This window comes from Peromyscus californicus, unplaced genomic scaffold (assembly GCF_007827085.1).
Source record: "Peromyscus californicus insignis strain IS unplaced genomic scaffold, ASM782708v3 Scaffold_5__1_contigs__length_169319896, whole genome shotgun sequence".
Classification (NCBI taxonomy): domain Eukaryota; kingdom Metazoa; phylum Chordata; class Mammalia; order Rodentia; family Cricetidae; genus Peromyscus; species Peromyscus californicus.
The window spans coordinates 12,840,905-12,911,722 of NW_026294573.1; the positions used below are offsets into that span (position 1 = coordinate 12,840,905).

The window sequence follows — 70,818 nt, forward strand, 5'->3', positions numbered from 1 at the left end:
TCAGAAGGCACCTTGACACAGACACGTCTTCATAGTGTACAAAAAGATTATTCAATAACAACCAGTTCTGCAAAGAGAGGCATGGATAGAATCAGGGTCTCTAATTTCATAATCTGATACTAATTCCAAAAATCCACTATCAAACACAAAGACACAGAACAGCCAAGGTGAGGGAGGGCACAGAGCACGTGGTACTTGCTCAGTTCCCAGTTGGCTGGCGACACTTTTGGTCTCAACTGCTTAGTATCCACAATGGGGCTTGGGGTCTGACCTGAGGGCTGAGTTATTTGGGGAGAATAAGTGTCCATGTGTGTCATGGTGGGCTGGGCCTGCTGATGTGGAGGGTTGAGATTCTATATAGCTGCCTAGTGGGCGGCTCAGCCTAAACCCCATGGGGTAAACCCTGGGGTCTTGGTCCTGAAATGGAGGCTGGAAGGAGTGCTAGGCATTCCACAAGATGAGGAGAAAGGGGGCTTTGTTGCCTGAAATTGAGCCACCCCCAGCCTCTTTGCATACCCAGGCACTCTGCCAATGATAGAGAAACCCACATGGTGTTGTTGGGGATGCCAAGGCCTCTGCTGGAGCCACAGCCCACCCTGGCCTGAGTGTCTACCTTTAGCTATGCCCTCCTCACATCAGAGGCCTGAACAGATACAACAGAGGGTACAGGCCCTAGCTGAGCCCCAGAGAGACGGGAGGTGGGGTGATAGTGAACTTGGAAACACCTGCCATCAGTGAAGGGGTGGATTGAGGAATGCTGGTCTGCCTTGTCTTTGGTTCACAAACAGTAAACTGAGGCTTAAAGAAGGGAAGGACCGAGCACTGAGGAAAAAACCACAAGGCCAAGCAGGAGCCTCTGAAGTCCCAGTCTGCCCAGTCGTGGGGAACTTAAGGACTTCTGGGGAACACAGGATGAGCTTGGTCCTTCTCTGAGAAGTGTCAGGTGGTCATGTCTGGAGCTGGTGATGGCCAGTACCCTCTAGGCTTATATAGTGAACTCTCAGTCGGTGTTTAAAAGAATTTATTAGGCCAGGCAGTGGTGGTGACACACACGTTTAATCCCAGCACTCAGGAGGCAGAAGCAGGAGGATCTCTGTGAGTTCGAGGCCAGCCTGGTCTACAGAGTGAGTTCCAGTACAGCCGGAGGTGTTACATGGAGAAACCCTGTCTCAAACCACAAACAAACAAACAACAACCAGTTTATTGATGTTCTGGATAGCAGGGCCTTGCTACATTCCTCTGCTTGCCCATCCTCCACTGCATCCTAATCCTGCCTCCCCCAGGCCTGTCAAGACCTCTGCTCTCTCTGGCTCTTGACTGTCCCTTTCCTTGACCCAAGGGCTGGGTTTCCCTGAGGCTCCCCTCTTCATTTCACAGGTAGAGTATTTGGAACTGGTGCTGGGTTCTGGACTGCCCGCAGCCTCCTCCTCAGCTAAGGACCCTAGCTTTGTGGGTGAAGTGAGCTGGGAAACTTCAGACAGCCCATAGCGTGGCGGCAGCCAGGCCTTGCCCTGACCTGGAGGCCCAGCTGGGGGTGGGGAGAGCAGGCTTTGGAATGCATAACCCTTGTGCCCACCCCTTCCTCAGACACGGTTAAAGCAAAAAGTCCCTTCCTTTGTCCCAGACTGCTGCTTAATAGGATTGGGCGGGGTGGAGAGGGGGCCTCTGGTGGGGCAGGACTCCCCCTGCAGAGCCACAATGGGGCCCTGGGACATGGCACTGCCCCCTGCGGTGATGTCAGGGGCTGTTACAATGGCTCTACCCAGACTGGGGGTGGGACAGATGGCTGGGGACTGGGCCGTGGGGGTTGGGAGGGACACCTGCACCACGGAGCTAGGCACCGGATGGAAACTGAGGGCAGGCCCGGGGCCCCACAAAGAGGGCCCTCGACCCAGTTTTGGTCAGAGTCAGCACTTCAGAAGAGAGGGTGAGATAAAGACAGACACAGAAAGACAGACAGACACTGGTCTGCAGGCCATCCAAGCTGCTGTCAGTTAAACATCAAGAAAGGGCTTTGCAAAGGCCTCTTGGAGAAGTGGGGTAGAGGTATTAGGGTATGGGGACAGTTTCCAGGGCAGATGGGGCCTTGCCGGGAGAAGGAGGGCCAGGCGAGTTAGTGTGAGTCAGGGGACAGCGGAGGGTGGTGAGTCTGGGAGCGGTAACTATGTGCAGACGTTGGGATTGGCCAGCAGCCCCTGGACCTGGTCCCTGATGGAGAAGGGCCTGGCCATCTAGCCGGAGGACCTGGTCCTGAGCTGCCAGGCTGTGCCAGACCAATGTGGAAACTGCATGGCTTGGCCTAGGCTGCGGAGTGGGGAATGTGATGAGCCGGCTGAAATGGGGCCTGGGCCCAGGGGGAAAGCAGGGGCCCCGTCCTCAGCAGGGTGCCTGCAGCTTCCCAGAAACATGGCCAACAGTTTCAGAAAGAGACCGCAGTGGGGCCCGCTGTCTGGTGACAAGACTGGGGGGTGTTCACCCTGCCCTTGGAGGGGAGTCACCCTGCACTTCCTCATGCCACAACCCAGACACCAAAGACCCGAGTGTGAGCGCTACAGGGCCCTTCTACTCTGTCCTCTTCCAGCCCGTGGCTGTTTCCACTGAATCCAAGAGAAACCACCAGCCCTCAATGCCACTCAGAACAAGCAATGGGGTTGAGCTGGTCCTTGTTGTATCCCAAAGTATCAGTCACCTTGTAGCTGTGGCGTTTTGTTCTGTAACTTCACCAACCTTGGTGTTTCCATTGGTAAAATGTAATAAATAAGCATCTTGCAGGGTTGTGATCAGTGGGTAGAGGGGGTGAGGCTGAGGGTGTAAGGCATTGGGTGGAGGGGGCTGAGGGTGTAAGGGGCAGTGGGTGGAGGGGCCTGAGGGTGTAAGGCAGTGGGTAGAGTGCTTGTCTAGCACACACAAAGCCTGGTTTCAATCCCCATTACTGCATAGACCAGGACTGGGGTGGGGATTGCAGTGGGGAGTGGGGGTTGGGAGGATGCACATCTGTCAAGCCAGCTCAGTTGGTGGTGGAAGGGGGATCATTCCAAGTTCAAAGTCATTCCAAGTCAGAGGAGAGGACTTGGTGGGGCCCATCAAAGGGTGGCCACAGCCCCTGCAGCTCGGGGGGGCGGGGGGGGGGGCGAAGGGGGCCCAGGAAGTTGGCTTCACCACGGGCTCGTTGTCCCGCTGAGAAGACTGAGTTGGAGATATGGTTCCTCTCTGGGTGGGGATGAGCAGGCTGCTGACACAGGGCTGTTGGCAGCAGGGTCACCAAGGAGCCAGCGTGGTGGCGGAAGTGAAAGAGGCTTATCCTAACCAAATGAGGCCTTGGTGTGGAAAGGGGCTCAGCCCCACCCACGGATGATAGGGGTCAAGGCAGGACCAAGTACACTCTCGTCCCCTCTGAAAGATTTACAACAAGCCCCCACAGTCAGGCGTGTCTGCATATGCCTGGCGGATACTTCCGCCTAGCTAGGTCCAGGTCCAGATAGCCATTTCCGGGTCAGGGCATCTCGCGTGACCAAGATCCATGACGTCCCACTGTCCACGTAAGCGCGCAACGTGACCATGTGATCTATGTGCTTGCGTGTAGTAGTGACGCTGATCGGTCCACGCCCAGCCTTTAAAATCAGGCACCATGTTCCCGGTTCTCTTCTTCTCCACACACGTGTTTCCCGCAGGCCTGCTCACTCTCTGTCACAAACTCTTGTTAGTGGATTCTGTCGTGTTTCGTGGCATTTCCTTGCAGGGTATGCACACAACGCAGCCGAAAAACTAACACCCTCACCATAAGGGCTCTCTCCTACCTTACTTAGTCTCATCTAGTGGGTCCCCCTGTGGATATTCCAGACTAGGCCGAGTGGTCCTCTCCAGTTCCTTTCCCTGAGCCTTGTCCCCACCCCATTGTTACCGTCACCTCTACTGCTGAAGGCCCAGTAGGGACAGAAAGGGGCCCCAGCGGGCCTGGTTCATGTCTGGGCCTGGTTCATGTCTGGCTTCTGCGCTGGCCTCACTCAGCAGGAAGTAACCGCTTTGGGGAGGAACAAACCAGCAAGCCATTTGGGAGCCTGGGGTGTAGACAGTGCTTAGGAATGTTCTGGGACTTCCGTCCCCCCCACCCCCCACCCCCATCCCTCTCTTCTTTTTCCCTTTGTTTTTAGACAAGGTCTCGCGTAGCTCAGGCTAGCCTCCAGCTCCCAATAATAGCAGAGGATCTTTAAACACCCGATCATCTTGCTAAGTTAATAAGTGGGTGCCACCAGCTTCAGCCCTTTAGACCTTTAGGGAGCCCATGGTGGTAGAGGGGGGAGCTTCCTGTCATGGTGGTTGAAGATGGTAAAGGGGAAGCTGAGCTTGACTTCCCTCCCGAGAGAGCTGAGGGCTCTGGCAGGTTCCACACTGTCCTGGCCTCAGTGCTCAAACTTCTAAAATGGGACATCACCAGGCACTTAGAGCAGTGGGTGGTGGCTGGCAGCCAGGGGGTTCTCCACTGTGCAATGTTACCTGTCTGCTTGTTTGCTTTAACCGGTTTTAACTGGTGATGTTGTTGACTTTGATCCCTGGTTACAGCGGCACTTGGCCGCTTTTCCCCACCAGGAGCTTATTTTTTCTTTGCTTCCCTTTTTATTGTAAGCCTTACTATACACTTCCTTTTTTAAGATTTTGTTTTTAAGCTGGTCAGTGGTGGCACATGCCTTTCATCCTAGCACTAGGGAGGCAGTGGCAGGTGAATCTCTGAGTTCCAGGCCCATCAGGTCTAAAGTGAGTTCCAGGACAGCCAGGGATATACAGAGAAACGCTAACTCAGAAAAAAAAAAAAAAAAAGTTTTTAATTACATGTTGTGTGTGTCCATGCACATAAGTGCAGTTGTCTGTGGAGGCCAGAAGAAGGCACTGGATCCCTCTAGAGCTGGGGTTACAGGTGGTTGTGAGTTGCCATATGGGTGCTGGTTCTCTGCAAAAACAGTAACACCGAGCCATCTCTACAGATCCAACACTTCCTTTCTTTGGAAGAGATAATAGTCCACTTGCAAGAGAGAGGGGACATGAACTCTACCCAAGGTAGAGGGAGAAAATCTATCTGAATTATTTTGAAATGTATAAATCGATCTGTCTGTCTACCTACCTACCATCTATCTATTTTTGAAACAGTCTCTCTGTGTAGCCCAGGCTGGCCTCAAACTCATGACCCTCCTGTTTCACCGTCCCCAGTGCTGGGATTCCAGGGTGTGCCCGCATGCTTGACTCTTCCCCATTTATCTGTGAAGTCAGCTGTTTATTTGTGCTAGCATGAAGTCATAGGTGTTTCTTTCGTACTTTGGGTCCTAGGGTGACGTCACCATATTTGTTTTGTTGCTCACCTTGCCCTAGATCTGCCCGCTGGAGACTTTGTCACCTTGTTCCTGTGTCTATCTACTTTTTGTTTTGTATTGTTTTGTTGAGACAGGGTTTCTCTGTGTAGTTTTGGTGCCTGTCCTGGATCTCACTCTGTAGATCAGGCTGGCCTCAAACTCACAGAGATCTGCCTGGCTCTGTCTACTTTTTTTTTTTTTTTTGAGTTCTTCCTCGCTCCTTGTAGGGGCTCCCAGCCCATCTTGGAGTTTCCCTGCCTAGCCGTAGGGTTTTCTCTGAGAAACCATGGTTATTTTTACTAGAGAATGGAGACCTAAGGTTGGGCTACTAGTGGCCATAGGGACTCACTGCATCCAGGCTGCCTAGGAACACAACTGGGTTTGCTCTCATTTAAGTGAAGTTTTGGGAGGTTGAAATGGCTCAGTGCGTAAAAGCATATGCCTGGAAAGCCTGATGACGGGAATTCAATTCCCAGATCCCAAGGCTGAAGGAGAGAATGGACTCCCCAAAGCTGTTCTTTGAATTTTACACATGCCTGTGGTATGCACACACCTATGTTCGGATACATACTGTATTCACATAAATAATAACAATAAAAATAAAATTAAACAGCATTTCTACTTTTGCCGATTAAAGGGTTCACTGCTACATTAGACAGCCGCTTGCTCACACCCACTTAGCCTCTGAGCGGCTGGACCACCTTTGGCCCCGCTGGATGCCGCCATCTTACAGGACCTTAGGAAAGCCTTATACCCGAAGAAGGGGCTCCAGGGAAAAGCACACGAGGTTAACACCCTTACACTGAACCTCTCCTTTTCCACGCCTGCTCACAGCGAGGACATCAGGTAGCTACTTGGGGACAGGACCCATGCTGATTCTTCAAACTCTGTCGGTGGTGGCCCTGGCCCCTCGCCAAAGTGACAGTGGTCATCCTGGCTAGGTCAGATAAGAGTCAGGCATAGAGAACCTGACTCAGCCACTGTGCCTAGGATGCCCAGGGAGCCTAGCCTGGCCCTAACGGGCAGGACCCAGCTGCTCTGAGTGCCCATGTGTCAGCCAGGCCCAGCTACACCTGACCTGGGAAGGTCTCACCAGAACTCAGTGGGTTGTGACCCAGAGGGCCACCAGCTGGAGCAAGGGGTCAGGACAGCTGGCCAGCTTCAGCACCTCAGAGCAAGGTGTTCTCCCGCCCTCGCTGGTCTCTCTTGTCTCCCCACAACTCTATGCTGAGAGGCAGGAGGCCCGAGTTCCAGGCTTGCCTGCCTCTCATCATGCCAGCCACACCCTGCTTAAAACCTCAGTGGCTCCCTATTGCCGCCAACTTAAAGCCCTCGCTGCTGGACCTGCCTTACAAGGCCCCGGAGATCTCTCAGGCATCCCACATCGTCATGCTTTAATAACACCAAATTGCTTGTGGCTCACTTGCACAACTGTGCAGTTTCACACCCCCGCACCCGACTCTGCCTGCCCTGCTCCCTCCAACTGCCTCACTGGTTGATTCCTCCTAGTACCAGAGGTAGTCCAGGAGTGTCTCCTCCTCCCGGGAAGCCTTCCTTTAGAAACTCCACTCGTTTACTCATTCTCTGGCCTCCTGCATGCAACAGCTTCAAAGTCCCCGCTATGGACATCCTGACATGTAAATCCGGTAGAGGCAAATGCTTGGGATTTGAAACTCGGACTGATGTCCTTGGAGGCTTTTGCTGTGTGACTTTGGGCAAGTCACTGACCATATCTCTAAGCTTCAGTTTCTTCTTGAGAAACTGAGGTGGGGGAGGTCCTGGCCCTTCTTTGAATTCTAGCCTGTCTCTAAAACGCTGTGGTCTCAGGCAAGCCTGGTCACCAGACACAGCCTCAGCCTTCCTCCTCCATAAAATGGAGATGCCCACAAAATTCATGAATTTGTCGAGACTCCAGCATGACAAAACGTGGGGAAGGCGTTGTAGCTAGCCCTCCTGTCCGTTTTAGCAGCTCCCACCAGGGGAATGAGTGGGAGGGAAGCTACCAGCTATTCTCACTGCCTCCCAGCCCTGCAGAAGCCTGGAGATCAAAGGTGATCCGGCCCGCTGGTGTGGAGAGGCCAGGGCATGCTCCCTGGGCCCTGCCCACTCCTACCCACTCTTTCACCCTTGGCAAGCTCTATTTGAACACAGACCCCACTGAGCATCCAGGATTGAAAACCAAAGTCAGTTTGAACCATCTGCAGCTTTATTCCAGAGCAGAAATAAGTTGTTTTCTAACAATAAATATAAAAAAAAATAAGTTAAGGTTCAAAAAAAACAAAAACAACCCAATAAAATCAGTAACACTGACAGCATACGACAGTCGTCCAAAGGGGCGAGAGAGGAGGTGGCTGGGCAGTGAGGCCCCTCAAGTCTGGCCAGCCCCCAGCCCAGGAGTGCCTACTGCAGGGCATCCTCGGCCCCAGCCCTGGCAAGGTCCCTGCCACACACTCATTCTTTCCACAAGTATAAAATATGTACTTAAAAAAAAACCCTCAACACAAACAAGCATCCTGAGGGGGCCCCAGGAAAGCAAGAAACTGGCCCTCCAGGGCGGAGGGCGGGGCCTGGGTCTGAAGAAGGCACTGGAAGATCGCTGTGGCTCCACTCAGTCCATAATCTACCCTCTAACGAGGGGTGAGGCTTACAGCGCCCTAGTCATCTGGTCTTGGGCTGAGGGCCCAGTCTCAGTTCCTGAGGTGGCTTCTTGGGGAGAAAAGGTGATGGGGAGGTCCGTTTGGAAATGTCTCATGTGGGTGTCAATGGTCTTGGTGGCACTCTAGCCCCAGGGAATGCTGGGAATGCAATGGCAACTGCTAAGTGCTTAGCTGGGTCCTTGGAAGGGGAAGAGGCCCCTGCCCAGAATCCAGGAGTTTCCCTAGCCCGGCCAGGGTGTCTTCAAGAGCCGCCTGCAGAGTCCTCAGGGTGGCGTAGATGCAGAAGTAGAAATAAATTAAGTCCTAGTGGCCTGGCATGGGTCGGCAGGGAGACCACTGTGTTTTTTCAAGTATTGTTGGTCAAGGTGGGCACAAGGCCCTGCCGGACTCAGATAGGGATCCCTACTGTGTTCACCTGGTCCTTGAGTCCCAGCAGGCTGTAGGCAATGCGCTTCTGGTGGCCAGGGAGACGCACCCCAATCCTCTTGATGTCACTGTGGGTGGGGGGGGGGGGGAGAGGGAGAGTTAGGAACAGGGCTGTGCAGTGTGGCCCAGCCGGGGGAGTGGGCAGGGGGAGAGAGGGAGAGCTTAGAGACAGGGCAGGGAAGCAGAGGCAGAGAGGGAAGCAGGACAGGGAGGGGGTTTGAGGACCTGTGGTGAGGGTGGTCCAGTTGGGACGGGGGGGGGGGGGGGGGGATGGGGGGGATGGGGGGTCACATCCTAAGGTGGCCTGCCACCTGACTCCTCCTGAGCCTCTCCTCCAAGCAGCTCTTCACAGAGGTGGGGGAGAGCGCTCTTTATGTGTGTAAGCATTCACATGTGTAATGCACGGGGAGGTCAAAGGGCCACCTCACTTTAGGAGCTGCCCACTTTGAGGCAGTCTCTCACCAGCAAGCTCCGAGGAGGAGCCTGTCTCCTCCTCCGCCCTGGGCCCTGGGATTTCATGGGAACCACTGAGGCCAGCCTTTTTGATATGGGTTCTGGGGATTGAACTCAGGTCCTCCTGCTTGCCCAGCAAACACTACTGGCTGAACAATTTGCCCAGCCTTAGATGCCCTTCTTAGCCCTGCAGATCAGGGGACTGAAGTTCAGAGAGGCATAGGGACTTTTCTGACGTCACGCAGTTGGGAGGTACCAGAACTGAGAATTATACCAGCAGTGAAGAAATGTTTTCCCGGTCTGTCTCCCTAAGTGTCAGGGGCATCTTCAGGTAGTGGCTTTTCAAGGACCCTCTAGGAGTGTCCTATCAAGGCCCTCCATCCGAGGACTGCCCCGTCCACCACCTCCACTCCCCTACACTCTCATCCCGCCCCATCCCCAGTGGCTAAGGTTCTGCTAGACTCTAGTGGGTGAGGCCTGCAGGTCACCAGAGGCAGGTTGCCTTTCCTTGTGGAAATCTGAGGGATAGTGGTGTCTAACTGAGGGGTTAGGAGTCAGTGCCAGGCTGACGTTAGGTCACAGGGGACCCATGAGGAAGGAGTGGGCTCTCCTGGCTCACCCCCTCCCCCATTCTAGGTAGAACCATGTAAGCTTTCAGGAGCTGTCAGCAGATGTCTGTTGCTAACTCCAGGAGTTTTCTCCTGCACTCACCCACCAGCCCTAGCTCATGAAAACACCCAGGTTTTTACAGGCCAGCTCTTGGCTGTAATTGGAGCTAATTATACGGTGCAAGCTCCGGGAGTTCGCAATGCTGGAGACATGACTTTCCCACAGGCTCAGAAAGAGCCAAGCACTGAGCAGGGACGGGCAGACCCAGGTGGGGAGGGAGGGGCTGCTTCTGCTGCTGCAAGAAGGCCAGAAGATAGATGGGGGGGTTGGCAGCGCGGGGGAACCTCCAGGCCTACCACAGAGGGGCTGGGATGTTTTTCACACCCCTTAAGGGATCACAGTGTGGGGACTGGATAAGTAGAGTAAGCACCAGGGGAGGGGGCTCTTATGGAAAAGGCGGGGCCCAAGGCAACCCCAGACTCACTGGGGTTGATCCCACCCTGTGGCGCTGATGTAAACATCGCTGTAGGGTTGACCCCTGCCCCACCTCCAGGCCCTCTCCCCAGCACAGCGGTTCCTTTCACAGTCTGGGAGTCTAAAGATTCTCAGGCCAGGTTCACGGCAAGGCTGTGGTGGGTCTGGTTGCACCTCCCAAGCCCATTTCTTTTTACGGAGATGAAAGGCTAGAATGATGTATTCCTGAGCGCTGTGCTTCTTCCCCAAACCCCACAATCAACCAGCTAACCAACCAAGCAGCCTTCCTTCCTGAGTTAGAATCGTAGCTGGCTTGAACCCATATGTGGACCACTAGGCTGGTCTCAAACCCAGAGACCCACGTGCCTCTACCTACCTCCCAGTGCTGCCATTAAAGGCCGCCTTTTCCTGACTCCAGATAGAACAACGCACTGGGGTGAGGGTCAGACAAGCCCCCGGGGTCCAGGCTGGTTCCAGTTCCCACCTCATTCCCCTCAGGGATGCAGAACAGCCATCCCATTCACTCTTGTGCAGGATTGCGAGACATAAGCCAGATCACTTCTGTACCCTCTCTTTCCCCTGAGCTAGAAATCCTGTGAATGTAAGGACCCATGAAGACCTACTGTGCAAGAGGGTGGGTGGGGGTGGAGGCACAAGAGTCCCCAGAGACCCAAGAGTTGTATCATTCACACCCAGCAAATGGATTTAGATCCTTAAGACCCATCTGGAGCCTCTGCCCAGCTTGCTCCAGGATGCTGCAATGTGCGGCTTTAATGCTGAGCGGGCCTGGCCTTTGGGCCGGCCGTTTTGTTCAAGGTACGGTGCAATAAAAGACTTTCTGTGCCAGGTGGTGGTGGCGGCAGCGGGGGCAGTTCACGCCTTTAATCCCAGCACTCGGGAGGCAGAGACAAGTGGATCTCTGTGAGTTCAAGGCCAGCCTGGTCTGCAGAGCAAGTTCCAGGACAGCCAGGGACTGTTACATAGAGAAACCCTATCTCAAAACCAAACCAAACCAAACCAAAACCAAAACCAACCAATCAAACAAAACTACTTTCTATATCAGGTTTTCAAAAAGTCACTTGGATTTTATCCAGCTCAAATGCAACCAAGCCCAAAATAGCATGGGGGTGGGGGGGACGCGCTGAGAAGAGATGGATTGAGAGTATGGGGAGAGGAGGCCAGGTCCTTGGAAAGGGAGTCTGAGGGGACTGGGGACTGAAGCCTAAATCGTGACCCTACCCGGAAGGGAACTGATTTCATTTGCCACCAGTTCCTGTTGGGCTCCATGGTGTGGCCGCCACAGTCTGTGGGTTTAAAACGTGCTCAGATCCATCCCCACATCCTCTCAGAGAGGCAGAGGCAGCCCTATGAGCCAGTGGGTCTGAGCCCAGGAGGAAGGAGCGTTCAACGACTTCCGGGCTTTATCCAGACACTTTCCAAATAACCCTGGAGCAGGCACACTGCCTGCTTGTGTGCACTGCCTGTCCGTCCAGGAGCCTGTCCCAGCTCGTGGGAAAGGATTTGGCGAGGGGCGCCCCAGGCTATTTTGAGATACTTCTAAGGCCATGTGTTTCCTGTAAACCTGCTCCTTACACTCAGTGCTGGTCACTAGAAGAAAGCTATGCTTTCCTGGGGGAGAGGACTTGAAGGAACCCAGGGGGCTGCCCCGGGTTGCCAGGGACATGGAGGGAGACTGGGGAACCAGGGCACACAACCATGATTTATGGGACCATGGGAATAGCAGAACGAGGAGATAAGGATCAAGACACCCTAAGCACCTGAATCACACCCACCCAATCCCCACATCGAGAGATGGGCACCAAGGTCAAAGCTGGACCAAAATCACTTGCACTGCAGACCTGGGACATGAACTCAGGTGTGTCTGCAGAGCCGAAGTGTGAGCCCAGCTGCTGCTTGGCAGCAAGAGGTATCCTAGGATCTAATGTTTGCCCTCCATATTCTCACACCTCCCTCTGGTCAATTCTTCCTGTCCATTTCCCATGACCCACCGTTTTCATGGCCACGTTCAGCTGGGAGGTTGTCAGGGACCCTGGAGAATGTTTGAGTTTAAACCCAGGTCCCAGAGCGGCTAGAACCCGGGAACATGGGAGGCCCGGGTCACCTCGTCCAAGCAGTTCCCAAAACCTTCCTACCCCAGGGCTTGTTTCTACTATGGCCTTGGACACTTGGATCCTGGGCTGTTGGGACCCACAACTATTTTTAGAAGCACAAAGGCTAAGAGGACAATGTTGTATCCCTCCAGGGACGGGAAGAGATGTCCCTGCCAAGGCTGTTCTGGGAAGGGTCAGTGATGGAGATGGGGTGGGGTGGGGTGGGGTGCAGAGAAGAGTGCTGAGGAGTGACTGAAGTCACTTACACAGACTGACTAAGGGCATATCCAAGGTCAGCTGGGGGTGAGTGGCAGGGCTGAGTTAACCACACAGGGAGAGCAGCCTGGGGAGGTTGGCAAGGCTCTGGTTCCCAGGCACCAGGAAAAGAACGCACAAGGCTCTGGGTCCTGCTTGATCGAAGCCAGAATCTGAGTTCCCAGTGTCTGTAGGATGTTGCCTATGTAAGCAATGATTCCCTGCACCGCAGCCCAGGGTGGGCAAATAGCCCTCCACACACCACAGCTTAGCGATGACTGCAACTCCCAGTATCTTCCTATTCTGGGGGGGGCGGGGCCCCCAGCAAAGAAAGATATGCACGGGGGGGAGGGGGGGATGCAGGGGGAGGGGTGGAGGAGAGAGAAAGGAGCGACAGTCAGTGCACCAGAGGCTGTCCCCAGAGGTGAACAGCGGGTCAAGGGCATCTACTCACTCATTGGACATCTGTACCACTTTCTCGATGGCTGTGTAGCCGGCCACCATGAAGTGTTCTGTGTATTGCTGCATTTTGATGCTCTCCAGCCACTCAGACACCGTACGGAAGGGGACTCCCTCTGAGCCACTGGTGCTGGGCAGCCGGATGGACACTCTGGGGTGGAAATCCACAAGCTATGGGTGAGGGGCCGCCAAACATGACCTACCAAAACCTACCATACCTAACTTGGGGAGGGCATACGTCTGACTGTGCCTCTGTTTCCCCTGAGCAAATGAAGAAGCCCGGACAGAGAAGAATGCATAAGACGCCCTTGGCACCCTGTGCCTCAGTTTCCCCATCTGCATAGAGCCCACCTTGCTGAGCCCAGTGCCTGCCCATGTACCATTTAAGCTGGTTTCCTGTGCTAGAGTTACTGGACCATGCCCGGCTAGTCCTTTTGCTTTTTCAGTTACTGGGGAGTGAACCCGGGGTTTTGTGCATACCAGGTAAACAATTTACCTGTGGGCTTCATCACCAGCGCTGACATGTCACTTCTGAGCCCCTTCACACCCAACTCCCACCTAGCCATCCAGTCAACCCAAGAAGCCCAGCAGTCCACAGGCCCGGGACATGAGACTCACCGGGGATCAAAGTCAGCCAGGGTCTTGAGGGAGTCCGGGGCTCGGATGAGCTTGTCCAGGATGCTGACGATGTCAGCAAACTTGGGCCGGCGGGAACGGTCCTGCTGCCAACATTGCATCATGAGCTGGTAGATGGCCGAGGGGCAGTCCATGGGTGTGGGAAGCCGGAAGCCGTCATTGATGGCTTTCATGACCTAGAGGATGCAAGCATCGGGGTGGCCTTAGTAGTAAGGCACAGAAGTGTTACATAGACACCGCCCCCCCCGCCCGCACCCCCCCCCCCCGCCCCCACGCGCCTTGCAAGCTCTAACAAACACAGAATAGGGAGAAGAGCCCAGAAACAGACAAGCACCCTTTCCTAAGTATGTACACGGTTTCAAAGTCATCCATGAGGCAAGTGCTGAGGGGCCATCTCCAGTGCCGTAGAGGTCAGCCCCATGTGTCCCGCAATCCAGCCTCCTCCCATCTCTACCTCCCCTACAGACTGGAGTTCTTCCTCCCTGCCATTTCTTAGCCTGTCTGCACTACTTACTCTCCTAGGTCTCTGCAGGGATGTGATCCCCACAAGCAGAATCCCAGGCCTCCAGACTAGGTGAGGCACCAGTATATGTAACATGCATACATACATGTACACATACATATACAAATGCACACAATACACACATATATGTACAGACATATTCATATACCTACATACAGACATATGTACACATGCATGTGCCTACACACACACACACACACACACACACACACACACACACACACACACACACACAGAGTCATGAACATACATGTAAACACAAACATACCCAACACATATTTGCATGTGCAAACAATTCCTCTCCCTCTTGTTGACTTTGCATTCACTACAGAGGCTGGGTCCTCCCCCTGACAGACCACAGAACAGTATCTGTGAGGTCCCTACTGGATGTTCTTCTGTCAGGGCCCCAAGGTTTGGGATCAGTTTGGGAGAAAGAGGGGCCTACCTCATGGTTTGACAGCTCCCAGTAGGGCCGCTCGCCGTAAGTCATCACCTCCCACATGACGATTCCGTAGCTCCACACATCACTGGCTGAGGTGAACTTGCGGTAGGAAATGGCCTCTGGGGCTGTCCATCGAATAGGAATCTTGCCGCCCTGCAGGAGACCAGCCCCCGTTACTCCTGTCCCAGCCAGAACTCGGGGCCCCTTCTTTATGGGTCTGGCGTCACCCTTCACTCCTCAGGTCCCAGATCCAGGGTAAAACCCTCCAGCCCTCCGCCCCAGCTGTGACGTCCCCTTCTCTGACTTACACTAGTGGTGTAGGTGGCCTCAGGGTCATCCTCCAGCACACGGGACAGGCCGAAGTCAGACACCTTGCATACCAGGTTGCTGTTGACGAGAATGTTTCGGGCAGCCAGGTCCCGATGCACGTAGTTCATGTTGGCCAGGTACTTCATGCCGGATGCAATGCCCCGAAGCATGCCCACCAGCTGCAGCACACTGAACTCGCCATCCTTCTCCTGCGGATTATAGTCCCTCAGTGTCGACCGGCCCCAGAAACCTCAGCTTCCATCCCCCGTCTCCCCAGACCATGACCTTACCCTAAGGAACTTGTCCAGGGCTCCGTTCTCCATGTACTCTGTGATAATCATCATGGGCTTGTCTGTAGAACATGGACACAGGTGTGAGTGAGGACAGTAAGCAGGGTGGGGACACAGCCAGGGTCAGGTGGTCCCGGATCCAGCCCCTTTCCCTGACTACCTGGGGCCACCCCTGAGCACCTCCCGGGGCCTTACATTTAGAGACAACGCCCTCCAGGCGGATGATGTTGTGATGGCTGAACTGGCCCATGATGCTGGCCTCACTCAGGAAGTCCACACGCTGCTTCTCCGTGTAGCCAGCTTTCAGTGTCTTGATGGCCACGGGTATCTCCTTCTTCCCTGATGATGTCTTCAGAGTCCCCTTATACACTTCTCCAAACTCTCCTGCAGGCAGGCAAGGTGTGGGAAGTGTCCTCAGTAAGTCTGGGCATTGGGCAGGCCCTGCTCTGGACCACCCATCACCTGTCTCCTCCAGGTGCACAGTATGTGGGTAAGCCTCACCTGCTCCAATCACCTTCTGCCTTGAGACACAGGATGGGTGGATCTCGGTGGTAAACTTGAGTACAGCCTGGTTGGGGTCTTCATAAGTGTGGGGGTCCACATAGGTCTTCAGTGGTTTCAATTGTTCTGCAAGGAGGGAAGAGAAGCTTGAGGAGGGGTTCCTGGGAGGTGAGGCTCTAGAGAGGGGGAAGCCACATGACTCGGGACCTCAGGAATATTTGGGTCAAAGGGGTTCAGCCAGAGATGCTGAGTGAAGCCTCTAGGTCCACCATACAGCTGAGAAAGCTCCTGCATCTTACCTGACTTGGAAAAATAGACATCCTCAGAGGATTGGCGGGCTCGCAGGTTCCTCCTCCTGGAAGAAACCCCCCGGGGACCAGACACACGTAAGTCAGTACAGCCTGTGCTGGCCAAAAGGACCTACCAACCATGCCCTGAACTCACTACCTAGCAATCCACTCAAACTCCGTGTCGGGCAGAGGGTCAGGGGAAGGCAGAGAAAGCCACCAAGTCTGGGCTCACACTTGGAGATCACTCTCTGCAATGGCCACATAAGCGGCCATAACGAGGGCTGTCCTCATTTGAACTAGCTAGTGCATCCTGCTCCGTGTCCAGAGGAAGTTAAGAAGGAGCGTAACGACAATGGCCCCCTTCGCCCCTAAAATTCAGCTCATCCTCCCATAGGCAGGGATCCCACAGGCTTGGATTAGATTAGGTTAAATAACCTTGGCCTGCTTGGGGCTCCGCCTTTCTGTGTCCCACCAGCCCTTGGGGAGCCCGGGAGGAGCTGTGGCTAACCTTCGGTGGATGAAGAAGCCGACTCCCGCCAGCACTAGAAGCAAGACCACGCCAACGGCTACACCGCCGATCATCGCCATGTTGGCGGAGCCTTCCGTGGCTGTTGGGAGAAACCAGCTGATGAGGGAGCTCCCACCCCAAATCCTACAGACACACCCCACTGCACCCAAAGCTCCCTGTAAGGACCTGAGAAGCCTGGGCACCAACAGCACACTGGGTGCTTTTACCTTCAAGTTTCCTAAGGATTAAATCCCCCCCCCCCCCCCGTCACACTTTTCCCTTCCTAGATCCTCCTGCCCTACCCCAACTCCACACCCTCTCTTTCTTCTTTTTAACAAACAAACCCACAAAGAAACAAAACCAAGAAACACACACACACACAAACACTCTATAAAAACAAAACAAAACAAAAATGGGGAACCAAAATATACAAGCGAAAGACAAATAGATGTATTTTAATTATGAAAATACATATATGGGGTGGTATGTGTGCACATGTGCGTGCAGGTGCCTGGCACTGGAGTCACAGGTGGCTGAGAACTCTGACAGAAATGCTGGGAACTTGGGTCTTCTACAAGAGGAGGACTCCATCTTAACTGAGCCACCTCTCCAGACTCTCTCCTGTGGATATTAATGACCGTTTCACAGTCAGGCGGAGGGGGGCCTTCCTGATGGTCCATGGAGGAAAGTTTAAGGACCATAATCTTTAGCTGTTTGTTTGTTTGTTTTTAAATTGTTTTATGTGTGTACTTATTTAAATACTTATTTAATTTTTGAGGCAGAATCTCTTGTAGCCCAGGCTGGCCTCATCACATCACCGAGGAGGACCTTAAACCTCTGATCCTTCACAGGCACACACCAGGGGTTTATACATGTGTAAGGGATTGAACCCAAGGCCTTGGGGATGCTAGGTAAACACTTGAGCAACTGAGCTCTACCCCAGTATATGCAGGGTCTGAACTCAGAAATATCACAGCCAGAACCACAGCCTCCCTTCACCTCTTAACACTGCCCTGAACCCACATCCCTGGTCCTGCCTGCCAGTCTTAGTCCTGACTCTCCCCACATTTGGCTGTTCCATGCCCTGGCTAAGAGGAAGGGGCATTTCTAGACTCTTCCACTTCCACCTCAGCAATGTCCTATTTAGTTCAGAGTCCCTGGACTGGCCCACACCCTGGTCCCCTGACTTACACAGTGTCTGGAACTCATGCACTTTGCTGCCAGCACCCTGGCCCTCCTGCGTCAGGGCCTGCACCTGCACCAGGTAGGTGGTGTCGGGAGCCAGGTCGTCCAGGGTCACGGAGAAGCCTTCAGTGCGGCGCACATTATAGCTGTTGGCATCCCCCTGTGGGCAGTGGTGGGTAGAGGGGCAGGAAGTGAGGTAGGGCAGGGCCTCGGCCAAGAGCCAAGACCCCAGCCACAAAGGTGGTTTTTGTGTTAGCCAATCAGACACTCTTAGGACCAGGAAACCGGGACTGCCTGAATCCCACACAGCCCACTCTGACTGGCTCTGAGAACCCAAAACATTCTCCCCTACAATCCTCTGCTGTGATGCTCTGGGAGACCTCAGTTTCCCTGGATGCAGAAGGGAACCTCTCCAGATCGCTGCGCACTGAACATCTCCATGGCCTGAGCTGACCCTGTTACCTTCTTGCGGTAGGTGACTTCGTACTTCCACACGCGGCTCTGCTGTGGCACTGGGATGCTCCAGGTGACACTCAGTGAGGTGGTGCTGCGGTCCTCCAGCCTCACCTTGGGGGGCTCTGGGCAGAAGAGGGTGGGGAGGGGCATGAGAAGTCATCAAGGGGTGAAGGGTGGAGAGACGGAGCACCAGCTGTCCCACACCCATACTCTTCAGGCCCTGGCTTGGGTTCTCGGATTTCCGGTTAGAGATCCTGCCCTGACCAACTAGAGGCTAGTCCATCAGAGGTGGCCCGGTGACATTTACGAACATATACATAATAGCTAAGACACTCGCTGAATCTTTCTGGAGACCAGGCAAGGCTTCAACAGCCTTATACAATATACTCGTTTTTGTGTGTGTTCTACGCAGGAATGTGTTCATGTGGATGTGTGCACATCCGTGCATGTGCACCTCGGCATGTATGCACGTGTGTGTGTGTGTGTGTGTGTGTGTGTGTGTGTGTGTGTGCGCACATGTGCGCGCGCATACATGTTAAAGACAGAAATTGATGTCGGGCATCTTCCTTGGTTATTTTTTTTTTTAAACCCTCGACTTATTTTTTTTAAAGACAGAGGATCTTACTGAGTCTGGAGTTCACTAATTCAGTTCGGCTCACTAATCAATGAGCTTCGGGTATCTGTCCTGTCCCTACCCCAGTGTTCAGATTACCCTGTGGTGTCTGTCACGTGTTCACATGAGTGCTGAGGACTCGAACCCGGTCCCACCTTCCCAGTCCCAATACAACATATTTTCAATAACCCTCTATTCTCCCTGAAAAAAAAAAAAAAGAATAAATTTCCAGAGAAAGACTTTAAGTCCCGGGGCTAAGTAGTCCAGAGATGTCACGTGGGGGCGGGGCAGGTGTGTGTGCGTGAGCACATGTGTGTGTGAACGTGTGCATGTGGAGGTCAAAGGGTGTTTTCTTCCATTGTTCTCCATCTTACATTTTGAGGCAGAGTCTGTTACTGAACCCCGACCTGGCTTTATCAGCTGGGGATTCCCTGTCTCCGCCTGTATGGGTGCAAGGGGTCCACGCCCCTGTGAGGTACAGTCCTCAAGTCTATGCAGCAAGGACTTACTGAACCACCTCCCCTGTTCTCCCTTTGCCTCACGTGGGCCTTGAACTCACTATGTAGCTGAGGATGACCTTGAACTCCTAAGCTTCCTGCCTCCACCTTCAGAACATGTGTTGGGATTATAGGCACAGGCCATCATGCCTGGCAGGAATCTTACTATATATCTCTGGCTAGCCTCAATAGATCAGGCTAGCCTCAAACTCACAGAGATCACCTGGCTGTCTCCCGAGTGCTGGTATGAAAGGTGTGTGCCACCACACCCAGGAAGGATGTTAGCCACTCTTCACCACTCTGAACAGGGCTGAGTGCCGGGTGCCTGTCTTCAAGTCCCACCCAAACAGGTCCCCCTGCCCAGTCATGACCATCCCTCAGCTCACCTGTTTGGTTAATGCTAACACTGGCAGTGCGGAAGCTTCGGCTAGTCACCAGGCCGGAGACGCCATTGCGGGCCTCAACAGTGAAGGTGTAGTTCATGTGAGGTTCAAGGTCACTGACTGTCACACTCGTGCGGGTCAGGGCATGAGGAGGCTCTGAATAGCGCACACTGGCCTCACAGGGCCCGCACTCGCCAGACTCCGGCCAGCACTGTTCACAGGTGACGCTGTAGACAATGTCCTTGCGGCCCCCACTGTCCTGGGGGGGCGTCCAACGCAGTTCTACTTTGGCCCCCATGCCGATTGCCGTGAGGTAGTGGGGGGCAGAGGGTGGACGTGTGCAGGGCACGGACAACGGGTCCTCGGGTGCCCTGAAATAGCCTTCTTCACACTGGCAGGAGGCGGCACCCTCGGCTGATGGCAGGGTATGCTCCGGACACTCCAGGCAAGGGCTCTCGGAGGCCTCAGACTTGAAGAATCCTGGCGAGCAGGCTGAGAGGCACAAGGACAGACGGGAGGTCAGTTCCATATGCCCTTTCCCAGCTGTATTCTTACTGACATCACATCCATGGCCAGTGCCTGCTGGGCACCAAAATAACCTGTCCCAAGTGCCCCAAACCCTGGGACATCTGATGCCAGCTGCCTCTTGCAAGAAGTGTCACACCTCAAAGCCTAGAATTCTAGGACCACAGCTTGCCCTCCAGCATAAATAGGTCCTATAACCTGATTTGTGCAGACTGGCCCAGCGGGATCTCTACTGTGTACAGCAGATGTGAACTGACCGGGGTGGAGATTGTAGCTGTGTACCCCCACTCCTGACTAACCGGCTGGCCTTCCCTAGTCAGGATACCCCCCTGCCAAGGCTCCTCTAACCTACGACTTGGTCTCTTTCCTGTTCCGGGGCTGGCCTCCAAGAGGCAGGAAAGGCCAGGCCCAGCTCTTTCCCTGGATCCGTTTCCAAAGCCATGTCATTTCTGCTCTGAGGGGGCCGCCAGGAAGTAGTCCTTCCTTCTTCAGTGGTCCATCCTGGCCCAGCTGGCTAGAGACTCGGGCACCTGATTCTGGGGGCTTCCTCCCACCACCTTACCCTGCTCCCTGCCCCAAGCCCTTTCCTGGCCTACAGGCAGGAAGCTGCTCAGACACGAGGCTCATCTCACGGGGCTCACCAGGGCTTGGGTGGCTTTGAAAGAGGCCAGAGTGCTGTTCCTGGGGACCTCCTTTTCAACTCTGCATGCCCCTTTTCACTTTTTTTTTTTTTTTGGTTTTTCGAGACAGGGTTTCTCTGTGTAGCTTTGCGCCTTTCCTGGAACTCACTTGGTAGCCCAGGCTGGCCTCGAACTCACAGAGATCCGCCTGGCTCTGCCTCCCGAGTGCTGGGATTAAAGGCGTGAGCCACCACCGCCCGGCCCCTTTTCACTTTTTCTTCAGGGAGGGTCCTGCATCAGTCACTCACCGACCACCTCCTTTGCCTAGCCCCATGTGGTTCATGGACCCCAAAGTGAAAACAGAGACTCTTAAGTACAGAAGACAGGAGTGTGTGACATGTACAGTGAAATGGCTGGGCAGAGGTCAAGGAGGGTAGCCAGGCATCTGAGGCATTGCGGGGGGCAGGGGGGGATACTTCAGCTGGGGTTTAACAGCTGTGTAGAAGTTCAGCAGTTCTGAGGTCCTAGGGCAGAGAATTAGGATGAGCAAGAACTTGTCATACATAAGATATGAGCAGCCTTCTTGATACAAAGAGAAGGAATAGAAGCAATAATGAAGTGGATAAAGGCCTTGAATGTCATGGAAAGAAGTTTAGATTTTATCCTGAGAGCAATAGGGTGCCACTGAAGGTCTGATATAGAAAATGACAGTCACATCTCACTGTAGGGGGAAGAAAATCCCTGGACAAAGGCTGCCTGATACGGGGCAGCCCTGGCCCACATGGCCTGAGAAACCCTGACCCCACCCCGGGAAGCCAATTCAAGTCTCCCGCCCTCTACAAACCTTTGACCAAGCAGGCTGGAGAGCACAGCCTAGCTCTTCTTGGGCAATAGAACAGAGGTGGAAGGGAGATGGGATTGAGGACAGGGCTCTGTCAAGGGCTAGCCTGTGCCCTGCATTTGCTAAAAGTTTGGCAGTCAACATCCTAACTCTTTGTGGCCCCTTGAGGTATTCCAGGCTGGCCCAGCCACTGGAGACACACACACACACACACACACACACACACACACACACACACACACACACACACACACGCGAACTTGAGAAGGGAGTTAATTCAGAACCAAATAGCAAAACAAAGGTACCTAGGACCAGCTCTTAACTGCATAGAGCATGAGTTCTCACGGATGAAGTACGACTACTCGGTGCTGGACTTGACAGTCTATTTAGTCCTCAAAGTGAACCTTTACATGTGGGTGTGGCTAGCATTCACCCCATTCTGCAGTTAAGAAAACTGAGGCTCTGACAGGCCAATTTGTTCAAGGTCTCCAAGCCAAAAGATAAACCGAGGATGCCTGAAGCTAAGCACCTCCCCTGTCATCCCTTTCTGTTCCTAGGAACACCTCAATTTGGAACAAAGTTCAATGCTGTGCAAGCCATGAGTCCTGCTTTACCAACCAAGAGGTCCTGACTACAATCAGAGCGGCCTGGAGGGGAGCGCCCAGATCTTTCCAAACACCACCCCAATGGGCTATGTGTGGGGTTAGCTACAGTCATCTTCTCCAAGTTGCAAAGCCTCCTAGTGGGTTTGGGAGAGCTGTGTGTCTCTGGCCTCGCTCCCGTTACATAGCTGTTACAATACAAAAATAACTCTCTCCTTCCCTTAACTTTCACACAAAAACGAGAGGCAAGAATGCCAGGCCCTGCCGATCCCAGCTTCCAATCCCCTAATGCTCTCACTTAAACCCAGAGACGCCTGCATGTGAGTAAGTGTTGGTTCACTGGGGACCAAGGTCAGGGGACTGGGAGACGGAGGCTCTAGCCCCCCAATCACAATTGCCTCCTCCCAGCCCCTGTGCTCAGCGTGGTCACAAAGGCCTGAGCCACCTGCCAACCCTTATGTCCCGGCTCCCCCACCGTCTCATGCCAGGAGAGGAAGTGGGGGAAGAGATGGGCTCTATTCTTTGGCCCCAGAGCCTGGGGGTGGCCTGCCTGCCGGCAGGAAAAAGGGAATTTGGAGAGATTTCCGCTGCGGATGTGCCAGATAATGCACGAGAGGCGGCGTCCACAGGGCATGCGCTTGCCTGCCGAAAACGCACTGCCCCCCTCCTCCTCCAACCACAGAGCCCTGGGTCACCCCCAGGCCGTGCCTGTCAGAGTCTGCAAGTGTCTGGGGAGTCCCAGAACACATCGGGAAGACCACCAGGACCCCCAGCATTGCTTGCATCCCCAATATCCAGGGCAAACCACAGGGCCTCACACACACAAATACACCCACCACACCAGGCACCCACCCACCGCCAATAGCCAGCCAGCTTGACTCCTCTGTAACCTACACCAACTGTTCAGTTTCGGGCTCCTTGGTGCTCCAATAGGGCATCTATTACTCAGGTTCAAGTTCACCCAACAGAAACAAGCCCAACCTACGTGTCTGGCACGATGCTGGGAACTGGGATATGGTGGTGTGACGGAAAGATTAGCATCTTTTCAGCTCCAGGGGAATTCACAGCCTAGCTTTTATGCCTCATTTGAAATTATTTATGCACATATGAGGATCCTCTCTCTCTCCCCCCCCCCCTCCTCCCTCCCTCCCTCCTCTCTGAGACCTGCCGTTTCAAGAACAGCATCGGAGTCTGGTCTATCTGCCCCACGTGTGGCTCAGCGCAGGGCCTGATGTGAAGGAGGAGGTGCTCAACGGATTGGTCTTGAATAAATGAAGGGGTGGATGAGTGAGTGAAGGAATAAAGGAGTGAGTGAATGGTAAACTCACCACGCACGGTGACACATGCCAAGGGCTGCAGTAGTGAGTGGCGGCGTTTCAGCCCCTCAGGGACACCGTCTACTTGGACACCCACCTGGCTGGCACGAGAGCCTGGCTTGGGCACACCTGGGGCACCTGTAGAGTGTATCTGTGGCCCCAATTGCCTGGCAGGCCTGGGCCACTCCACGCAGAACTGGGGCACAGGCACTACACAGCTATAGGGCTGTACCCTGGTTTTTCCAGTTCTTGATGCCCGCCCCTCAGGTGGCAGCACAGGGTGACTCAGGGACAGACGCCCTCTGTGTGGCGCTAATCCAGCTCCTTGTGGAGCCCCTCCCCAGGCCCAGCCGCCTCCCAGGCTTCGGTGAGGTGAGGTCGTGAGGTCAAGGGGTCAGTCCTGGTGACAATCAGCCTTCCCAAGCCAGGAACAGCCAACGACCAGAATATCACCTCACTACCTCGGTCCTCTGCATGGAGCCTGGACTTTGTACCCTGACAGTGAACCTCAACCTGTGAGTCGATGACCCCGGGCATGGAGGGTGTCCCCAACAGGCCCTGTGGTTGGTACCTACAGAAAAGGTGAGCCCCATTCCCGGTTCTCAGGGTTCTGCTCCTTTCACAGATGCCCCGGGAGCTATCTGTGGGCATATCCGCCACCCAACAGATAAGCTAAGTGCTGCCCTCCGCCTACCCAGCTCTCCCACCTCCAGCCTTTATCTTGTTTGGCTTTCTCTGCCTGCCTCCTTCCTTCCGTTCAGGGGACCCGCTTACCTCCTTACCTCCGGTAACTAGGGAGGGGCAGAGCCTGCTTGGCAGGGCCCCTGGGGCCTAGTCTTGCTCCTGGGAGCACAGGGGTGAGGCTGGGGGATTGCCACCACAACCCTTACCCCTGAAACCCACAGAAATAAGACCTGGTATCACATACCAGGTGAGGTGTAACCCTGAGAGCCCCCGGCCCTACCATGGTCCAAGATCACTGCTGTGGGTCCTGGGCTGGGAGTCCCTTCTCACCATCCACAGTAAATCGCATGCAATAGCTCATATTGAGCTGACCAAGAAAATGACAACTTCTAGGATCCAATCACAAGGTCTCAGGGTCCCTGGAGCCACTTGTAGATAGTGAGGAAAAAGTCCAAAGGGGCTCTGCTGTAGTCCCAGGCAAGTGGGGACAGTGTATGCCATTTCCTCTCTGGGCCTTGATCTCCTCATCTGTAAAATGGGAGAGACCTCACCCTCTCTCAGTGCTGTGCAGATTAGAGACCTTGCCTGTGAAATGTTTACCCTGGTACCTGGAATAAAGTATCTCTGTGTGGGATAGGGGGCCATGAAACTGGAGCCAGGCAGTCACATCCTCCAGAGGCCGGCCTTCCAGCTGCTGGGCTGAGCCGCTGGCCTAGGCCGCTGGCCACCTGCTCACCTGGCCTCGGTCTCCCTGGGCCGAGGCGAGGCGCCAGTCGGGGGCCCTACAAAAGCCAACACAGGAAGCACAGACAAAGCAGCCCCCAGGGAGATGGCAGGCAGTCAGCCTGAGTGACTCCACTGTCCCCTGGACAGGGCTGGGGGTAGGCTGGAGGAGGCTGGCTCATTCCTGACATAGCTCTGGATAGTTATGGCTGGGCAGCATGCCCACCTGTCCACACTCGGCACCTGGAAGGACCCTCCTTTCCACTGACCACTTAACTCTTTCCTGACTAGTTCCAGCCTCCTGGGGGAGGAAAGCCCCAGGAAGAACAGATATGCAGCCCAATGACTCTGGAAATGACCTTAACAAGGTGCAGGTCGGCCTGGGGTACCACGCCCCCTCTCATCAGTAAAAGCTATGTCCCCAACACACCCAAGCAATGGCCCTCTAGTCACCCCACCCCTCCCTCTGATGGATCCCCAGCCCCGGTGCCAAGACCTGCCATCCCAGAACTGCCCAGTGAGCCCATCTCGGTGCCAAGAGCTGAGTCAGGGATTCCACAGGATCTGGTCATTTCCTGTCCCACTTCCTGACCCATGGCGGCCTGGGTACTGTTGTGCACCATGCTTTAAACCCTGACACAGCTGTATGATTCCAGGTAAGCCTCTGAGCCTTAGTGTCCTCATCTATTCAGTGGGACTACCAGAGAGCCCCGGCCTCACAGAAAGAACGTACGGACTCAAGGAGACAGACTTTTCAGAGCATACTGTCATCGAACCCCTCAGTGCCATGGTCACAGGCTGCCAAGCAGAGTGAAGAAGAATGAATTTTGAAATGAATTGTGTTCATCATGATTGAGTGCACGCACACCACGGCACTTGTGTGGAAGTCAACTTGGCGGTTGGAGCTGGTGTTATCCTACCTGAGAACTGAACACAGGCTGCCAGGCTGGCATGGCAGGACCCTTTCCCTGCTGGGACGAGGTGCAAAGCGCACAGAGCCAGGTCAGTGGGCGGCTGGAACCCAGAGGGCTCTGCCAGCTAAGTCAAGTGTCCCTCTTGGGAACTGGTCCTCCTGCTGGGCTGACTCCTCCCGAGTGGGGCTGGCTGGGCTCTTTATAAACCAAGCTTGCTAAGAACCCTGATCCCCAAGAGAAGGGAGCTGCCCCACGGCATGAAGACCCCCCCCCCCCCGCTCCCCCCAGCCCCACTTATCTCTGCAGGGTCTGAATCACCAGGGTGGAAAGTTTTCAACCGCCCCTCCTCCACCCCTGCATTCTTGTGTTAGGATGTCATGGGGGAGGAGCTCCTGGGCCCACTCGTCCTGTCCAGCACCCCCCTTCCACACACACACACACCCATGGTCATTGTCTGAAGCTGGGAATGTGCATCTGAGGTCACCTAAGCAGGGGCCACCTAGGAAAGGGGGCTCACCCAGCAGAGGGCAGCAAGGGTGATGGAGAAAGTCTCCTAAGAAACCGCTCACGTGGGGGTTTATGCACTGTATTAAGCGAGGTTCTAAGAACTGCCTTGGAAGGCACATAGACCACCTATTAGAAAAAGCTTCAGGGTCTTTCAACCTCCTTCTTGGCTAGCCAGGTGTGCAGGTGAAGGCGATTCCCACCCCACCCCCATTTTGCTCAAAGGAAATGACGCCAGAAATGAGGAGGGATCTACCCAGCTAGGGTCATCCAGCAGGTATGCGCACCTGCAAGTCACATAAGGCCCTAGCCCCCAGTTTCTCAACACCCAGCTTATCTCTGCAAAAGCAGCTCCCAGGGACAGGCGACGGTGGCCTTCCAAAGGTCAGCTGCATTCCACACATGCTCTGCCCCAGAGCCATCCATTGCAAACCTGTGGCGGCGGCTGTACATTTCCGCTGTCACAGGCCCTGGCTGTCCCCACAGCTTCCGCTGTGTGAGCTCACTAATGCCCAGAGAGTCACCCAAACAGGGCCTTTTGCAATCTCAATATGTCATCAATAAACCCCAACAGGATCTGGGTCTGTGGCTCGAGTGAGAGCCAAATGCACTCCACTTCAGAATGCATCCCACTTCACAGCTTCTCAAATGCATTCAGGTGATTCTAGCATACCCTGGGTCTGAATCAACAAACTACTCAACTCTCTTCAAGGAAAAGCTGAAGCCCAGAGTGGTTAGGCAACTTGCCTGAGGCCACACAGCATGAGAATCAGAAATGGTTCCTGGGAACAGACTGCAGAGACTCAGCAGAGCAGGAACTATTCATGGGATGAATCAAAAAATAACAGCTACACACTTACAGGTCTTTATGTGTCAGGCACTGACTGACCTCAGCACTTTACGAGCATGAGATCATGTGATTACCACAACTACCCCCCAAGATAGATACTATGACCCTCTCCACTTTACAGATGATGAAACTCAGGCAGGGGAATGAAGGATATGGATGAAACTAGAGGGTTTGGGAACTGGGACCCATGCCATTGTTGTCCTAGACCCACAGCCCTCACACTGTCCTGGGAGGATTCAGGCAGCTTCCAGTCACAGGACCATCATCAGGGCAGTGACATCTCCAACCTACTTACTAAGATGGTCCAATCCCAGAGCTGTGACCTCCTCACCAGCACAGCTTCCCACCACAGGACGGCTTCCCCACCACCCCAGGAACCTCCACTCACCTCGGCAGGTGTCCTCAACCTTCTCGTAGCCTGCCTGGCACAGGCACTGTCCGATAGGCACCAGCCACTCGCCATTCACTGTGCAATGCATGAGGGGCTCCTCGCCCCCATATGGCACCACGGCATGGTCCACGCAGGTACCAGCCACAGTGGCCAGGGGGTGTGCCTCAGAGACTGCGACAGCAATGGTCTCGGGGAAGCGAGCCAGGCTCTGCAGCATCTCAGGACATTTCTTGTAGTAGACACGAACGGAGAGTAACGCCACACAGGCACCAATGTCCTGGAAGGCCAGGTAGAAGCCCTTCCGGGTGAGCGGCCCCACGATGCGCTCCTCCACATTCAGCTTGACGTTCCGAGCCTCAAAGTCGCTGCTGACTGTGATCTCATCAGGGGCTATGGTGTCGATCTTGGTGAACTGGCGCTTCTGGAAGTTGGTGCCATAGTCCACATCCGACTCTGCATAGTAAAGGTTGAAGGTCTCTTTGCAGGAGCTGGCGCCTCCCGGGAAGCTGTTGCAGTCACGCACCGTGAACTTGAGCTCAATGAAGATGCGTTCAGCCTCCTCCCTGTACACCCAGTTGGTACGGAGCCAGTTGTCCTGGTCACCAGACACCACGTTGCAGACGGAGTACATGTAGATGGGCATGTCATTCATGATGTTCTGCATTAAGTCCCACTGTGTGTGGGTAACAGGTGGGTTAGCAGGGGAGGGCACAGACTGAATTCCAGGGAATCACAATTTTTTCCCTTCCCCATATTTTATTTTTTATCGTTCTATTGAGACATATCTCATGTAGCCCAAGTTGGCTTTGAACTCTCTCTGTCATGAGGGATGACTCTGAACGTCTGATCCCCTGCCTCCACTTCTGAAGTGTTAAGATGATGAGTATGTACCACCACACCTGACTCTCGGTTCTTATGCCCTCATTCTACAAGGAAGGAAAATGGGGACCTAGAGAAATGGCAACCACAAAGTAGCTGAGCCAAGACCTGACTATGGGCCGGGCGGTGGTGGCGCACGCCTTTAATCCCAGCACTCGGGAGCCAGAGCCAGGAGGATCTCTGTGAGTTCGAGGCCAGCCTGGTCTACAGAGCCAGGACAGGCACCAAAACAACACAGAGAAACCCTGTCTTGGGGAAAAAAAACTATCCAAAAAAAAAAAAGACCTGACTGTGGGTCTTTCTGGTCCCAGTGTCTGGGTACTGAGTCCCCATCAGTGGGCCTGGGTAGTCTGGGGCTCTCTCATCATTTGTGCTCCCCAAACCCCATCTGTGCAATGGGAGCAGTATTCTCTGCCTCACAGGACTGCTGTGAGGATAAATGTCAAAATGTCTACAAACACTGAACACAGCACATGGCACTCAGAGCTACAACCACATAAGACAGCCGGCGTGGTGCCATCAGGACTAGGGTCATCACTGTGTGCCATGCGTGCTGACATTCATGGCTAAGTTAAAGCGATGGATGGTCCTCCAAGCCCTGGAGCTGATCAGCTTCTGTTTACAATATAGCTCAGACGCCTCCAGAATGTCTGGTGGGGCTGTGTGCCCCCACCTTCTCCATGTCCCCTTTTATCATCAGAAGACTTGGCATATGGTAACACAAGCCTGGCTCCCAGGGCTGTATTCTGAACTCTTCAGCGTGGGAATAGCAACTGACTCAGCTCTGAATCCCCAGGGCCTCTCTGGCATAGAGTAGGTACTTAGGGAGGTCCTAGATGAATGAAATGTGTGAATAAATGAATGGGGAAAAAAGTCAATGAGTAAATATATGAATGCAAGTAAAGGGAACAAAAAAAAAAAAAAAAAAAAAAGAGGCCTAACCTGCCCTGTGTGACGTTAGGCAAGACCCACATGCCCCCAGGGCTCAGTTCCCCACCATATGTAATGACTGGGTTGAATAAGGCTATCTGCCTCCAGCTGGACATTCCAGGGTCCTAGAAGTCTGTTCCAAACTCTACTTCAGGCGCCGTGACTTGGGATAGACGCAAGTCACTCAGATCTGGCCAGCTGTAGGAACTGTCCCTAGAGTTCCCTAGAGACACACCCTTCTCCCTGGCTCAGAGTCCCAGGACCAACTTAACAAGGGTGCATTACACGCAAGGGAAACTGAGGCCCGAAGCACAGCGGCATCTTTCCCAAAGTCCCCCCCAGCCTCTGCCTCCAACTCGGGGGTCAGGGCAAGATCACTGGAAAGCACAGCAGAAAGGAAGATGTCCTCAGGGGTAGGAGGGACAGGGAAAGAGGCCCAAGCAGGAAGGGAGTCAATGTCCTTCACCATTCACCTCCTGCCTGCGCTAAGACCTCCAAGACAGGGCAGCCTTTAACCCTTCCTTCCCAAGATGCAGTTAGAGCCGTGAGCCCCTCTGCAGCATCCCATTCTGCTGGGGTCTTTAGCTGTCTCCCCAGCTGGGCCACCTAAGGTCCCTTTCCCGCCTGCCTAGCTCCAGTCTGCCCCGGCCGAGGTCACTAACTCAGTTCTGTGCGGTAAAACAGTTTGACGTTTGGTCGAGCTGTTGTGTCTGATCCAGGCTCCCATCCTCCATCTCTCCTGAGACCCGCAGCCCTCCTCCCCATTTTACTTACTCCTTTGCCATAGGGGTGTGTGAGCCAGCCGAGTTCCCCTTTCATCGCTGCGAAATCCAGTAGAACAACTGTAGGAAAGACGGGGAAGGACCAGTGAGCTGGGGCTTTCCCAGGAGCAACACACACAGCAGGACCAGCGTGGGGTGTGTGTGTGTGTGTGTGTGTGTGTGTGTGTGTGTGTGTGTGTGTGTGAGACACCCCAACCCCAGGAGCTATACATGACTTGATCTGCGAAGAGGCAGGACTCATGCCTGTCACCAGGGTTTTAGCTATGCTCTCCCCTAAGCCCCCGGCTGGGGCAGGGTAGGGCAGGCCTCGGCGCTGCAGGACAGCAGCTGGGCAGTGTGCTGGGGTGAACAGAATAAAATGATACTCCATTGCCCCATCCGCTTCCTTGAACAAGAGAACACTCCACACGGGCCACACACAGGACAGGACTGTCTGCTTCTGTCACGTCCCCCTGGCACCGAACACCCTGACCCAAACCAGGCCACCCAGCACACACAGTAGCAGTGGGTAATCGGCACTTAAGTACTCCATGAGGAATGGTTGCTGGCCAGCCTTTCATAGGAGCACACAGTTTTAAGCCCAGCATTCCAGAGGGAGAGGCAAGTGGATGTCTAGGAGTTCTCAGCCACCCTGGTCTACATAGTGAGTTCCAGGCCAGCAAGGCTACATGGTCAGAAAGAAAAAAGAAAAGAAAGAAAGGGATGTTAACAAGAGGGACAGATCTGGGGGAAGTGGGTAGCCTGGAAATGGATCTTCCCACCACAGCCACCCACATGAAGGTCTCAAGGAGGAGCCCAAAGCTACACATCTCTGGCCAGGCAGAAGTACGTGTGTGTGTGTGTGTGTGTGTGTGTGTGTGTGTGTGTGTGTGTGTGAATGATGGATGCAAATTCTCATAGGGGACTTTCCAGGCCCAGAGGGACCATTGGTGCCAAGACCACACTATCCTTCCTCCCTCAAGAGGCATCTGGAGAGGGCTGGAGAGATGGCTCAGCAGTTAAGAGGACCTGGGTTCAACTCCCAGCACCCATATGGCAGCTCACAACTGTCTGTAATTCCAGTTCCAGGGGATCTGACACCCTCACACAGACAACACACAGGCAAAACACAAAAGAACATAAAATAAAATTCTTTTTTATCTAAAAAGGGAGGCATCTGGGCACAGGGAGGCTCTGCCAGGGGCTTCCCTGCACCTGGCCTGGCCCTCGGGCTCCTTCTGCCACTCCTACCTCTCTGCCAGGTGCATCTGTTTCTCCTCCATTTCCAAGTAAAGGCTAAGTCATGCCACCCTCCCTGGAGAGTAAGGTATTGGGGAAACTGAGGCTCTGGACCCATGCAAGGTCCCCAGATTCAGAAGCCAGGGACTGACCCATGGTGGAGGAAGCAGGAACGGTAAAGTAATTATTTTCATGGGCAAGGTACCTTGACCATCTGGCCTCAGAAGCTACACTCCTCCACACCAAGACCTAGGAGAATGGCTCCCTGAGAAACACTGAGACCGTCCAGGGTTCCAGATATAGGAGGTGAGTGGGAGTCATGGCCCCAAGGACAGTGCAGTTCAGCTGAGGAGTACATAATTAGGGGGCAAGTCCCCCCACTATCCACAACAACAACAGTTAGCAGAGTGCTTGTCCAACACAGACAAAGCTCTGGTTTGATCTCAAACACCACATAAACCAGAGTTGGTGGCACACGCCTTTAATCCCAGCACTCAGGAGGCAGAGGCAGGTGGATCTCTGAGTTTGAGGAAAACCTTGTCTACAAAGCAAGTTCCAGGCCAGTCAGGGCTATACAGTGAGACCTTGCCTCAAAAATAAATAAATGTCTTGAAATAAAACTAAAAAGGACAGCTGAGTATAGATCCAAGAGGAGCTCTGTGAGTTGAGGCCAGCCTGGGCTACATAGTGAGATTGTGTCTCAAACAAACAGAATGCTTTCTGAGGTTGCACAGTTCCCTTCCTAGGAAAGCCCCAAGGACTGGTGAGAGGCACTACCACCTGACCCCGGCCTCAGCCACCATAGGAAGGGTCTGGCAGCCCAGACAAGGAAGAGGAAGTCTGAAGTGGCTCAGGTCCCACATCCCACAGCCGGTGGAAGAGGCTGTAAGTGGGAGACAGTGGAAGATGAGGTGGGTAACGGCAGGGATTTGTTCAGACATGCCCAGGGCTAACCTTAGGAAACTCACCAACCCCACAGGAATGGTGCTGGGCTTGGGTAGGAGGGTGAAGGGGAGGGCTGCTCTCGGTAAATCTAATGCATAGCACACACTTCACCACACACACACACACCACACACCACACACACCACACACACACACACACACACACTTCACCACACACACACAAACACACATACCACACACACACTTCACCACACACACACACACACACACACACACACACTCCACCACACACACACACTTCACCACACACACACACACACACCACACACACACACACTTCACCACACACACACACACACACACACACACACACACACCACACACACTTCACCACACACACACACACACACACACACACACACTTCACCACACACACACACACACTTCACCACACACACACACACACACACACACACACACACACACACACACACCACACACACAAGCAGTGTGGAAACTTCAAGCTAAGTCCTTTGGGGAATGGGCTTTGAAGGGTTAACCTGACAGGAGGGCCAGCCCAAGCCTGAATCTAGATAGAAATATCACCAGGTTCAATCTGAGGAGAAAAGAAGGGCTTTGCGCACCCCAAGGGCTGCCAGCCACAGCCCCCTCCCATGGAAATTCCCTAAACCCAACCACCAGGAACGGGGAGAGCCCAGCTGTCCCTCTGCCCTGACAGAGGCCCTGGGCTCTGGTAATCAAAAGTTCCGGCTTATTGGAAGCAGGAAACTTGGGAGCCCCTTGGCATGACCCTCTCAGGGTTTCACCAAAGGCTGCCCTAGATAAAGTACCCCATAAGTCCTCTGTCCCCTGAGAGACACTGACGGAGTAGGATGGGGGAGATCTGCCATCATAATGCTACCTTTGTGGGCTACATTACTTTACAGAGCTTTCCCACAATGCAACGTCCCCCTTGCCACCTTCTTGCTAACCTCATCCCTCTTTACCCAAGATCAGCTTACACCTAAAGGGGGGGGACCAGAGACTTGGGGTGCAAACAAGCATGGGACTGGGAGACAGACAAGGCCCTTGCTGAGCTAAGAAACTCAGCCCTCTCCAGGCCTCCTGAACCTCTAACCCCCCGTCCACCCGAGTCAGCAGCAAGCAGTTCTGGCTGGATGAGACAGCTGGATGCTTGGGTCAGACCCTCTGTGCAGAGAAGGCCCTGGCTGACGAGTGGTGGGCCTCCCTCACGCTCTGTTTGTAAAGAAGGAAGCACAGGGGCAGTGAGATGCCTCAGCAGGCAAAGGAACTTGTTTCTCACCTGCGTGCCAACCCCAGAACCCACATGGTGGAGAGAACCAATTCCTCCTGCAAGTTTGAGCTCCACATTTGTGTGTTGGCGCTAGCACGCGCGCACGCGCGCGCGCACACACACACACACACACACACACACCACACACACACACACACACACACACACACACACACACACACACACACAATGTAATAAAAAGTAAAAGTTGCTGTAGGGAGGCAAATTCAGCAGCTGTCGAGAACCTAACTGGCTCCCTCTGGGTTTCCAAGTTCAGCAAAGAACGGTAGGAGGCCGCACAGCTGTGTCAAGGCTAGAAAGGAGACAGATCATACCTGGCCACAGCTCCCCCACCCCCACCCCCGAGCCCCCGCCCATCACACAGACATAGTGCCTGGTAGTTGCTCCTTGGGAATCCGAAGCCTATACAAAGAATTTTCCACAACCACAGGGCAATCAATATGCACCCTTTTTCTCCTCCATCCCATGCAGAACGGGATTAATCACAAAGGCTGGGATGAGGAGGACAGATGCACCCAGAGGCACAAGTACAAGATCGTTTAAGGCTTCCCTGCTGGGGGCTGGGGGTCAGGAGCCCGCATAGCAAAGCAGACGTCTAATCCTCAACTCTGTGGCAGCCCAGGAAAGGCCTGTAGCAATTCCAGCTGTCTCTCCCTTCTCCCCAACCACAGTTCCCAGGAAGAGAGAGCCAGAGCTGAATCAGGGAGAGGGGGATGAGGGTCGCAGATACCCTGCCCTGCCCTGTCCTGGGGCACACCTTCACAAAAAGAACTTCCCGGGGGGCCCAGGGGCTTTGAATGCCTTTGGGATGGGGCCAGGATGTGACACCCCTCCACCTCAAACTCCCCACCCTCCAAGAGCTCCAGACTGGCCTTTTACCTTCCCAATGTGGAAGGCGAAAAGAATAAAGAAACTTCTCACCCACCAGGGTTTCCTCCACGCTTCCCCTACTGGAGCCGGCAGGAGCCGCGCTAGGACCAAAGGCAGGGAAAAGTTTTCGCTGTGGGAAACGGAAGCCAGCTCCGGCTGGGTGGACAGGAAGATCCTCGGCCAAGGGCAGGCCAGGAATCCCCATCCTCTAGGAGACCCTAGCTGAGGGACAACGCCCCCAAGCGCACCCCTGGCCGCACCTTGGGCAAAGGGAAAATCTGCGGCCCCCTCACCTTGCGTGGCTCCGGGACGCTGGGGCGGGGGCAGGTGATTCACTCCCCACCTCCAGGTGCCCGGGCTCTCGGTGGCCCCGAGATGACGGCTCCACACCGAGGGAGGCCGCAACCCCACCTGCCGCATTTCCTCCTTCTGAGTCACCCCTTGCTCAGAACACTTGACTTTGGGACTTCCTGTCCTCCCTCCTGGCACTTAACCTGTCTACCGAACCTGGGAGTGAGGCTTGGGGAGGAGGGAAGGTGTGCGCGGTCAGGGCTGACCCTAGGCTCCCTATTCTGACCTCTGGGACCCAAGTGAAAACGGGGGGCAAAGAAACCATCTTGGTTCAGGCCGCTGAGAAGCCCCCTCCCCAAAAAGCGGGGCCTGCACCCAAATGCCTTCCGCACGAAATCGGGACAGATGAGTAAACTAGGGTTACTAAGAAGCTGATCGCTGAGAAGAGTCCACTCAGACGCCTTCTTTCCTCCGAGGGACGCAGCGCGCCCTGCGGGGGTCGTGTTCCAGAAGCCGCCGCCAGGCTGCAACCGCGTGGCGGGCGCCGCGTCCTATTTTCCGCGGCCTCCGAGCCCTGCGCGCCCCAGCCTAAATCTCTTAGTTTCAGAGACCCTGGGATCCCAGGAGGGGGTCCCCCAAGATCGTCCCGACAGCAACCCGTGCGTCCCACTAAACCCAGCGCGCCGAGACCCAGCAGCCACAAGTCAGTTTCCAAAGGTGTGCCCTGGAGAGGAGCGTGGGGCTCCAGCGCACGGGGTCCCGTGGCCCGGGGTCCCTGCTGGCTGCGGCCACCGCGCAGACACTCACCTTCCTTTCCCTGTGCTGCGGCGGCCGCCAGCGCGCAACCCCACAGCAGCGCGAGGCAGAAGCCGGCTGCTCGGAGCTCCATGCCGCGCCTCTCGCTCCCCGTAATCTCTGCTGTCCGCACGCCGGCCTCGGTGTCCCGCTCCTGCCCGCTCGCCCGCCCGCCCGCCACGGGACAACTTCTTCCCCTCCTGCCCCAAGTCCTTAATGGAAGTTGGGTGAGAACCCGCTCCTGTTCATTCATGCCCCGCACTGACGTCACCGAAACCACGCCCTCAGGAATGTCTTTAAAGGGGCCGGGCTGACACCGGGACTGGAGGGCGGGGAAGTCAGAGGGAAGTTGGGGTGGGGGAAGGCAGGGATTTGGGGAGGATGGTAAGGGGCCCTGTGCACGGGCTAGCATCTCCTCAGCCCCAAACCTTGAGGAGTTTGCGCCCTTCAAAGAGCCTCCAATGGTTAGTCCCCGGGATCTGATCCCCAAGCCCAAAGGTGCGGAATGAAATCTGCGCTGAGCCATCCCTACTCTCGCCTTTTGCCCTTTAAGACCTGGGCCGAAAGCAGTTGTAAATCAAAGAAGTAGAAGCCGCCTTAGCAACACGCCTGGAGAAGGACTCCCGATAACACACACACACACACACACACACACACACACACACACACACACACACACTAGTTCCTGAGACCTCCAGAAGATACGCCACACCAAGGAAGGAAGGTCCTCTAAGCTGTGTGTGTGCCAAGAGTGGTGCCTCTGGGAACACGTCAGACAGCAGGTGTGTTCACCAACACTTCGGAGTGGAGGGTTTAAGCTAAGGCTCCATCCAGGGTTTCCTAGGATTTGCCCGAAGGTTGCACAGCTCACCAGCCATGGTGTCGGGGTTTAAATCTGGGTCCCCTCTGTTAACCACTGCTCCATTGGGGACCCACCACACACACCCATGGGTAACTCCTGACCTCTGCCTCTGAATTCCAACAGGACACCCTTGTCCCTTGCTCTCTGGATGACAGAATGAGATGGTATGCTTTGACTCTTTGGAGACGCTTGCCTCCCACCTACCCTTTCTCTGCCAAGGTTCCTCAGATCTGAGTTCATCTCCTCTCTTGATTAGCGTTAGTGAAGCAAACGGGAAGTGAACTCAGCAACCAGCCTGGCCACCCACAACTGCCTGTTGCCCAGTTACCATTTGGCCAGTGCAATGGGAACAGTTGTAGCAGGCTTGGTTCTCCATGCACACGCACGTGCGCGCACACACAAACACGCACACACACACACTTGCTTTCTAGTCCCTGGCCTTCCTCTCCCTGACTCCCCTGGCCCTGTTCATCCTGGCCCACACTATACTCCTCCTCCTGGGGTCCTACCCACCAACTTGGCCTTGGCGCCTGTTTTTGAGAAGCTGGTCCAGACATCTCCCCTGGAGGGGAATAGAAAGGGTTAATTACAGGTGTTGGGGTTAATTAAAGCCTTTGATCAGGACGATGGGAAGAGGAGCATATGACTTCTGAGAATGTGAGCATGCAAGTGTCCTTGAGAATGACTGAACATGTACGATGAATATGTTGGAATGTGAAAGTACTGATAAACATGAATGGGGGTATAAGGGCTGGTGTATGGATGTCTGGTGTAGGGGAATTCATGAGTTCACTGTGTACAGCATTGAGTGTGGATGTCTGTCAATGCAAGTGTTAATGTGCATGTACGTGTGTGCTGGAGTGTGAGAGGGTCTGTGTGTGCTTGGGTGTGCCACTCTTCAAGGCAGCGGAGGCAGCAGTGAACATCTAGACAAATCATTTCGATTCTCTGAGCCTCCCTGTTCTCCTTGGGGACACTAAGAACCTACTTGGGAGATTCACTGTGAGGATCAAATAAGGTCACGCATGGAAACCGCACAGACTGGGATGTGGAACCTGCTAGTCAGATCGCAGCTGTTATTACAGTTACATGTGGTTCAGCAAGAGGAAATCAAATCTGGGGAGGCAGGGAATGTGGTGTGCCAAGGTCCTGTGGATAGGCGTGTGCATGTGTACCTAGATGAGTGGAGCACGTGTGTAGCACACACATGGTACGGGTAAGTGTTCTATTGGACACGCTAGGCTGGGGACACTGTGGTTTGTGTTGACTTCCTGTCAGTTGCTTTTGCTTTGTTTTGATTTTTTTTTTTTTTTTTGATGCGTGTGTATTTCGGGTGCCTCAGAGGCCAGAACAGTGCACTAGATCCCCTGGAGTTACAGGCAGTTGTGAGCCGCAAGATGTGTGTGCTTGGAACTGACTCTGAGGAGGGAAATGTTCTTAACCACTGAGCCATCTCTGCAGTCCCCTGATGTGACTGTTGAGACAAGGTCAGGTAAGGCCAGGCTGGTCTGGAACTCACCATGTAGCTGAGGCTGGCCTTGAACTCCTAAGCCTCCTTCCTCTACCTCCCAGGTACTAAGATGGCAGGTATGCACCAACATATTCAGCTCTATGAGTTGTTTGTAAGACCCTGTATGTGTGCGACATGACATTTACAGGCTCTGTATTGTCAGTACGACACTAGAAAGCATATTGTGGGCCAGGCATCATAGCGCACATCTTTGATCCCAGTAACAGGGAGGCAGAGGCAGCCAGATCCCTGGGAGTTCAAGGCCAGCCTGGTCTACATAGAGAACTCCAGGCCAGCCAGGGCTACATACTGAGACCTGTCCCAAAAGTAAGAAAGAGAGAGGGAGGGACAGAGGAAGGAAGGAAGGAAGGAAGGAAGGAAGGAAGGAAGGAAGGAAGGAAGGAAGGAAGGGAAATAGATGTGGAAGATGAGGTTGTTGGTGGAAAATGGACAGTGCCTGGCGTCCAGGTATTTATCAGCAAACTTTGGTTGAATGAAGGAAGCTGTAAGTGAATAGGGTGTTGGCCCGTTCTCCAGTGCTAGATTCTGTGGAGGGCTGTTCCTCTTTGTGCCATGTATGTGCTTCATGCATAGCCCCCAAAAGTTGATCCCCCCACCTGCCAGGGTGCTGGCAGGCCTCAATGTTGGGGCCCTGTGCTGAGAGGTGTGTGCTGGAGTCGGAGGGCTGAGCACAAGGCTGTGTTTCCCCCCACCACCCCCATCTACAGCATGTAACATGAGCCATGGTGGGAAGAAACACAGTGGCAGGAGGCAGGGACTTGAGTGACCCATTTGCTGGCACACCCTTCCCTTCTCCTGGCTGGCTCTGTGTGAGTGGATGCTAAGGGGGAAAGTTCCCTAGTGAGTCTCATAAATTGGCCCTGGAACGTGGTATTTATTGCGGCGTAATCAGCTGTAATGAAGATGGAATTACCCTGTAAAGGCCCCAAGGAGCCCTGGGGGCCTGAGTGCCACTGCAGCGGACAAGGCTTCCAGGACAGGCAGGTGGAACCAGAGAGAGAGAACATGCCTGCTCACCTGCTGCCTCAGGTGCCCACCTTTGCTAGGCACAAGCAGACCACCCACAAGAATGTTGACACCTCGGTTTCCCCACCCAGCTTTGATCTCCTTCTGCCTTTGGCCAAGAGCCAGATATAATCCAAAAAAGACCATTGGAGCCAACTGCGTATAAAGGGCTTACTGCATGCCAGGCTCAGTTCTAAGCACTTTGTCAAGCTGACCCCCATAAGGTGGGAAATCCTGCTCCCATCCTCCCATCGTGCAGGGGGCAGGAATGACCTCAGGGAAGTTGGAGAAGGCACCTCAGCCAGTCTGGACCCAGGACACACGCTTCTTCTGTCTCTGGATTTCACAGTCCCTGACCTGGAATGACGTGCCAGCTGTCTGCAAGCAGGATTTCCAGGCCAGTGTGATGACTGTCCCCTTATTGGGTTCTGGGGGTGGGTTCTCTCCTAAGTCCTCCTGGACCAATGAGGATCATCGCCTGAGCCAAAGGAACTCTTTCTCAGATTCCTGAGTCTCTAGAACGCTCTCCAACCAGCCTGGATGTCTCCCTGAGGGAGCGGTTGAGTATGATGCATCGGCATTCCTGGAGTCAAGAGAAAGGTGGCCTGCATCATGCAGGAGTCATTCCAGAGAGGGTCATGACTGATGGTGACATTCTGAATCAATTCCCTTCATTTTATTTTTATTTTTACATATATATATATATATGTAAAGTGAGTGGTTTGTTTGTTTGTTTGAGACAGGGTTTCTGTGTAGCCCTGGCTGTCCTGGAACCCACTCTGTAGACCAGGCTGACCTCAAACTAAAAGATCTGCCTGCCTAGGCCTCCCAAGTGCTGGGATTAAAGGCATGTGCCACCACCTGGCTTTTTTTATTTTTGAGACAGTGAGACAGGGGGACTTGCTAAATCCCCCAAGCAGGCCTTTAGCTCTGGATTCTTCAATCTCCCTGGCACGGCTTCAGGTGTGAGTCAACACACCCAAGGACATGATACACTCTCCTGCCTTCAGGTGATCCAAGCTGTGCCGTGTCCGTGGGTGTCCTTTCCATCTGGACAGTTCCTACCCATTCTTCAAGACCTAGCTTGAAGAAACAGTACAACAGTGGTTCTCAATGTGTGGGTTGCGACCCCTTGGGATCCCATATCAGATATTTACGTTAGGATTCATGACAGTAGCAATATTACAGTTATGAAGTAGCAACAAAATAATTTTATGGTTGGGGGGTCACCACAATATGAAGAACTGTATTAAGGGGTCACAGCATTAGGAAGTTTGAGAACCTGAAGTGCAGAGGGAACCTAAGACAGATTTAGTATGTTGAATGGATGGATAAAGAGGGAAGAATGAATGTAAGATGAATGGATGGGTTCAGGAAGGGGTGGGTGGGTGGGTGGGGGGATAAATGGTTGCTAAGATGGAGGTACGGTGGCCCAGCATATCTGTCTCCTGCTGTGAAGCATATATGTGACTTGGCTGTGTGGTTTATTTAAAAAAAAAAAAAAAAGGCACAATAATGGGTTTGCACCCTCCAGGGCAGTGGCTGGGATTCCGTGGGATCACATAGTCAGTGTCCTTGGCAGCTCGAATGGGTCTACAGTCAACATACCTTAAATTTCAGCTATCCTCCAGCTACAATCAAGACACTTCGGAAGGCCGACTGAGCCAGCTAAATATCCTCCCTCCGAGAACAAACCCAAGGTCAGGTGTACTCTACCACCTCCCCTAAGCAGGGAGGTCCTTGAAGGGCAGAGGCCCACTTCACTCCCTCTTTCTGGCCCCAGTGCTGCCTGGCATACGGTAGGTGTTCAGCAAATATTTGTGGACCGCACACAGGCTTTTATTAGAGCCCCCTTTTCAAAAGAACGCACTTTCCAAGCTCAGGGGAAAAATGAAATTGGCTAATCAGCTTTTCGGGTAAGGCTTTGGGGTGATCTAGGTAAAAGCTTTGCTGAGCACCGCTTCCTGCCCCACTCCCAACACACACGCGCGCGCACGCACGCATAAACACGCACACATACACACACACACCGGGAATGAGGCGGTTTGAGGTGAGGGTCGTGGACTCACGTGTGGGCTCCTAGATTTTAAGGGGGTGGCACAAGAGGAAACCCTTGTGTAATTGCGGGGCTTCCCCCACCCACCCCCAGAGCTGGATTAGAGGCTGCACCGCTTCCTCTGGGGCTCGCAAGCGCTTCCTGGGACCCTTTGAAGTGGGTTCTCCGCAAATCCTGCCCGCGGGGCCCGGGGCGGGGCCTCCGCTCGTCCCCCCCCCCAGGGTCACCGGGGTGCCTTCCGCCTACCTCCAGTCTGGATTCTCAGCCCCCTCCTCCAGCCCCCGCCCCTCATTCCGCTGGGCCGTCCCCTCCCCCATCTGTCCACATCCTCCTGGCCTTCCAGCTGGGCTTAGATGTCTGATCCGTACCTTACAGAGTGTCGGGCCTACAGCGAAGTATTTTTAAAAGCAAAGCAAGCCAGGCGTGGTGGCTCAGGCCTGCAAGTCCAGCGATTGGGACTCGGAGGCAGGAGAGGACTTGCCCCGAGTTCAAGGCCAGCCTGGGCTTCATGAGAAATCAAAGCAAAAGAGGCGCTCCCGTGCGTTTATGAATCCTGCTGCGTGCCAGAGGAGCGTAATACCAGTATGTGGCACCCAAAGGCTCTGAGAAGTGGGAATTCTATCCCCATTTTACACATTAAAACATGAGTCTCACCTTAAAACTGACTTCCCACCCCCAAGCCCACCCAACTCCACTCCACATGTATGGAATACAGGGAAATCAAGCCCTTGCTTTTCTTTCTTTCTTTCTTTCTTTCTTTCTTTCTTTCTTTCTTTCTTTCTTTCTTTCTTTCTTTCTTTCTGTCTGTCTGTCTGTCTGTCTTTCTTTCTTTCTTTTTTTTTTTTTTTTGAGGCAAGGTCTCAGAATGTAGCTTCGGCTGGCCTAGAACTTGCTCTGTAGACCAGCTGGTCTCAAATTCATACAGATCTGCCTGCCTCTGCCTCTGTCCCCTGAGTGCTGGGATTAAAGGCATGGGCCAGCACCCACCACAACCCTCTTCTCTTATTTATTTTTGACATATCCCTATTTTGTGGTGCCTGCTTGCCACTGTGCCTGAGTGGAGGTTCTGAGGAAGACTTGTGACAGTCGGTTCTCTCAAGCCGCCATGTGGGTCACAGGGATGGAGGCAGCTGCCTACACTGCTGAGCCATCTCTCCAGCCCCAGGTCGTGTCTTTTCTATGGAAGAGCCAGGTCAACGGAGGGGGAGGGGCTTGCGGAAAATTCCAGAGCCCCAGTGAGGACTGCACTCTGGCCTGTGTCCTCCTCTTCCTGTCAGGTCTCCCCAGTGCAGCTGTCAGCTCCGAGGAAAGGGCTTCTTCGTCATAACCCCTATGCCAGGACATTTGCAATAACGGCAGAAATCAGGGTACCCCGCTTCTCACTGGCTCTGGCACTTCCTGGCCTCTCTGCCTGGATGACCCCCCACTTCATTTTCCGGGCTGTGACACCTTTACCAGGCTTCCCTGTTTTTAGTGAACCACCCCAACCCTGCAGACACACACACACACCCCACACGCAGTGTGTGTGTCTCTTTGCTCTCCCCCCACACTTTACCAACGGGGACATGCGGGCTAACCATAGCTCACCCACTGGAGACTTGTGAGTCTGGCACAGGTATGCCTAGCACAAAGCCTGGCTTCCTGCCTAGAGTCCTAAGGCCTCAGAGATAGTGAATAGCGGGGGATTCCCACTGCTACAGAGGGGGCAAAGGGGGTCTCCAGGAATGCCCCTACCTGAGTGCCAGAGTCCTCCGCTCTGACCCTGGGGCCTTCCATTCTAGGTACTTTCCCCGGACGATCTTATTTCTTCATCATCATTATGGCTCTATTTCACAGGCAAGGAAACTGAGGTGCATGCAGATGATGGAACCTGCTCAAAGCTGCACCACACTGCTGTGGCAAAGTTCAAGTTCGTCTGATCCTATGGTCCTGGTTCAACTCTGCTACCCCAGTGGCCTCCTGTGCCCTCTGGTTCCCCCTCCCCCCGCAAAAAAACAAACAAACAAAAAAAAAAAAAACAGTGTTCCCCGGACAGGTGGGAAGATGGAACCATGGCTGGCCCTCATGCACTGTGAAGAGGTCAAAGAGGTACTTCTGGGCTCCGGGTTTGTTTTCTCCTACGTCAAATGGGGATAAAAATAATGCAATACCTACCTTGTGGGGGTAGACACAGAAGTGTGAGAAGTTGGCATTAAGCCTGGCACATGGCAGGTCCTCAGAACATCAGCTTTGCTTATTTTTATCACTTAACACCCTATTTAGGGGCCCCAGGCTGTCACGGGACCTGTCAAGTGTCACCCCCTTCATTTCCGATAGATAGCTGGGCCAATGGCCTGGGCGGGGAAGCTCAGAGGCAGGAAGAGTGGAAGGGTAAGAAAAGCCACGCTGTGGGTTTGATGCCTCTGAGAACCCCTAAACCTGCCCCCTAACTCCTCGCCTCCCCAGTCATAGGTAACATGCTCCAGGCTCAGCATAGGAGGTATTGGGGGTCACAAAGGCACCTAAGGGCACACACACCCCTACCCAGTGCTTACTGAGGGGAGCCTCCACCAGGGAGCATGTGAATGGTGACAAGAACCCACAAGTGGCTCGCATGATGGATGGGCTAGTGGATAGATGGATGGATGGGCTCGGAGACAGGCGGATGGATGGGCTGGTGGACAGACAGACAGATGAAAAGCCTACCTGGCAGCGCAGGACTGTCAGTAAGTTGATGGATGGGACATAGGGAGAGTTGAGAGAGATGGGGCCCAGCAGGGAAGGAAGGAAGGGTGGATGGATAGATGTACAGACAGACAGATTGACAGACGAGGGAAACAGATAAGAGGATGAGGGATGGGTGAGTGGGGGTCTGGATGAGTGATGAGAGGCCCTGCTGAGGAAGGGAGAGGGGTCTTGCTGGGGTGGGTGTGGCTGAAAGAAGGACAGGACCCAGGGAGGAATGACTCTTTCCTGTTCCCTGCTGGGACAGGTTGCAGATAGATGGATTAACATCTCACACCGGATGAATGGGCCAAGGGGGTTCCCCTGAGACTGGCTGATGGAGAAAGACAGACAGATGGAGGGAAATGGGACAGGAAGGGGGAACAGGGACAGGGGAGGAGTCCAGGACCCTGACCTAATTTGGTATGTAGGGAGCCTGAGGGATCCAGCCATTAGGAAAGTATACATTTCAAAATAATCTCTCTTGGGCCCGCACAAGTGAGTGCATGGGCGTGTGTGTGTGTGTGTGTGTGTGTGTGTGTGTGTCCTGATGAAGGTGCACAGCTGTGGCTGGGTACTGGGCACTTCCCAGCATGGGTGTGAACTTGTGAGCATGTAAGCCTGGTGATGAGTATAGGACCTGGGGGCCCTCCTCTTCTCTCAAGGCTTGGGTAGGAATCCGGGCATCACTTGAGGTCCGGGTGTGTTTGGAAACTAGGAACCTCCTGGGGTACGTGCAAACGACTAGTTTACTGTGTGTACTTCCTGTGTGTTGTTCGGGGTTCTCACCAGATCCATCAAAGGCCTCTTCAAAATGACACATAAACCCAGTGTGGTGGCTCACACCTGGAATCCCAGATGTTGAAACAGGAGGATTGCTGTGAGTTTGAGGCCAATTTGGGCTGCATAGTGAGATTGGTTTCAACACACACACTTTGGTGTGGTGATTTAGGCCTATAACGCCCAGCACTAGGGAGATGGAGGCTAGAGGATGATTTCAAGGGCAGCCTTGGCTACTTAGCAGAGCTGGCGTCGAGCCTGGACCTGTCTAACCAAAATAAAACAAAACCACAACCATAATTTGAGATATTCAGCGGGGCCCCAGCAGTGCACTTGCGGGAGCGGGGCTCAGGTAGCCCTGCCCTGGAAGATCAAGGCTAGCCCCCAGCCCTGCCCAGGCCACTCACTGCCATCCCCCGGCCTCTCTGCTCTCCCTGCTGCAGAGAAACGAGCCAGGCAGCAACAAGCGCTGGGCCGGACGGATCCCAAGCGCTGGGGGAGGGGAGGCCACAGACCTTGGGCAGCCGCCCCGCCCCGTCTCGCACCGGCCGAGCCCCGCCCCCCACTTCCGACCCCGCAGGTGCCGCCTTTGAGGGTCGCTAAGTGAGGTTTATGGCACCGCCGCGTCTGCACCCCGCGGAGAGGAACCGGCTCTGCGCCTCGTAAAGGGGGTCGCGGCCTGAGGAGCCTCTGTCTCCGTCGCCTTGGAAACGGGGCGCATCCCCCGTGGAGGGAGAGGCGGATGGGACGGGCCAGGGGTCACCGACGCTCCCGCTGTGCGTTCCGCATATCTCCACCAGCTCCACCGGGTGGTCCCTGCTCTCCTGCTGCCCTTCTCCGCCCCTCTCCCCAAGCGCCTTTGAGAGTCACCTCCTCCAGGAAGCCTTCAGACACAGTCACCTGCAGGGGGCCGGGGTGGGGGGGGCCGGAGCTTCCTAGCTCATAGCTCTCGCTGTGAACCTTGACCTCAAGCCTAACATCAGGATGTCCTTTGCTAAGGCCATCTTTTGTCCTCATACCAACTCCTGGAATGAACCAAGGACCAGCTAAGAAAAAAAAAAAGTCATCAGGCCTCAGTTTCCCCATCTGTGATTTCCAAAGTCCAGTGCCTGGAGCCCACATGGTGAAAGCAGAGAACAGATCACGCCTTTCTCTAAGGCGCGTGTGCTGCAGGCGTGTGCAAACACAAAATAAGTAAGGGAGGCAGAAGCAAAGGGATCTCTGTGAGTTCGAGGCCAGCCTGGTCTATAGAGCGAGTTCCAGGCTAGTCAAAGCTACAGAGTGAGACTCTGTTTCCAAAATAAAATAAAAGTAATTTTTAAGAATTATTTTTCAGCCGGGTGGCGGTGGCACAAGTCTTTAATACCAGCACTCAGGAGGCAGAGCCAGGCGGATCTCTGTGAATTCGAGGCCAGCCTGGTCTACAGAGTGAGTTCCAGGAAAGGCGCAAAGCTACACAGAGAAATCCTGTCTCCAAAAAGAAAGGGGGGGGGGAGACAGAGAGAGAGAGACAGAGACAGAGAGAGAGACAGAGAGAGAGACAGAGAGAGAGAATTATTTTAAAGGGAAGTGTCCAGTACCAGAGTCTTGCAACTCAATACCAAAGTGGGAAGGAGACCAAATGAAGACTGAATAGGACACCTTGGACGAAACCCTTCACTGCCCTACATCCCACACCAAACCCTGGCTTTGAACACCTACAGATAAGGGATACAGGCTCCAGCTGGCCTTTGCCCCCAGTGCCGGCCCCACCACACAGTGCCCGCGAGTGCCACCCTTGTGGCCTTGAGTGGGGCTCTCCAAGCTGTTGGTGAGTCTAGACATCTCTAAGGGACCTCCAACTCCCACATCCTGAAGAGTGTTAGGTCATTAGGCATGATTTGTGGCCCTGCCTCCCCAGCCCAGCTGAGTGCCCCCACTCACAGCCTTTCCCTGCAGACACAATGCTAAGGACCGGTAACTAGAAATGCCCAAAGCCAGGCTGATGAGATTGCCTTGTCTTGCCACGGAACAGGCACATTCAGGTGTCTTTCTCAGCCTCTTTCCTGGCCTTGAGACTTAGTGACTGACTCCAGAGCTAGACTCTGCCATGGGAGCAGACAGCCTTGGCCATACTCTGAGACCCTTCCCAACACAGGCTTAGAAGGAGAGAAAGGGGCCCAGAGACAACACCAGTCCAGGGTGACAAACACCCACAGCCATCATCCCCTTTGGCTGTGTGCCCATACCTCTTGAATGTGGACAACAGCCCAGCCAGGTGGCCATTTTATGCCCATTTTATGGATGGGAAAACTGAGTCAAGGAGGGAAAGTCACTTGACAAACATTACCCCCTGGCAAGTGACAACTCTGTTCCTTCCCAGGCACCCTGCCTCTCCATTGTGCTGACTCAAAGCTGACTACTGAGGCATTCCTGGTTCTGGGTGAGCACCTTCAGGAAAGGGAAGGAATGGACACTGATTTACTTCATTGTCAATCTGAGGCTTCAAAACCCAGCTTAGGGCCTAGAACATAACAGGTTTGTTGAAGGCACCCGGCAATTATGTCTTCTGGCAGCTCCACAGAGATCCTGTCTTCCAGAGGCCACATAGCCAGCGTGTGTTGAGCATCTGGCTTTGACCCCAGGACTTCACACACATTGTACTGTGATGGACCCTCCCACAGAGTCCATCCCAAGGACTGTTCACCTCCCCGTTTTACAGGTGGGGAGGCTGAATGAAGGGCTGACTCAGCGTTGGAAGCCAGCTCTGTGGAGCTCACAGGAACTTTGAACCCTCTAAGGTCTGACTGACATGGGTTCTGCCCTGGAGACAGCAAGCTGCAGGTGGAGGGGACACGAAGGCTTCTCTTGTAGTGCTGGTCAGGCCTTCCGTGTTGTAGACATATGGGTGGGCCCTTGAGTGAAGGCACATAACATGTGAGCCCTGAGGGCAGGGTTGAGCCGGCTGCTGGGTCAGGTGAAAGTGTGGGGCCCCACGTGCATCTACATCTGAGTGTTTGAGCCGAGGCACTGGGACACAGAGAAACTGTATCAGACAGGCTGCTGTCAGCACCCTGCTGCACAGCAGCTGGAGGGAGAGGTGAAAGGCTTGCTCAGTCATACAGCTAAGGCTGGGGATGTAGCTCAGGCTGTGCAGTGCTTGCCTAACATGCAAAAGTCCTGGGTTCGCTTGGCCCAAACTGGGCGTGTGTGGTGATGGGGGTCTGTGATCCCAGCATTCAGAAGGTGAGGGCAAATGTTTAGCTGTGAGTTTCGGGCTAGCTTGAACTACATAGTGAAGTCCAGGCCAGCCTGGGCTGTAAGCGTGAGACCCTATCTCAGGACCTCTGGGACAGCAGCCAGTGCTCTTAACCTCTGAGCCATATCTCCAGCCCCGTGAGACCCTATCTCAATAAACCAAAAGAAAAAAAGCCAGATGTGACAGACATACTCCTGTAATCCTACTTACTTGAGAGGTAGAGAAAGGAGGATCCTTAGCTAGGGGCCATCCTTGGCTACATGAGTACCCGTCTTTTCTTTAGATTTATGTATTTTATTTTTATGTGTACAGGCGTTTAGCCTTCATGTATGTATGTGTACCACGTGTGTGCCTGGTGCCCTCAGAAGCCAAAAGAGGGCATTGGATCCCCTAGAACTGGAGTTACAGATGGTAGTGAGCCTATGTGGGTGCTGGGGACAGAACCTGGGACCTCTGGAAGGACAGCCAGTGCTCTTAACCCCCAAGCCACCTCTTCAACCCTGAGATCCTGTCTCTAAAACAATAATAATGATAATGATAAGGGGGGTGTGTGAAGAAATAGCTCAGTTGACAAAACACCGCCTTGCAAGCATGAGGACCTGAGTTCAGTCCCCAGAACCCACATCAAAAGCCGTTGTAGTGGAGTACAGTTATAATCCAGCACTGCAGAGGAGGGGACAAGGGCTAGCCTAGGCTACTTGCCATGTTCCAGGCCAGTGAGAGAGTCTACTCAAACAAAAGGGTGCAAACCCGAGGAAGGACATCCTGGGTTGTCCTCTGGCCTCCACACATAGGCATCTGAGCATACATGAACATACACACATACCGCGCCCCCCCTACTCACAGACAGAACAATGCAAGTGTCTTCCTGTGGGTGCACATGCAGGGCAGTGTGTCTGTGTAGGAGGTGTGTGGTGGGGAGCTGGGGAGGGAGGCAGGCTGCCTGCTGCTGCCCTGTAATAGACTTTCTGTCTTGGCCCCGGCTCCCCAGGGAGCAATGCTAATAACTGTTTTGCACAGAGTATCTGCCTTGTGTGTTATGACCTGAACATATGCCTCAGGCCCACCTGGGGGAGACTCCTGTGAATATATCCTCATCCAGGCCTGACCCCAGGGTCCTGAGGCCCCACCCCGCCTTCCTCACCTCCAGACTGGCCTTCCACAGTCCTTCCTCCCTCCACCCTCTGCCTGTGAACTCCCCAAGGGGAGGCCAATGCTCCCTTCTGCAGAACACAAGCCTTTCCAGTGATGGAGCGTTTGGTCCCCCTGGGGGCCGGGGATGCTCCCAGGGTTAAGGCCCACCCTGTCAGACACTGTCCCACTGTCAGCCTCTCAGAGAAGGGGGCATCAGCATGGCAGACACTGCCACCTGGAGCCTTGACTCAAGTCGATGTCATCTGTTCGGAGGGGGCAGTCAGGCAGGGTGGCAGTGGGGCTTCAGAACTGGACTGGACAATGGAGGAAAGGGTGGCCACCTTGGAATTATCCCCACCCTACCCACCCTATCTCCCAACGGCTCTGCCATTCCATTCTTATCAAAAGTCACCAAAACCAGCCATCGAAACTCCTGGCCTCGTGACCCCGCACCTCATTCTGTGGGCCCCACCCTGGCACCCAGTGCCCACACCCTATGCATTCTGCTGTTCGAAGGCCCAGAGGGACGAGATCGAGGGACAAGATCTGGCCCTGAAAGCCAGCATCCCAGACTTCTGATGTCCCTTGTCCCTGTGGCTCTGGCCCTCGGCTCCACTCTGTTCCACTCTCTTTTCTCCGGGAGGGAGTCCGGTCTTACCCTCAGGATGCCAGGCTGGGATGGGGAGGCAGTAGGCCAAGGTGCTGCCCATAAAGATAAGGAGAATCAGGCTGCCGGTGCTGCTGGATGATCAAAGGCAGCCCGCGGAGAGGCCAGTGAGGGATATCAACTGTACTCCAGATCCCTCTTCGGGCGGTCTCTCTCCTTGCTTCCGGGACTTAGAGACCTTCTGTGAACCCCAGCCAGCTTGAGAAACTGAGGACGGACCAGAGGGAGAGGGGCTAGTCCAGGCTCTCATTGCCAGTCCCGGGATACATCTCAGTTACCCCATGTGCAAAATCAAGGGTAAGGAATGGCTGAGTCAGTTTTATTGCATGAGATAAGAGAGTGGGACCCAGCAGCCAGCTCGGCGCCGGTCATGGTCATACACAGGTGCACAGCAAAGCAGTCCTCTTTCTCTGGGTCCCAAATGCTCAGCTTGGTCCCTGAAACACACACGGTGACCCCTAAGTTCTTACAACCCCCATCCGGATCGCTGGGGCCCACCCCTTCCTGCTGCTGATGTCCCCACATTTGAGCCTTGAGGCACCCCTCCCTCCTCCAGAGGAAGCTGAGAGTCCGAGCCGCCTCCTGCCACTACCTAACTGGTGACTGGGTTTCCAGAGAATGATGGGCACCCAGCTTGCTGACTCAGCACCTGGAGCTGTGGCTTACTTAGCAACCCAGCCAGGCCCTGGGCAAACAGAGCTGTGGACAGCCACACCCCACCACAGGAATGCAGTAGCATTCCTGGGGGCTGCCACAGCAGTAGGGTTGGGACCTGGGGGGCAGGTAAACTGCCTCACCTTCCTTCCTCTGCCACCCTGGCACTGGACAGTGGGGAGCCTCACACTAGAGCCCAGAGCTCTGCGGCAGCCTTGGCTCTGGGTCCAGTTGGCAGCAATAGACCAGTAGGAGGCCCCAGGGGAGGGGGCCCAAAAGTGGAAGTCTAGAGACTCTGAAATCTTTACAGTCTATGTGACCTTGGGCAATGCCCGCCTGAACCTAAGATTTTAGCTGAAAAACAGACCTACTAGCATGAAAGCCTGCTTCTCCTGAGAATCTGCTCATGAGGGGACCCTCGGTTTCAGATTCTACACCCCCATGAGAGGATGAAGGGAGACTTGAGGTTTTGAGAGCCTAGAGGGAGGGACTTGGGCCCAGAGAGGGATTTATCCCCCACTGAGGCAGCACAGGACAGCCCAATTCCAGGACTAGGCTGCCTGTGACAGCCTTCCTGCATCCTCCACACCCACCAGAGCCCCAGCACACCACCCAGTTGCTTTCTGTCTTAGGCCTGAAGCAAACCCCCCACCCCTCCTCACAGGGACTGTTGCGGAATTTAAGTAGAGAAACCCTGGTCTTCCTTCCAGGAACTCTGTCCCAGAGGGGACCTTCTCCTTCCCCGAGGGAAGCCTCCCTTTTCCTTACCTCTGGGTCAGACCCTCTTGTGTCTCCTCTTCCTCTGGCTGCCTTTGTCCTTTTCTGTCCCTTTCCCTGTTTCTCCGCAGCAGAGAGGGGACAGCTCTTTCAGGAATAGAAGCCTTGACTCTGGGCCGGGCCTCCCAGACCTGCGTGCTGATTCGGTCTCTGTCTTGCTCTGTGATATTAGGTAGATCTCCCACCCTCTCTGGACCCAGAACTGTTTCAGATTTTAGAATATTTGTCTAGACCTTTTCAAGGCTGAGCATCCTTCTTCTGAAAATCTCAAATTTGAACTTGATCGGGCATCCTTGTGGCAGCCACAGGTACTGAGATTCTGATGTCTGAATTACAGGTACTTGAGATGTGTTACCAATATTGCAACAGAAGACAGGATGTGCCCAGCTCATTGTCCTTACAAAATCAGAGTCCATCCAGGTGTGCACCCCAGCCCCTCACTGCCTCCGTTAACGCCCCAGGTCTGCCCACCTTTGCTTCCCCTTTGGGTTCTGAGGCAGATTCTGTAAAGCAAGCTAGGCTCTCCAGGCCCTGGATGAGCTGCCAGCCCAGCCAAGGGAGGGGACCACGGCCTCCAAGCACCATGCACTGCTAAGCCAGGATCCGTGGGCCTTTAACCCTAGGATCAACTGTTATCTGAGAAGCCCCCTCCCGGAAGCCCGAGGGGTGTGCTGGGCCCCTCTGGGCCCTGCAATAGGGACAGGGACTGCAAAAGGCACCGCCCCCTTCCCTGGGTGTAAGACTGTGGTGGTCGAGGAACTAGAATTCTGACTCCACTTTCGTCATCAAGAGACTGGGGCATGGGCTTGACCTTGCTATCAAACTTGAGAATTACAACCTGCACCCCAAGTCAGGTCCTGCCACCCGTGCCCAATAAGCCAATTAAAAGTGGAAAGCAGGCCAGGCGGTGGTGGCGCGCACGCCTTTAATCCCAGCACCCGGGAGGCAGAGGCAGGTGGATCTCTGAGTTCGAAGCCAGCCTGGTCTACAGAGTGAGTAGGACAGTCAGGGCTACACAGAGAAACCCTGTTTGGAAAAACAAACAAAAAAGTGGAAAGCGGAAAAAGGAGATCTATTCAGTGTGGTCACCTTAGGGACAAAGAGAGCTCACAGACTCCCCACATCCGTCCTGGGGTCCTGAAGTGTGACAAAGGTTAAACGGAAGGCCAAGGGTACGCACATCTAAACAGTCTGGTCGTGGTGTGGTCCCGCCCACCCCCACCCCCCCATCGTTATCTGGGTTTGAGCCTCATCCTGTACCGTGGTCCAACGAGTTGTTAGAACTGTGTGGAATCTCTCCAGGAGACAAATCCCCGCCCAGCCTGGGTGGGACTTTTCCTTCTCCCGTTATGAGATTCCTGGGGAAATTCCTATTTATTTGGGGTCTACCGTTTCAATAGTCTGATAGTCACCTTGAAAGACGCAGGCGTCTCTTCGGAATATTGTCCTTTCTGCCAATGCCACCGAGTCCCTGTCTCACCTGCCACTGAAATGGGACATGGTGGGCTGGTGAGACGGCTCAGGGGGCGAAGCTTCTGCTGCCAAACTCGGATGACTTGAGTTTGATCTCTGGGCCTCACAGGCTGGATGGGAGGAGAGAACCAACTCCATTCACAAAGTAGTGTGTGAGTGCCTGTGTGCACGCATGAGGACTACACACACACACACACACACACACACACACGCACACACACACACACGCACGCACACGCACACACGCGCACGCACGCACGCGCACACACACGCACACACACACACTGCAATGAAAGGAGACATGGTAATGGATGCCACCAAGGGCAGGTTGAGGATTCTCTGAGGTTCAGTGTGTGGAACTCAGACCATAGCAAAGGTTGGGTCTGAACGCAGAACATACATGTGTGCCCTCGTGTGCAAGTTGATGGTGGCTCAGATCAAGCCGATCCGGTGCTTAGAGCCAACCTGCTACCACCCTCCTGCCTCCCCTAACACCTCCCCAACCTGGGAGCATGCACCTCACTTCCAGCTGAGAGCCCCTAGTCACAGTGCTAGGGGCTGTGTCGCTAAGGAGAATTGGAGACCTTGCCTGCTTGCTCTGTCCAAGCTCTGCTGATCAGACCCCAAATTAAAGGGGAGATCCCCAGTCTGTGCCTCTCAAAGGCTTCCAGCTGCAGCCTTTGCCTGGCTTCAGCCCCAGGCTTTCTGGGGGCTGGCTTCTCCCAGCCAAGAATGATCAACAGGTTCAGCTGTTGCCCCTGGGGGGCATCTGAGAACATCAGGGGTTTCTCTGTTGTGGGGTCTCTCTCCAGGAGCCCTCAGGCCGGAGCCAGTGTCAGGGGGCAAGGTCCCCAAGTGGAGGAGGCTAAGGCAGACAGACATGACTTCATTTCCAGGCATGGGGACAGGAGCCCCAAGGACACACTCCTGGGCTACCGCCAGCTATCAATAGCAGAGACTCGAGGGTCAACGTATTTAACAAAAGAGCCCTGAGTGGAAGCATGTGCTTTCTCCTCCCTCCCCTCCCCCCTCTCTCTATCACAGTCTCCTCTTCTGGCCTTCTGGGCCTCCCTTTCTTTGTCTATCTCTTCTCTCCCCCATCTCATTCTGTCTCTTGATTTTTCTGTCTCTCTCCCTATCTTTCTTCCTCGCCTCCAGGAGGTAAATGTGACAACTTCCCCAGCTCAGGCAGCTCTGGTGCGGCCCAGACCTCAGTCCCATGAGGGTGTCCTGCCCCTCACTGGAAGGGTATCTGAGAAGCTGAGGGCCCTGGCTTCTGCCTGTACCCCCTGCTTCTAGTCAAATCTGTTCCTCCATGTCTCTTGTCTGCACTGAGCATCTAGAATGTAGTTCTGAAGCTGGAAATGAGTTTTAAAACAAAATGGAGTGCTTGCTTATCAGGGAGGAAGGAGGACCCTGTGGATCATCCCCGGCACCAAACAAATACAGTATCTCAAGTGATATCATTTCTCATTCTGCAATCAAAGAGGGATACCAGGAGCCCGTCGATGCCCACGGCTGCATGGGAGTGAGAGGTAAAATGAGGCAGAGATAGCCCTCTCATCACAAGGGGGCCTTTCCAACCTGGACTCAGGGTCACATTTGTCTGTGTGCTTCTTGGGTCCCTGGGTCTTCCAACAGGGAGTTGGGCTTTCTAAGAAGTTGACACCCTCTTCTGAGTTGGTCACCTAGCACAAGGGGCCCCAAGTTAACACCAGGCCTTGGCTGGCCCCCCCACCCCCACCCCAGGACAAGCCCATGGCAGCCTCTCCTTCCTCCCCCCTGTTTCTTGTGCCAGGCAGTGGGAAGAGAGCCGGACAATTCAGGTACTGAGTCACAGGTCCTCCTGTGACTTCGGACCTGACCTTTGCTCTTCCTGGCTTCAGCTTGCCCATCTGTGTAAGAAGGCTTGCCTCTGCAAGGAACACCATCTTCTTGTCGTAACACTTCATGTTCCCATCTCCTTCTGTGGAAGGAAGTTCTGAAGCCTCTAGTCAGGAATGCAGCCTGCCTCCCACAGTGAAGAGGCACCCCCTCAGCCTGACCTCAACCCCTCCAGACTTGATGTGCTTGGGCCCCCTGGGTTTGCAAGGACCTTGGATGCCATCAAGAGGAGAGGGGCACAGTGTGTGGGGGAACCCCATAAGTGGACATTCTACTATCAAGGCTGAACTCCCTGGGAGCCCTGGAGTCATGCTAGGGCTCAGGGTGGGGTGGGAGGGGTGCCTGGTGGTAGAGGGACTTCTCCCCTCCTGAGCCAAGGCAAAGGGAGATTGATTCAGGGAAGTTCATCTTTCCAGCCAGCAACACAGCCTGTGCCTGCTCACTACTTGACTCCTTAAACAGCAGAGAGAGAAGGTGAGGGGCCACATGGACACCTCTGATGGAGCTTCTCTCCCTCCCTCTCCCCTCCCTCATTTCCTCCCTCCCTCCCTCCCTCCCTCCCTCCCTTCCCTCCCTCCCTCTCCTGACCCCTTTTTTCCTTCCTCCCCACACTCTCCCTGCCTCTCTCTTCCGGAGAGCCTGGTGTTAAACATTTACCACCCTCTGGCTGGAGGCCCACCACTTCCACAGTGTCCCAGAAGGATCCCTGCCTTAGAAAGTCTAAGCTCAGACACACTGATCCCTGGTCTCAGGCCAGGTGACAGATCTGAGCCTGTGGCCTGAAAAACCAAGGGGATGCCTTCCTCATTCTTGTCATTCAGAATTAACTTCTCTTTTGACTCCATCACGACAGTTTCCTGTGCAGGACAAGGAACGGTTCTGACTGTCCCTTTGGGGCAGAGATTAAAGGGCTTACAGGTTCAGAGCCCCTGGATAGGACAGCAAGCCCTGCCCTGTGACACTGTGTCATCAATTAAGTAAATATTGGCCAAGTACCTCACTTAACCTCTAGGATCTGTTTCTTCATCGGCTAGATGGGGCTCGTTTGACTGTTTGGCGCTCACCCCTTCACTCACCCACTCATTCATTCCCTGGGTAGCCCCTAAGTGTCTAGGAAGATAGTGTCATCTGGATTGATGCTTTGAGTCCTGGTTCAGTCCTGGCCCTGCCTTCCTGTGTCCCCTAGGCCTCAGACTTTCTGCCTGTATAATGGCATCATGTAAGGGAGCTTTCCAGTCTCTCTCCCCATCTACTGGGTGTAACAAGGCCACAGCAGAGGACACCGGACAAGTCAGTCCAGCCAGAACTCAGTAGGTCAGCAGCTCACACCCCTGGAGCCAAGCATGTGATTCCCACCAGCAGCGGTCCTCTTCTGTCACGTGGAAAACCACTGAACTGCACATTTAAACATGGCTAAAATGACGGGGCATGGTGGTTCATGCTGTAACCTTAGCCCTCAGGAGGCTGAGGCAGGAGGATGGCAAGTTCAAGACCATCCTGGGCTACATAGCAAGACCCTGTCTCCAAAAAAGAAAAACTAAAACAAAGGATGAAAACGGTCAGTTTCATACTGTGTTTATTTTACCAATAAAGACCCAAACTGGACTGGTAGATGGCTCCGTGAATAATGGAGCTTGCTGCCAAGCCCGACAAGTGTGATCTCCAGTCCCCACACCGTAGAAGGAGAGAACTGACTCTTTCGAGTTGTCCTCTGACCTCCACACATGCCGTGGCTTGCACACACACAGAGACACACAGACACAGATATATACACATACATGTAATAAAAGAATTTTTTTTTATAGCCAGGTAGTGGTAGCACACGCCTTTGATCCCAGCACTCAGGAGGTAGAGGCAGGCAGATCTCTATGAGTTCAAGGCCAGCCTGGTCTACAAAGCAAGAGCTGTTACACAGAGAAATCCTGTCTCAAAACACCAAAGAGGAAAAAAGAAAAAAAAATGAAATGAAGAATGTACAGTTGGGTGTGATGGTGCACACTTTTAACTTGGGAGGCCAAGGCAGGAAGATCTCTGTGAGTTCAAGATCAGCCTGGTTTACATAACAAATTCTGGTTTATAGGACTAGTTCCAGGCCAGCCAGGGTTATAGTAAAACCCTGTGCCCTGCCCACCCCACCCCACCCCTAAAAAAAGAGAGAGAGAGAGAGAAAGAAAGAGAAAGAAAAAAAGCTGTTAGCTGATTTCTAATTTTTTTCTGAGTGCTTCACCGGGATGCCGCAACACAGCAATGATCAAACCAGGCAGACATTCCTGGCTTTGTTGACATTCTGGAACAGCGCTGTCCCGAGAGCTCTCTGGGTGGAAGGCCACGTGGGTGGGTGTGTTCTGTAACTGCTTTGCACAACCCACTGTCCACTCACTTCCAACAGCCGTTAACACTCCGAAGGCAGCTACCGAAAACAGAAAAACCACTTTCAATTTTGTCCTCTCTAATGGACTTAAGTAGAAGCAGGATGTGTTGGTACATGCCTGGAGTCCCAGTACTCAGGAGGCAGAAGCAGGAGGATTATCACAAGGGGCTGGCCAGAACTACACAGCAAGACCTTGTCATTAAGTAAATTAATAAATAAATAAATGTCGAGGCACCGAGCTGTACCTCGGTAGAATAACTGCCGAGGAGACGCGATCCCTGGATTCCAGCCCCAGCGATGCATAAACAGGTGTGATGGCATACATCCGCCATCCCAGCCTTCAGGAGCTTGAGACAGGGGTACCAGGAGTTCAAGGTCATCCTCAACTACATAGCATTTGCCCTTCCTTTCTTCCTTCCTTCCTTCCTTTCTTTCTTTCTTTTTTGTTTTTTGTTTTTTGAGACAGGGTTTCTCTGTGTAGCTCTGGGTGTCCTAGAACTCGCTCTGTAGACCAGGCTGGCCTTGAATTCACAGAGATCCGCCTGCCTCTGCCTCCCGAGATCAAAAGACCTGTGCATTTGCCTTTTCAAGCTTCCAGTTATTACCCTTCATCTTCTTGGACATCCTACATCCAAGTCTCCTGGTCAATGCAGATTCCCAGGCCTGGCTTAGACCCGTAGATTCAGCATCTGGGACACAGGGTTCCAGATTCTGTTTTTGTCTAGCTCCCTCAGTGACTCTGACATGAGAGGTATGGTCTGAGACCCACCACGCAGCTGCTCCCAGATTGCCTGCTAGGGACAAATTGTGCATGGTCCTTTTTTCTTACATTGGGGCTCCTGGTCCTGACCAGGTCATGTTTAGAGGCTGGGCACAGTGGCCCCCACCCAAGGACTTCCCCAGCCCAGTACACACAGACTTAAAGATAACTAATTCTGGCCACCAGCCCATGACTCCCTGCCAGCCTGCATCCTTCCCACAGAGCAAATGAGTTGGCATTACCATGCTGTAAAGGTAAACCCTGTTCTCTGTCCCCCCAGCCTCCCATCTCCCCAACTGGCCAGCTCAAGGATCTCTGGCTCTAACTGGTGGACAGTGAGAGGGAGAGGCTTGGCCCGGTGCCCCACCCTACAGACCAGCCTGGTCAAGCAAGTGAAGGAAGGAAGTGAAGGCAGGCCCCGGGCCAGCGGACTCCACTCCTGGTAGAGCTGACACAGGCCTCAGGAATTTGAAAACAAACATTGGGCCAGGGAAGGAAGAGGCTGCCCCCGGCTGCTGAGCCAGAGCTGGCCAGCCCTTCTCCGGGACAGCAGTGAATTTCAGCCCTGCTGACTGTGGCCCAGGGCAGGAGATTGTGTCTGGGGAGTTTCCACTCCACAGATCACAGCACGGGGCGTGGAGGGGACTGTAGGGGATGTCACCCTCTCTTCCATCAAATCCCAGAACATGCTGGCTGGAGTGAGGGAAGACAAAGGGCCAGGGGGCAGAGAGGACCAAAAGAGCCAAAGGCCCAGTACCAGGGGATGCCCATTAAGCATTTATTGATTGACTACTGTGTCCCAAGAACTAGTGGCTCGGGAGAGTAGGGAAGCAAGCCTGAGGGAAGAGAGCGTCAGGGAGCCAGGCTGGGGCTCTCTTCAGAATCTGGACAAAGCTTCCCAGAAGAGGCAGCATCTGAGATGAGCCCTGAAGGGCTAACTCTAGCCAAGCAGGATGGCTATTAACATCACCCTCCATAATCCCATAGCCGTAAGAGCGAGTGAATAACTTAGCAGGTGCCTGGAGACATGTAGAGTGGATGAAGGAGTGAGTGATTGAAGGCTGAAGTCTACACCCATCATCCTGTCCCGTGTGTGTGTGTGTGTGTGTGTGTGTGTGTGTGTGTGTGTGTGTGTGTGTGTGTGTGTGTCTGCTCCTCATGGTCCCACTTGGAGACTTTAGAGCCAGCCTGCCTGGGTCCAGTCCTCACTCAGACACATGCAAACTGTGTGGCTGTGGGCAAATTACTTAACCTCTCTGTGCTCCCATCCCTGGAATGAAAACAGTAATAGTTCTTTCTCCAGCTCAGTAAATTCACACAAGAGCTTGGGACAATCCCAGGTGCTTAGTAAGAACCATAAAAGCCTCCGCTGATGTCATCATTTAAGCGCTAGCTCACACATTCATTCATTCACTCACTCATTCACTGATTCACTTCCTCATTCAGCCTGCCGCTCCCACAGTCCTCCGTCCTTAGCAGTCATACTTTGGGTAATCCCCAAGTACCCAGCCCGTTCCCGCCTGGCAGGCCACTCTCCCATTCCCAACTGTCCCACCAAGCTGCTAATGACTCTTCCAGGTCTTAATTCCTCCAAACCTCAAACGATAAAGGAGCTGCCTGCATCAGGGCAACATGCTGAGGCCAGAACCAGGGTGTGGGCTCTAAGCCCCTTAGACGGCTCCTTGGCCAGGGCCAGCACAGGAGCCGCGAGAGATGGCTGAACCCAGGGCCTCCCACATGCTGGATAGGCACTCTACTGCTGAGCTACACATCTCATCTCTCTTTTCACTTTCCGTTTGGGACAGGGCCTCCTAAATTGCCCAGGCTAGCCCTGAATTTTTGATCATCCTGCCTCAGATTCCCAGTAGCTAAAACTGTGCCATGAGGTCCAGTGTTCTACCACCACCACCGCCACCACCGCCGCCACCGCCACCACCACCGCCACCGCCACCGCCACCACCCCTATTACCACCCCCACCCCTATCACCACCACCATCTTCATTATTCTTTTTTTTTTTTTTTTTTTGGTTTTTCGAGACAGGGTTTCTCTGTGTAGCTTTGCGCCTTTCCTGGGACTCACTTGGTAGCCCAGGCTGGCCTCGAACACACAGAGATCCGCCTGGCTCTGCCTCCCGAGTGCTGGGATTAAAGGCGTGCGCCACCACCGCCCGGCGTCATCTTCATTATTCTTCACCGGGGTCTCATGTAGCCCAGGCTGGCCTTGAACTCTGTGTATAGCCGAGATGACACTGAACTATTTTTGTTGTTGGTTTTTTTTTTTTTTTTTTTTTTTTTTTTTTTTTTTTGGTTTTTCGAGACAGGGTTTCTCTGTGTAGCTTTGCGCCTGTCCTGGAACTCACTTGGTAGCCCAGGCTGGCCTCGAACTCACAGAGATCCGCCTGGCTCTGCCTCCCGAGTGCTGGGATTAAAGGCGTGCGCCACCACCGCCCGGCTGTTGTTGGTTTTTTGAGACAGGGTTTCTCCTTGTAGTTTTGGTGCCTGTCCTGGATCTCTCTCTGTAGACCAGGCTGGCCTGGAACTCACAGAGATCCTTCTGGCTCTGCCTCTGGAGTGCTGAGATTAAGGCGTGGGCCACCACTGCCCGCCTGACACCAAACTGATCCTCCTGACTTCACCTCCCGCATGCTGGGCACCCCCTTGTTGTTGGGCCTCTTCCTAGCTCTCTTGACACTCTCTGCTCTGGACCTTTCCCTTCCCTCACTCCAGCCAAGGTGCTCAGGGATTTGGTTGGAGAGGTCCCCTCCTGGCCCCCATCCATGATCTCTTGAGTAGAAATTCCCCAGACACTGGCTTATGCCCAGGGCCACAGTCAGCACCATTTCACAAGGTGCCGGGAATTGAACTCAAGACTGTGTGTGCCAGGTAAGCACTCCGCCAACTGAGCTACAGTATCCCCACCCTCCCCTCCTCTTCAGGACTCTCTGAAGTTCCAGCCCTGTTTACTGCACCTCAGGCTCTGACCTGGTGCTCAAGCCAGTTCTGCTGCAGCCAGAGGCCCAGCAGCTGCTGACGGAGAGCCCAGTACAGAGTTGAGCTTCGACGGGAGCTGACTGGCAGCTGGTAGCACTGAGCAGAAAGTCCCACGCTCTGCTTCCTCCTTGCTCACAGGCCCTTGGAGAACAGGTTGGGTTGGGGAAGAACCCGCCACTTACAGAAATGGATTCTGGTAAGAGCCATTTCCTGAGTCCCCTCCTCATGCCCAGCACCATACGGGACACTTAATATTCTTTCCATGGCATCGCGTGGTGGTTATCTTCTCATTCCCATGGAAACTGTGGCTCAGAGAAGTCAAGGGACTAACCCAAGATGGTACAGCAAGGAAGCATGGTCCTGAATTCAAATCCAAGTTTGACACCCGAGCCTACCCAGAGACAGCAAGATTGGCATCTGGAATTGGGGAGAAGCTGGGCTGGGCATGAGGTGATGTTGGGGCCACAGGGAGGGACTGGAGACAAGAAGAGTGAGGGAGTCAGGGCCAGGCGCCTTCGGGAGCCACAGTACAGGGCGGGTAACGGGAATCTGGCCAGGCCAGGGCCCCTGGGCAGGCCCTGGAAGCAGCAGGCTTGTCCTGTGGGGCCACCTGGGCAATACCAACTGTGTGTGCTGACTCAGTGATTGCATTGGCTTTTTCCTGGAAAACAGCAGCCAGGGGGCAGGGGGGGCAGCACTGGGGAGGGAGGCACCTGTTATGGGAGGAGGAGTGGGCACCCCTTCCATCCTGCTAAGTTAATAGAGTGCTTGTCTGGCATACACCTAGCCCTGAGTTCAATTCCCCTTACTTTCCCACACACTCCGAGTGCCTTGGCGCCTCCTCTGCATACCGAGGTCCAGAACCACCGCGGACCTACGAGGGCGGGTGGTGACTGAATGCCCACCTTAGTTAGCCACAGAGCACAGCCCAGTCTGGGGCATGCCCCCACTTGCCTTCGGCAGAGACTCATCTGGCCCCACCCTGAGGGGCAGTGTGCAAGGAATCTATGACAGTCTTCCGTGCCGTGCCGACTCCTTACAGACCTCAGATCTACTCTGCAGTGGGGCCAACTTTAGGGGCTCAAAGGCCTCCACAGGATTGGGCCCCGAGGCATCCCACTGCCCAGCGGGGCCCAAGAAGAGGGATGAAGAGCAGGAGCATCCCAGTACTCAGGCACCTGTCAGGGCTAGTCACAGTCATTTGTTACACTCTGGAGGGGATAATGGGATCAGGGGCTACGGCCTGCTGCAGATTACATTGGTCCTCACACCTATTTGGGGCACGGGCAGAGGGAGGCAAAGGCATTCATGAGGGCCAGCAGAGGGACTGAAGCCAGGAGGGGGGCTGGTCTTCCCTGTACTGCTCACTTGTGGCTCTCAGCCTCAGAGGGCGGCTGTTCACGGGGCAGTGATGGTAAATGTGGAAACTTCTGGGGCAGGGTTGGGACAGCATGGGGAAGCTGACTGGCAGGCATGGGGAAGCTGATCTCCCTGGTATCGTATTCCCACCGTGGCCAGTCCGCAGCATCATGTAACTCCCCGGCAAGGGATGTTGAGGGGAGCTACTCTTGAGAGCCCATCTGAGGGGGCCTCAGCTCAGCACTGGCAGGTCCCCCCAACCCCATCCCCAGCTGCCAGCCTTACAAAGCTGTTGTGAGAACCGCATGCATATACTTTGAGAGCTGGGACATGAGGAGGTGGGGGTGAGCTCATTCTAGGAGAGGGCTTTGGCCTCGGAGATGGCTCACTGGGTAAGAATGCTTGCTGGACAAGCACGAAGACCTGAGCTTAGGTGCTGGGGACTCCGGAAAAGAGGCGGGTGTGACTGAGCGTATAGCTGCAACCCTGGACCCATGAGGGCCAGAGACAGGAGACTCTCAGGGGTTTCTGGCAAGGCAGTCTAGCTGAAATGGGGCTCCAGGTTCAGTGAGACCCTGTATCAAGGGAATAAGGTGGAGAATGATAGCTCAGGACATCTGTGGCCCCCACCACACACTCAACTCTGTGTACAACCAACACACACACACACACACACACACACACACACACACACACTCACACACACACAGGCCCTAAACCCCATACACACATCATATCACACACTCACACTAAAGCTTCACAGGGAGGCCTTTGTTCAGGTAGGAGTCGCTTGCTGTGTGAGCTGAAGCTAGTCACAGCCCCTTTCTGAGATTTGGTTTCCTGCTTGGTCAGATTTGGACGATGGATGCAAATAGAACGGGATCCTGGGGCCACTGCTAAAGGAGGCGCTTTGGTAAACAGCCTGATATGCTGGTAAACCACTGTCCATGCTGGTAACCGGTCTGCCAAGAACTTGGGCGAGCTCCTGGGGCAGCCCAGGCTACGGCTCACAAGCCTCCGGGAAAAGCTTCTTCCTGACTTAGAGCTGAGTACGCACTCCCCATCCCAGAGGCTGTGCCTTCCCTCAGCCCCTGTCCAGTCTGCTGCAGCTGCCTCTACCCTACCCCAGGACACAATTCAGCGTTAGGCCGACTCCAGCCACCAGCACAGGGACCCACAGGGTGTGGCGCGCAGGTCCTCCAGCCCAGTCCCAGCCTCTGCTACCCCCTGGTGGCTGCCGAGGAGAACTGCTGATCCTAAAGAGATGCGAACCTTTGGATGTCATGGTCTTACCGTCTGTGGAATGCGTCCTCCACCAGTCTTAGGATGCACAGAACAGGGGGCAGGATTCCGGCTGAAACCAGAGAGGACCACTTCCATATTGTTTTGTGGCAGGGGAATCATGCTTATGGAGGTCAGATGACAACTTTGGGAGTCGATTCTCTCCTTCCATGTGGGTCCCAGGAGTCGAACTCAGGTGGTCAGGCTTGGCAGCAAGCCCCTCTACACGCTGAGCCATCCCCTCAGCCCTCAGATGGGATATAATCAGAACAAATTGTGGCCTTGGCATGTCACCTTTCAGAGCCTCAGTTAGCTGTAGAATGGGATGATGAAAATAGGGCGTAGGAAGGATTAAGAGTCCCGGCGCCTGGCGCGGAGGTTGAGTGGCAGACAACAGGACAGCCATGGTACCTAAGAATTCCTGCTGTGAGTGCATGAGACACCGCTCATCTGCACACCACTTTCTCAAGGTCTTATTCACTTATTGTATGTATGATACGTGTGTAAGTACAGGCATAGGCGTGCCACTATGGTAACAAGTCTTTCTCTGTCCCATCAGCCAGTCCCAAACAATAACACAGAGAATTCTTATTAATTGTGAAAGTTTGGCCTTAGCTTAGGCTTGTCCCACTAGCTCTTAGAACTTACATTAACCGATGTTTTTATTAATCTATGTTCTACCACGTGGCTTTTACCTCCCTCCCATTCTGTGTGTCCCACTCATTCCACATCTCCATGGCGTCTTTCACACCTAGATTCATCTCCTACTTCCTTTCTCTCTGCCCGGAAGTCCTGCCTATACCTCCTGCCTAGCTATTGGCCGTCAAGCTCTTTATTAAACCAATCACATATCTTCACATTGTGTACAAATATCCCACAACACCACTGTATGACCGTGAAGGTCAGAGGACAATTTTCAGGAGTCGGTTCTCTCCTATGTGTATTCTGGGATCAAACTCAGGCCATTAGGCTTGTGCCAGCCTTCTTTCTTTCTTTCTTTCTTTCTTTCTTTCTTTCTTTCTTTCTTTATTATTGTGTTTTTAATTTTTTTTTTTTTTTTTTTTTTTTTTTTTTGGTTTTTCGAGACAGGGTTTCTTTGCGTAGCTTTGGTGCCTTTCCTGGATCTTGCTCTGTAGACCAGGCTGGCCTCGAACTCACAAAGATCCACTTGCCTCTGCCTCCCGAGTGCTGGGATTAAAGGCATGCGCCACCACCGCCTGGCCTGTGTTTTTTAATTTTTATACGTATACATATGTGTCTATACATGTGTGTTCAGGTAATCACAAAGAACAGGGGAGGGAGTCAGAAGCCTGCATGGGTGCTGGGAATGAACCCCATGGTCCTCTGAAGAGCAGCAAGTACCCTTCACAGCTGAGCCATTTCTCTGGCCTTCTCTTGTCTTTTTTAGAGATAGCCAAGGGTGACCTTGAACCCCAGATCCTTTTAATTGCTCAGGTGCTACAATCATGTACCCCCACACCTGGCTTTATTGACTTTTTTTAAAGATTATTTATTTATTATGTATACAACATTCTGCCTCTGTCTCATTACAGATGGCTGTGAGCCACCACATGGTTGCTGGGAATTGAACTCAGGACCTCTGGAACAGCAGGCAGTGCTCTTTACCTCTGAGCCATCTCTTCAGCCCCCTCTTGACTGTTTTAGAGATGGTGGTCTTGCTGTGTAGCCCAGGCTGGCCTCAAACTCCTCACCTTTGTGCTCCAGCTTCTCAGGGGCTGGGATTACAGGCAAGCACCATCACAACATTTGCCTGTATCTCCACCTTCAATCCACATTGTTACCCTCATTTAATATGTGAGGAAACTGAGGCCCAGAGGGGATGTGACACACTAAAACATCTTGCTTGTCAATGGAAGTCAGGGCTCAGACTGTTCTCCAACCCTGGTCCATTTCCCCATACCCCACCCACAGCAGCCATTTCATAACCCAACCTGGAACCCCACCACCACCACCACCCAGAGCCCTGGCCGTGCCTCCCATGCCCACAACCATCATTGGACCACCAGGCCCAGCCAACGACCAGAGGCCAAGAGCAGCCAACATCTTGCAATGGCCATCCCGCTCATCCCCCTGCACCCCGCCCAAGATGACTGTACATCCCGTTCTTCTCGATGTTCAGTGGCGAGGTTTCCACAACTCCACTTCCTCCACCCACCCAGCTGTTTGTGACAGTCCCCACAGTAGGTAAACCCTGCCAGTGTCAGGCCAGGGTCCCTCCCGCTGCCATGTCACCCATTTCCTTTTGTTCTTGCTCCCGGGAGTGTCAGAAATATGACCTGGGGAGGACACTTGAGAACGGTACCTCGGAACAGGAAAGAGACACTCAGGAACAGGAAGGGAGAGCTCAGCCCAAGTTCAAACCCAGGTCGAAGTGGGAAGAGCGGCCAAGCTGGTCTCTCAGTGCCCGGGGTTGCTCAGCCTGGGTGGAACAGCCTCCCCCACAGCACTGTCTCCTTAGGGAGTGGAGGCTGCTTCGGGAAGTGGGGAGCAGAGGCCCAGAGGGGCAGTGAGTGGCTCAGACTCAGTGCTGTGCGGGTTTGGATGTAACTCCTGGGCCACCAGCCCTGGTCCACATTTTCTTCTCCATGAAGGCCACAGCTTTGGAAGGCAGCCGAAGTCCACGCCTTCATGGAGCTCACAGCACACAGGGAAAATGACAGTGAATGAACCCACAAATGAGCCAACGGGGAACCTGTGGAGTTGAGGGGAAGCGGGGAGAGCAGCAGCCGTTGGGAGGTCAGCAGATGGCACTTGATGTCTGAACTGTGAGGAGAACTCCGAGAAGGTCTGCAGGGAGCTTTACAGAGAGCATTTTTATTTTATTTATTTATTTATCTGTTTATCTATTTTTGAGACAGGGTTTCTCTGTGTAACAATTCTGGCTGTCCTGGAACTCACTTTGTAGACCAGGCTGGCCTCGAACTTTCTGAGATCTGCCTACCTCTGCCTCTGCCTCCCAAGTGCTGGGATTAAAGGCGTGTGCCACCAACACCCAGCTTCAGAAAGCATTTTTATTTTTTATTAATTTATTTATTTTTGGTTTTTTGAGACAGGGTTTCTCTGTGTCGCCTTGGCTATCCCAGAACTCACTCTGTAGACCAGGCTGGCCTTGAACTCACAGAGATCCCCCTGTCTCTGCCTCCTGAGTGTTGGGATTAAAGGTGTGCACCACCACCACCCTGAAAGCATTTTTAAACAGTGATTCTTGTCTGCAAGAATCAACAGGTAATGTCCCTCCAAAATGAGACAGTTGTTGGGTAGAGTCCTTGCAGGCGTCTTCCTGTGTAAGAAGGCCATGACTCTATTGTGAATAGCTATTGTCATCAGCTCCATGGATGTCAGATCCCTCCTGTCGAACCTTCTGTTTATTTTTAAATTAGGGATATTTATTTATTTTGAAGCAAGGTCTCATTATGTAGACCAGTCTAGCCTTGAACCCACAGAGATCTGCCTGCCTCTGCCTCACAAGTGTTGGGATTAAAGGAGTGTGCCACCATATGCAGCCAAAAGAAAAAAAATTTAAAAAATGTTTGGTTCAACAGCTTATGGTACTACCTCCAAGCCTGATGGCTTGATCCTAATCTCTAGGCTCCGTGGTAGAAGAGAACCGACTCCCACAATCCTCCGATCTCCAGACGTGCTGTAGCAAGTGCAGGCAAAAACATACACCAGGGCTGGGGGGATGGTTTAGTGGTTAAGAGCGCTGACTACTCTTCCAAGGGACTCGGGTTCAATTCCCAGCACCCACATAGCAGCTCACAACTGTCTCTAAATCCCAAGATCTGACAGCCTCACACAGACATACATGCAGGCAAAACACCAATGCAAATGAAATAAAAGTAAATAAATTATTTTTAAAAAGAACACATACTAAATAAAGTATAAAAAATAGTAATAATAAGAAAAATAAGGGGGGGGGACTGGAGAGACGGCTCAGAGGTTAAGAGCACTGGCTGCTCTTCCAGAGGTCCTGAGTTCAATTCCCAGCAACCACATGGTGGCTCACAACCATATATAATGAGATCTGGTGCCCTCTTCTGGCCTGCAGACATACATGCAGGCAGAACACTATACATAATAAATAAATAAATCTTAAAAAAGGAAAAAGAAAGAAAGAAAAATAAGGGATTGGAGAGATGGCTCAGCTGTTACAAGCACTTGTTACTCTTTCAGAGGACCTACGTTAAGTAGGTTCCCGCACTCACACTGGGTGGCTCATGACTGCCTGTAACTCCAGCTCCAGGAGATCTGATGCCTTCTACTGGCCTGTGGTACCTGCAGACGTGGCACATGAACACACGTATACACAAATAAAAGTAAAAATGAAGCTGAGTAGTGGTGGCACACGCCTTTAATACCAGCACTCGGGAGGCAGAGGCAGGTGGATCTCTGAGTTCAAGATCAGCCTGGTCTATAGAGTGAGTTCCAGGATGGCCAGGGGTACACAGATAAACTTTGTCCCAAAAATCAAACAAATAAAATAAAATAAAATGAAAACAAATCTTGAGAGAGAGACCAGCCTCCTAGTGGCTTATGGTAGCTGTCAGGCACAAGAAAAGAGAGAAGGGGCCAGGGTCACCGTGTCGTCTTCAGGAGATGCCACCAATAACTTATTAATGAGAATTAACTTCCTCCCAGCAGGCAGACTCTACTTCCCTGCAATGCCACAGGTTGGACAAAGCCTTCAGCCCAGGGCCTTTAGGAGACATTTCAGATCCAAAACATAGCAGTCAGGAATTGGTTTGACTTATTTTTTAAAAGATTTTCCTTTTCCCGCATGTATGTATGTGTACCATGTGTGTGCAGTACCCATGGCAGCCAGAAGAGGGCATCAGATCTCCTGGAACTGGAGTTACACACAGTTGCGGGTTATCATGTGGATGCTGGGAACTGAACCTGGGGTCTCTGCAAGAGCAGCCAGTGCGCTTAACTGCTGAGCTGTCTCTTGTGCCCTATTTATTTTCTTCTTGAGATAGGGTCTTGCTGTGTTGCTCAGGCAGTTTCTTGAACTCCTGAGAATGCCTCTCTGTGGTCTGGGCTCTTGTGTCCCATCCATGTCCTCATGTAGTGCTGTGTTTTATTCTCATCTCTGTAAGTGTTTTGCTGTGTGACACCATAATTGTCATTGTAGCATTGAGAAGCATCTGGTGGTTTCTGCTATTTTGACAGTGAGTGGTTAGTATTGTGAACAACGCCGTGGGGACATCCTGACCCTTTTTGTTGGGTGTGTGCCAAAGAGGGCAGCAGACGCTGACTCATGGGGAGGCGCAGCCCAGCAGATGCAGTCTGCTGTTCTCTGAGCATATCCACACCGCCTCCCAGTCCTCAGGACCGTCCGGAGCCCCTGCACTTCCCTGTGTACCCAGCAGGGGGAGCCACGAAGTCTAAGGTTAAAGAACTGAGTTCCCTGCCCATAGAAGAGTGGAAAGTGAGGAAAGAGAGAGAGACAGAGACAGAGAGACAGAGACATAGAGACAGATAGAGAGGCAGAGATAGACAGAGACAGACACACAGCGAGAGAGGATGAGAGAAGGAACAAGGGGAAAGACGGTGTGAGGAGGAGAGGGAAGGCAGGAGGGAACTAACAAAGAACACAGTGAACAAGGCCCTGTGCGGCCTGATGCTCTAGAGCAGCGGTTCTCAACCTTCCTAAGGCTGCCACCCTTAATACAGTTCCTCATGTTGTGGTGACCCTCCCAACCATACAACTACTTTACTGCTACTTTATAACTGTAATTGTGCTACTGTTATGAACTGTAATGTATCTGATAGGCAACCCGAGGGGTCGCGACCCACAATTTGAGAACCATTATTCTGGAACTTCCACAGCCTGAAGCTGGATTTACTGGTTCTCAGAGAAGCCGCAGGTACTGTGGAAATGAGCTGGGTTTTTTTTTTTTTTTTTTTTTTTTTTTTTTTTTTTAAAGATGTTGAGTTGCCATTATCTTTTTTTTTTTAAGATTTATTTATTTATTATGTATACAGTATTCTGCCTGCATGTGTCCTTGCAGGCCAGAAGAGGGCACCAGATCTCATTACAGGTGGCTGTGAGCCACCATGTAGTTGCTGGGGATTGAACTCAGGACCTCTGGAAGAGCCGTCATTGCTCTTAACCACTGAGCCATCTCTCCAGCCCGAGCTGGGTTTTTTTTTATTATTGTTTTATTTTATTTTTTCTTTCTTTTTTTTTTTTAAGATTTATTTATTTATACAGTGTTCTGTCTGCATGTATGCCTGCACACCAGAAGAGGGCACCAGATCTCATTATAGATGGTGGTGAGCCACCATGTGGTTCCTGGGAATTGAACTCAGGACCTCTGAAAGAGCAGCCAGTGCTCTTAACCTCTGAGCTATCTTTCCAGCCCTTTATTTTGGTTTTTCAAGACATAGTTTCTTTGTTTAACAGCCCTGGCTGTTCTTGGAACTCACTCTGTAGACCAGGCTGGCCTCCAACTCACAGAGATCCACCTGGCTCTGCCTCCTGAGTGCTGGGATTACAGGCGTGCACTACCATGCCTGGCCAAAATGGACAGTAGTTTTTATGTGCCCCCTGCTCCCTTGGTTTGGGTGCAGAGCAGAGATGAACTCCGGGGCCTCCTGTGTGCTAAATGTGTGAACTCTAATTTTAGTAAGGGTCTTTCCCGACAGCCTTACTTCAGGACAAAGCCTTCTGAACAATGGGCTGAGTTTGGTGACCAGGGGAAGAAGGGTCAGGGCAGCAGGTCCTTGGGCAAAGGCAGGAACAAATACTAGTGGGGAGTGAGTACCAGCAGCCTTCGAAGCCAGTGCCTGAGGGCCAAGGCCTGGAGACCAGATGGACAGACAGTGCTGGAGCCAGACCTCTGCCCACACCTACCTCCCCACGTCTTGTCCTGCAGACGGCCCGTGTGCCTCCTTCTGCAGCAAGCAGAGGCAGGGCCCTGGGTCCACAGCCAAAGCTGGTTGCCAGGTCAGGGCCTCCTGGGCAGAGGCAGGGATCTCAGAGGGAGGTGCACCCTGTAATTTTGCCTGGAGGGGGGAGGTGGAGAGTGGGGCATGGGCCCCTTGGAGATGGAGATCTGCAACATGGGTTGCTGCCTGGCTGCATGTGCCAGATCAGCCCAGGCTCCCCAGTGTGTAGCTTGGACTCTCAGCCAGCTGAGTCCAGGTGTGCCAGACAGCCCAGATGTCAGGGAGCTTCCTTCCTCTATTCTCTCTCTCTCTCTCTCTCTTTCTGGAGACAGGGTTTCTCTATGTAACAGCCTTAGCAGCCTTAGCTGTCCTGGAACTTGCTTTGCAGACCAGGTTGGCCTTGAACTCAGAGAGATCCACCTGCCTCTGCTCCATCTCTCCAATGCTAGGATTAAAGGCGTGTGCCACCACTGCCCCACATCCTACTTTGTTTTTTGGAAGACAGGATCTCACTGTATGGCTTTGGCTGGCACAGTACTCACTCTGTAGACAGGGCTGGCCTTGAACTCACAGAGCTCTGCCTGCCTGTGCTCGCTCCTGAGTGCTGGGATTATTCATGCTGCACCCTGCGCAGCTTCTCCTTCTACTCTGTGAGAGGGGACAGCCTTAGCTGCCCTGGTACAGCGAGACTCAGCACTGGAGGATTTCAGAGGCCTGGTCCACACTTCACGAGGGACTCCCACTCTTGGCCTGAGTGTCTGGAGACCTCAGGGGCCGGAGGGAAGGAAGCCCTTTGCTTTGGCCAGAAGCTCTAACAACAAAACCTCCATTGTCTGTACGTCTTCCAGAGCCTGTTGCTCGCACCAACTTTATCCGTCTGGGCTCTGTTGTCATCCCCATTACAGCTGAAACAGAAAGCCTTAAAGGGCCTTGATGCCTTCCTAGATTGATTCACGGTATGTGGATATGAAATATATGAATTTGG

General features: G+C 53.6%; 1 protein-coding gene across 1 annotated transcript; it reads right to left on the minus strand.

Moving 5' to 3' along the window:
- Window positions 1-7,557: 7,557 nt before the first annotated feature.
- Window positions 7,558-35,539, minus strand: Epha2 (EPH receptor A2). The gene is made up of 16 exons (XM_052718791.1): window positions 35,408-35,539; window positions 29,973-30,040; window positions 27,387-28,062; window positions 19,423-19,911; window positions 17,933-18,048; window positions 17,477-17,630; window positions 16,286-16,385; window positions 15,787-15,842; window positions 15,488-15,613; window positions 15,182-15,370; window positions 14,987-15,048; window positions 14,696-14,905; window positions 14,391-14,540; window positions 13,405-13,598; window positions 12,782-12,937; window positions 7,558-8,493 (listed from the first exon to the last, which is right to left on the minus strand). Exons 1-16 carry the CDS (start codon window positions 35,487-35,489, stop codon window positions 8,388-8,390), a joined length of 2,934 nt encoding a protein of 977 aa, XP_052574751.1. The 5' UTR covers window positions 35,490-35,539; the 3' UTR covers window positions 7,558-8,387.
- Between the last annotated feature and the right edge of the window lie 35,279 nt (window positions 35,540-70,818).

Excerpts from the sequence above, each read along its gene's own strand:
- Epha2 (XM_052718791.1), bottom strand. The coding sequence starts at position 35,489 with ATGGAGCTCCGAGCAGCCGGCTTCTGCCTCGCGCTGCTGTGGGGTTGC. Across the intron at positions 28,063-29,972 it reads CACACCCCTATGGCAAAGGA|TGGGACTTAATGCAGAACAT; the intron begins GTAAGTAAAATG and ends ACCCACACACAG. Across the intron at positions 15,843-16,285 it reads GGCTTCTTCATCCACCGAAG|GAGGAGGAACCTGCGAGCCC; the intron begins GTTAGCCACAGC and ends GGTTTCTTCCAG.